The sequence below is a fragment of the Calidris pugnax genome, unplaced genomic scaffold (genome assembly GCF_001431845.1).
Source record: "Calidris pugnax isolate Ruff unplaced genomic scaffold, ASM143184v1 scaffold44, whole genome shotgun sequence".
Lineage (NCBI taxonomy): Eukaryota > Metazoa > Chordata > Aves > Charadriiformes > Scolopacidae > Calidris > Calidris pugnax.
The window spans coordinates 5290743-5359359 of NW_015094506.1; the positions used below are offsets into that span (position 1 = coordinate 5290743).

At 48.9% G+C, this 68617-nt stretch overlaps 5 protein-coding genes and 1 long non-coding RNA gene across 7 annotated transcripts in view; 3 read left to right on the forward strand and 3 right to left on the reverse strand.

Annotated features, from left to right (window-relative positions):
* Positions 1 to 8443: 8443 nt before the first annotated feature.
* TOB2 (transducer of ERBB2, 2) lies at positions 8444 to 17569 on the reverse strand. The gene is made up of 2 exons (XM_014963954.1): positions 17250 to 17569; positions 8444 to 12915 (listed from the first exon to the last, which is right to left on the reverse strand). Exon 2 carries the CDS (start codon positions 12827 to 12829, stop codon positions 11807 to 11809), a length of 1023 nt encoding a protein of 340 aa, XP_014819440.1. The 5' UTR covers positions 12830 to 12915; positions 17250 to 17569; the 3' UTR covers positions 8444 to 11806.
* Positions 17570 to 21200: 3631 nt separating this feature from the next.
* LOC106901204 lies at positions 21201 to 29359 on the forward strand. Its single transcript, XR_001414280.1, has 4 exons — positions 21201 to 21299; positions 24013 to 24131; positions 28025 to 28137; positions 29218 to 29359. It is a non-coding gene; the product is annotated as an uncharacterized LOC106901204 (long non-coding RNA).
* On the reverse strand, positions 22881 to 30011 carry PHF5A (PHD finger protein 5A). The gene is made up of 4 exons (XM_014963623.1): positions 29743 to 30011; positions 28307 to 28330; positions 26701 to 26867; positions 22881 to 23597 (listed from the first exon to the last, which is right to left on the reverse strand). Exons 1-4 carry the CDS (start codon positions 29792 to 29794, stop codon positions 23508 to 23510), a joined length of 333 nt encoding a protein of 110 aa, XP_014819109.1. The 5' UTR covers positions 29795 to 30011; the 3' UTR covers positions 22881 to 23507.
* A 46-nt stretch (positions 30012 to 30057) lies between these two features.
* ACO2 (aconitase 2) lies at positions 30058 to 52108 on the forward strand. Its single transcript, XM_014963624.1, has 18 exons — positions 30058 to 30213; positions 34963 to 35105; positions 36163 to 36421; positions 38662 to 38754; positions 40729 to 40887; positions 42441 to 42591; positions 43887 to 43991; positions 44253 to 44344; positions 44623 to 44728; positions 45798 to 45955; positions 46982 to 47055; positions 47779 to 47890; positions 48083 to 48205; positions 48394 to 48549; positions 49693 to 49884; positions 50656 to 50788; positions 51086 to 51207; positions 51603 to 52108. The coding sequence occupies exons 1-18, from the start codon at positions 30178 to 30180 to the stop codon at positions 51744 to 51746; spliced, it is 2358 nt and encodes a 785-aa protein (XP_014819110.1). The 5' UTR covers positions 30058 to 30177; the 3' UTR covers positions 51747 to 52108.
* A 1181-nt stretch (positions 52109 to 53289) lies between these two features.
* On the reverse strand, positions 53290 to 60568 carry POLR3H (polymerase (RNA) III (DNA directed) polypeptide H (22.9kD)). 2 transcript variants are annotated; one of them, XM_014963215.1, is made up of 7 exons: positions 60497 to 60568; positions 59734 to 59861; positions 58440 to 58536; positions 56728 to 56814; positions 55672 to 55735; positions 54855 to 55062; positions 53290 to 54182 (listed from the first exon to the last, which is right to left on the reverse strand). In XM_014963215.1, the coding sequence occupies exons 2-7, from the start codon at positions 59842 to 59844 to the stop codon at positions 54129 to 54131; spliced, it is 621 nt and encodes a 206-aa protein (XP_014818701.1). In that variant the 5' UTR covers positions 59845 to 59861; positions 60497 to 60568; the 3' UTR covers positions 53290 to 54128. The 2 variants fall into 2 exon arrangements, with proteins under 2 accessions (XP_014818701.1, XP_014818700.1); XM_014963214.1 differs by lacking the exon at positions 60497 to 60568 and adding an exon at positions 60269 to 60335.
* Positions 60569 to 65605: 5037 nt separating this feature from the next.
* The window catches only part of CSDC2 (cold shock domain containing C2, RNA binding), a 9540-nt gene continuing 6528 nt past the window's right edge, over positions 65606 to 68617 (forward strand). Inside the window, exon 1 of the mRNA XM_014964338.1 lies at positions 65606 to 65885. The gene's annotated coding sequence lies outside the window, so the exon portion shown is untranslated. The remainder of the gene's footprint in view (positions 65886 to 68617) is intronic.

Here is a 68617-nt window from a genome sequence, read left to right on the forward strand (position 1 = left end):
GCTTTGTACAGAGCACCGCAGGAGCAGTTTGTACTCATAGATAACGCAGTGTGGTGATCACAAAAACCTGCCTCCCTTTTGGCTTGAGCAATTAGCCCGTACTCAATGTTTCCATTAGTAAGCGAACTGAATGATGGCATTAGGTGGTTTGACATAATCCTGTTTGCCTACAAAGAATATACCAACTCCTGCTTCTGTAAGCACAGCAGGAGTCAAACTGCATCAACAGCTTCTTTGGTCATAGCTCTAAGCTTCTTTTTAACCAGTTCTTCAGCGTGCTTGGAAAAATTCTCCTCCAGCTCTTGCTGCGTGTCAAGTTGCACGTTCTTCTCTGTGCTGCCCGTGCACTTGTACAGTTTCCACTGCCACTCTGCCGCCTCTCCTCTCCTCCCTCCCAACTTCCCTCCATAGCTTTGCTTTGGGGTCAGTAGTTCCCAAATGCCTCAGGCCATTTGTGGTAGACATGCAGCGCAGGAATTTGGTAAGACAAAGCAGTCTTTCATCAGACAATGACATTTATGCCCCTCTATCATCATATTGCATCAACATACATGGTGTGTCAATGTCCCGTTGCCACTTTGCTCCTGATTAAACACCTTGGGGTTTTTAACAATGAGTTTTCCTCCTGCTGTAAACCGGTGGTCATGGGTCTGGTCACCCCAGTAATCCCAGGATAATTTTGGACATCCTGGGAGGGGTGGCAGAGCCAAACGCAGCTGCAGCATCCTTCAAAGGCTGAAGGGTGTTTTGGAGTCTTCCACAAAGCAAGAATCCACCTTGCAAAACCCATCATCCCAGCTGGTCAGCAGAGACTGGTCTCAATAAGCTGTTCAGAAACAGCTCCCCTCATCTCCAGCCACGATTCTGCAATCCTCCCATCTGCCACCTGCTCTGTCATTAGCTCTTGGGCCCTGGCCAAAGACTGTGGCAACACCTGAAACTACTAATTGGGCTATTGCAGCAGCGCTTAACAGAGCTGGGATGCCTCTGCCAGCCAAGTCAACTGTTCCAAGATATGCTAGTGTCCACCCAGTGCTTCTGCTGTGCTTGAAGCCCCCTGCACTACAATGCAGTGATGAGCTCCCACAGCTACTTGCCATGCAGATATTTTAGCAAATGCTGTTTTGCTGTATGGAGGTCAGCCATTGCCAGCCAGGCAGGGCATGTGTGGGAAGTGGAGAAGAGCAGGAGGAGCTGTGGTGGGGAAAAAAGGGAACCAGGCTGATCACAGGTGAGTGGCACAGCGGGGATGAGTCCAGCAGGAGGTGAAGGTACTAAGGGGGAGAGATATTGCTGCTCACTGGTGGGAGAACTCTCCCTTTCACCCTTCTGCTGGCTGATGTTTGCTCCCACGGTCAGACCACAGCATTTAGGGAAAATAATTAGGAGCAAGAAAAATAGAGAGGTGAGGGAGAAGACCCTCTAGAGAAGGATGCTTCCCAAGTTCCCCAGGTGGATGAGCTCCCACCTGGGGAATACCAGCACCCACGGTGGCATTAGCTGATCTCATAGCCAGAGAGCTGGGAAACACTTCCACACTCTTGGGGTCTTCCTATAGCCTCTGGCAGCAGGTACATGTAATGGCAAATATTATAGAGATGTAGTTGCATCTGTTCAACTTTTATAGTCTGCTTGGTGGAGAGCACCCACAAGGGAGAGCAGACTCAGCTGCAGGCTGGAGTGAGGGTTTAAGTCCCCAAGGTCCAAACAGCTTTGCTTGGAAAGGTGTGAAGAGGTCAGCATTCACCCAGCACGAGCAGGGCAGGCTCCAGGCAGGAGTGAAGCTGGCTGTGCCCCTGGGCAGGAGGCTTCTGAGTGGCTGCAAGGTGGAGAGCTGTGGCCCTGCAGCCTGCTTTGCTGATGGCAGAGCCTGGAAAGCCAACCACTGCCACCACAAAATGAGTAAGATCCTGCCAAGTGACAATTATCTCCAGGAGGAAATGTGGCTCCCTTCAGGAGCAGCAGCTAGTAATTTCTCCACCAATATCTTCAGGTGAAGCAGAGGGCACCCAACAGCCTCGCCAGGCACGGGAGGAGAAGAAGAGCTCTCTATGCATTTGGTTGGCAGGGCAGAGGCACAGCCTGCAATGGAGACCCTTTTCTTTCTGCAGACCTTGCAGGGAGAGGGGCCAAAATTAGACAGTGAAGTAAATAGAGGGCCCCTTGCTAATCATGCCTTCCTCAACAGAGTTGTATCACAGAAAAATACCTGGGCCAGCTCCCTGTACCCAAGTTTGTTGAGGCCAACAAGTCTCACTGGATAAGATGAACGAGGTTTTTCAACCAGGCATGCACAGCAACCCCCGACTTTTACCTCCTAGGCTGTGGATGCCAAAAGGCACCTTCAGCCATTCACAGGAAGCTTTACTACCTCACTGAGGTGACATGAGCTTCTCCACTGGGGTGCTGTGGTCTTTCTTTTGTGGCTTCCTCATGGCAATGTGCAGCTCCCACCAGGTCTTGCAGCCTTATGTGGGCAGAGCAGCTCTGGGGCAGACAGCAGACACTTACACAACTTTGCAGGACGCTCCAGGTATGTTAAAGGAAGATGTCCAGCCCCAACCGGTTCTGGACTATGAAGCTCTACTGGCCAGACAAGGGAAGGGTCAGCACACAGTTACTAACACAGACCTCCGCTTCCTCATGATGCTTTGCAGATTCCTGTTGTGGTCCTCAGACAACCTTGTTCAACCAGTTTATCCCGCTTTCCAGGAAAGCTCAGTGACAGGGGGCGGAGATCAGTGGGGTGCTGCTGGAAGACCCAGGGGTCCTCACAGCAGCTCTTAGCAGTTACTCCATGTGCTCAGAGGAGCCAGCGCTCAGGTACCCCACAATGTACAACATGGGGGCCAAGGCTGGATATGGACTCAGGTCCTTTGATAGCCTTTTAAGGTGCATATTGGGGAGTTTTTTCTTAAAAATATGAAGTAGGAGGAAAATCTTCTCAGCTGTGACGTTGTCTGTGTGCTTGAATATCTGTATGACAAAGACATGTGGTCAGTGGCTTTCTCCTGCAATAAATAGTAGTCTAATATGACTTTGATGGAGTATGTGTTGGTTAGATGTTGCATTATTCTTTCCTTGCTATGGGGCTATTGAACTCCCCAGTATAACCTCTGTAACCATCGGCTTTGAGAAGGTTTCTACTTATGTGTCAAAAAAATTACCAGAATAAGCATCTCTGTGGAGGAAAATAATCTTTTTCTAAAAGAACTGTACCTTTGGAGAAGAGAATGTTCCCAAGATAAAAAATGAAGTCTTATCAGAACAAAATAATCTTTCATAGCTGGCTTTGTACTGACCAGTTCGTCTCAATGGCCAAGTTTCTAGTTTGAAGGACCGAGTGAGGTCTCTCTTGCGTGGTTTTATACACTTGATCTGTGCTGTGATTTATAATCTGGAATATAGGAAACTTTCTTTGCTCATGTTTCCAAAAATCAGCAATTCCTGGCTCTCTGTGCTGATGTGTTAGCACTTGGGCTGCAGGTTATGGTGTTCCATGTCCTGTCCAACAGCGACTGCTTACGCAGCGAGACTGCTCTCCTCAGCAGCACTGGGCACCTTCGGCTCTGCCTCCGTGCGTCACAGCCCACCTGTGCTCTTTCTGGGTTTGTTTTCTTGGATCCTATTTTCATCTGAGTTTGTCTAGCCCTTTCCCTTCCTTGGTGGATAGCTGGAGTGGCGTGGCCGTGAGGGATAAGCTGTCCTGCCCTGGTGTGTCTCCATCCCGTCCCTCTGCATCACCTCCTTTCCCATTTGGAGTGGCTCCCGGTGCTGGTGGGATCAGCGTGAGGTGGCAGGGAAGACCGATGGGTGCCAGCCCTGGCACTCGTGCTCCCCGTGAGCATGGTGAAGCCATGGCCCCTCCCTGAGCCTTGGCGTCTCCACGTCTGTGCTGGAGGCAATGACAGTGCTGTGACTCACAGGCACCCTGCGAGAGCTTGCCGTGTCCCCAGAGGGAACCACCGTGTCAGGACCAGTCCAGAGGGAGAGACAATCATGCGTGAGAGTGTGACAAGCAGGGAGTCAGGCAGGGACAGGGAGGTTATGCTGGGCTGTGTTGGCCAGCGAGTAGACCTACACAGCTGCCACCCATGTGGGGTCACCAGGAACACACCCTGCTTCAGTGGGTGGTGGGGGGAAGAGGAGAGTTGCAGCCTCCCTTGCCTTCCCGTGAGGTTTGCACTTCTGTGTAAATACCTCTGATGTCCCCAGGGTGCTGTCCTCCTTCCTTCTACTCCTTTCAGTCCTCCCTTGGCTTGTGTTTGTGGTCTTCCAGACATCTCTGTCGTTCCTTTCCCCTGTGTTCTCTGCCATGCTGCCACTCTGTCACCCTAAGGATGCAAACCCCAGACCTCCTCCAGCAGATGAAGTATCCTCAGGTTCTCCCCAAGTTTTCCTGCGTGCTCATGGTCCCTCACTTGCTCCACGTGAGCTGCAGCAGGCTCTGCAGTTGACGATGGTGCCTCCTCATGGGATGCAGCTGAGCACTGCAGAGTGATGCTGGGTAGAGGCAAGGACAGAGGGCGACCTCAGTAGATTTTGGAAAGGCTCCCAGGGCCTGCTGCGACATTGCTCAGGCCTCTGTGGGAGCCCAGAGCAGCACGTGTTGACACTGAACCCGACCACAGGAAGATCAGGAGAAGAAAAAGCGCGTGTTGCTGAGGGAAGCTGACTTGGTCCTTGCCTGAATTCGCTGAGCTTGGCGGGCAAAGTGAGGCCCATGGGTGAAACATGTCCTGCTGCAGCAACATGGCCTGTTGCCCTCCCTATGCACCATCTTGTGTGGATTATTTTGGGGTTTTTTTTGTGTATTTTTTTTTTCCTAATGGAAGCCCCAGCTGCACCTTCTGCAAGCAGTTTCTGGTTGATTGGAGGGCCAGGGAAGTTGAAGTTGAAAGGAAGTTGAAGGGAAACTTTGTCCTTGGTGGAAACACCCTGCAGAGTGGGAGGGACACGCTGCCTCACGGGAATCTGCTTCCTTCAGCAGTCAGGCTGCGCCAGGCCAACAAAAATAAGCAAAAAAAACCCCTCAACGAGGTCTCAGCAACTGCGGAACAACATGGCGATCACACTCGCCTCCTTGGCATTTGGTAAAGAGGGAGCAAGGTTCCCCCTCGCCTCCACCTGCACCATTCCCTGCCCCTCCTCAAGGCAAAGTGGCAAAATTTGACCCTGAACCTCCTTCAGGGTACAGCAGAGGGCTACAAAGATGATTAGGGGCCTGGAGCACTTCCCTTACGAGGAGAGGCTGAGGGATTTGAGTCTTTTTAGTCTAGAGAAGACTGACGGGGGGAGCTGATCAATGCTTATAAATACTTAAAGGATGGGTGTCAAGAGGACAGGGCTGGTCTTTTTTCAGCGGTGCCCAGGGATAGGACAAGAGGAAATGGGCACAAACTTGAATATAAGAAGTTCCACCTAAACATGAGGAGGAACTTCCTTTACTTTGAGGGTGGCAGAGCCCTGGAACAGGCTGCCCAGGGAGGGTGGTGGAGTCTCTGTCTCTGGAGACATTCTAAACCCGCCTGGACAAGTTTCTGTGCAACCTGCTCTGGGTGGACCTGCTTTGGCAGGGGGGTTGGACTAGATGATCTCCAGAGGTCCTTTCCAACCCCATGTGATTCTGTGATTCTTTGCAGAGATCTCCTTTTCCTAACCTGCTGCTGTGCCTCTGAGGGCTTCTTGGGGAAAGAAAAACAATCATCACACGTCCCTCCCCGGCACATGCACTTACCACGCTGGAGTCACTTTTGCCACTGGCAATGGCCACACACAAATTGGCCATCGTGCAAATCGGCGCTTCACTGACCGGGATGACCCAAAAGCACCAGGCCAGGGCTGAGCCTTCACCGAGGCGTCCCAGGGCTGAGGATGGTGAAAGCTTCACTCTTTAGTAGCTCTGCAAAAAGCAGACCAGGCTTCTGGAGGCGACGACGCAGGCGGCTGCTGGGGTGACAGCAGAAGGCCCAGCTCTGCAAGGGCTGGGGCGAGCGTGTTCCTGGCCGTGTTTGAGTTGGAGCCCGGCCATAGAAACCGAAGGAAAAAGCACAAGGTTTGGGAGGTGGCTAACCTTGGCCACGGCCAGCCTCTGGGCTGGTGCCCGCGCTCTGACGGAGGACACACGCGGGGTGGGAAGAGGTGGCCGTTCCCCCTGTACCCACGGCGTCAGCCTTGTCCCTCGCACCGGCCGCAGCCACGTGAGTGGGGAGCAGGTGGCACTGGCAGGAGCCATCCTCGGGGACGCCAAGGACTCAGCGAGTCCCGGCCTCCCCACAAGCAGTGTTTTTCCACCTCCTGGTCCTGGCACGTCGGCAAGCGCCGGGGGCGCGGGGGGGGACACCCGCTGTTGGCGGCACCTGCGCCGTGTGTTATTCAATCCCAGTATTCCCGAGTCTCCGGGAGGCTCTGGGGCAGCGGGAGATGCTCTCCTGCCGGAGCAAACTCGGGCTGTTTTGCTGGGCCTGGATTTAACAAACAATTATAGGGCAAGGCTGCCTTGCAGACAGCTTTTCATGCTTGCATAAGGCTTTCCGCCTCCCTCCCTCTCCCTCCCAGAACAGCCTGATTCGTGTCAGAAGCTGCTGCTGTCACAGACTGAAAAGCCCAAGGCTGAAGCGTGGCATTTTCTACCCAAGCTGTCTCCTCCTTTCAAGGTGGGAGCCCGCCCGCCCGCTCGCTCGGTGACTCAAGTTGCAAGTTTCCTTCTTAATAACGGAGTCCCCTGTGACGAGTGTCTAAACACCACCCCCTCGCCCCTCGCTTTGGTGCTTCCAGGAGACAAGTCCCATCTTGCTGCCCTGCCTTGCTGGAGCACCCTATTTGGGGACCGACTCAGTCACTGCCCGCACCCGGGCACCTCCTCTCCTCCCTGAAGGCTGAGGGAGGGCAGATCCCCATCCCTGTGCCCTGCTGGGCTCCCTCCCCTGCTGCACCCCGCGTTGAGGCAAGGAGAAAGGACATTTCACCTCCCCTTCAGGCTCCCTGAGAAAGGCCAGGAGCAAAATCCCTCCAGAGGAAGGAGGCTATACTAAGCCTTTTCCCTAATCCCTGCCCAGCTATCGGCTGTCAGCTCACTCCAGGCCCCACTGCTTGGCGTACCTGTGCCCAAAAAGGGAAAGGCTCCCTGCCTCCCTGCGTCACAGCCCGGCAAATGCAGGGCAAGGATCAGGAAGGCACATACTCACCCTCCATTTTCCATTTCCAGAAACATGTCTAAGGGCGAAAGTTTGTGCGTGCTTCGGATAAATGATTACAAGGGGTTTGAGACACAAAGGGGAAAAAATAGTTTTGTTGCTCAGCAGAGTGTGACAGTCACGTGGGGGGGACAGCGGGCTTGAGCAGCAGCCCAGCTCCTGGGGCTTGCAAAGCCAAGGGCAAAGCAGCGCTGAGCTCTTCCAGGAAGAAATTCAGGCTAGAGGGGCTGAGGGGGCACAAGTAAGGATGCCAGCGGGAGCCAGCAGCCAGTACTAGCTCCACCTTTGGTTTCCTCAAATATCTTCAGAGTAGCTCCCTACAACAGCTTTTTAAGGAGGCACCCCTGGAGCAGGAGGGTGGTGGGGCTGGGGAAGCCATCCAGCACACGTGGGGTGGGACAGGCATCTTCCTTGGCACAGAGGACCCACCTCATCTCGTTTAGTTAAAAAGCAGCAGCTCCCTCCAACAGAAATTCTGATTAAAGCTGAGCAATGAGAGGTTAGAAAGAAAAGGGAAGCAAAACCAGACCTTTGTCATCGCTGCTTGTTCTCATACCCAGCCTCGAGCCCACTCTGCTATGAGAAGTCACCTTGGATGAACATCCACTGTAGGGAGCGCGTGGCCCACACAAGCACCCTGAGGCTTCTGTGCACCATGCCAGATGCCTGCACCAGGATAAACCCAAACTGGTCCCCAAGCACCGAGGGGAGAGAAATCACCCCACAAACAGCACCCCCTCTGCAGAAACTACTGCCCAGGAAGGCTCCATCCACCCCATGCAATAATGGCAGAGATCCCAGCCTGGCATGGCTGCAGAAGCTGGGTATATTTTAGGAACTCCGCTGGATTGACTGAAGGCCCCTGAGGCACTAAGCACCCAAGGCAAAGCGTCCAGCTCCCTCCTCTCCCCCCCCCTCCCAGAGAGCTGAATCACGGCAGGACCCGGGAATGCCAGGCACACCGCCACTTTTTCCTACGCCGCTGCTATTCCTGGCAGTGCCAGAGGTCAGGCAGACAGCTGCCCGCGCCGCGTTGCACAAGCCCGGGCATCACCGGGCTATTCCCAACCCAGCGAAACCTCCGCCGAGGGCACCACAAACCAGAGACCCAGTCTGGGAGAGGAAGGCACCAAGCACCAGTCCATCCGAAGGCAGGCAGGGAAGGCAGTCACATCCCTCCTCGCCCAGGAACAGGCATGGCAGAGGGGTTCTCCCCCCAACACAAGCACATACCACAGCACAACAGGTTATTATATCATGCTTTTAATACAAACTTAAAAAAATCTGGAACAATAGAAACTGTACAGATTTGATCAACCTTTTTGTGTTTTTTTTTTTTTGTTGTTTTTAACTAAATCTCTAGACACACCAATGTCCCGTTCCAAAATATTGCACAACATTCTGAATACAAAACTCTGATTGTATTCCTCCTTCGCTAAAGAAAAAAAAATAAAAAGAAAAAAAAATAAAAAGACAGCAACCCCCTGGTTCCCCCTCTCAGTAGCCCCCTTCTCGGAAACAAACCCAAGCAGAGCACACACAGAAACCCTCTGCTCGGAGACATACAGACTTCTGTCCTCTTTCACTCCTTCTCTCCCACAAGGCAACTGTCGATTCACTCCTCGGAGAGGGGCGGGAGGAAAAGGAGGGAGGCTGAGTGGGGAGAAAGGAATCTTCACCTCTTCTTTTTTTTTTAAAGTTTTTTTCCTGAAAAAATATTTTTTCTCTCCTCTTTTTAAGAAAAAATCTTGAAAAGAAAAAAATTACAGTTTTTTTTTACGTTAGAAATATACATATATTATATATACCTCTTACATTTTACAAATGTAGCAAATTATTCAATACAAACGGACATCAACAAAAAGAACACAAACCCATAAAAAATAAAAGTTAAAAAAAAATTTCTCTCTTCTCTTCCTAAGAAACCAGGTAAATTAGTGCAGGTTTTTAAAAAATAAAATTGAAGCTGAACGCCTACATCCAAGACTAGAAAAGACCCGAAAAGGCCGTTAGTTTCCATTGCTGCCTGACGCTGGAGGAACGTTTCTGAAGCACGCTTTTTTCCTTTTAAGATACAAAGAGGTTGGTCCCTCCTCTTTTCCTCCTTCCACTCACACCACTAATTTTTAAAGCAGGTATAATACGTGTGGCAGGGCAAAGCGGCATCAAAGCTTCACACACATAAGCAGGTGGCCAGGGGCATCCCCACTTCTCCCCTCCCTCCCTACCTGTGCTGGAAGAAAGCACCCTGTCCCCCAGCAGTGGCTCACAGGTGGCTTTGCCAGATGTGGGGACAGTTGGGGACAACTGCACTGGGTCCCAGGATCGTGGGCTGAGCACCCCTCAGTCCAGTGTGGCAAGTGGGCTGGCACTCAGTAGCACACTGCCAGGGAGAAGGATGGGGGTGGCAGTGGTAACATCCCTAAGTGGGGGGGGTCAAAAAAAAAAAAAAAAAAAGAAGGAAAAAGGGAAACCCAGCAAACCCAGCAGCTTGGCCATTCCTCAGCGACTCGCCCTAGTCTGGAAACCTGCAGGGTTGAAGCCGTGGGTGCCAGTTTGGGGGAAGGTAGCTGGGCTCCGTTCTCCTCGCCCACCCACTGCATTGGTCATAGCTCGACGGCAAGCAGCCTGCTTGGGAACCCATGCTGGGCACCAGGTCAGGACTGTGCCCCCCCCAGTGCCCCAGCGAGGGGAAGGGTGTGCTGGAAACTCTCCTTACAGAGCTTCAGGCAAGTGGCAGTCTCCCTGGGACAGACCTCTGCAAAGGCTCATTGGCAACACAACTACAAGAGGGCTGGAGTGCCTTCATCTCAGCTCGAGGGAAAGGAGAAGGAAAAGCGTGAGTTCAAGCCCATCTCCCTTGAAACAGGGATGTCTTGAAAGAGCACATTGGTTGGACAGATACAGGAGAAGTGGGTTTCAGAGGGTGCTCCAGAGACATCATTAAAAGAAAACCAAACCTCAAAGTTTGGGAGGCAGCAAAAAGCTTATTTTTCATTTAAACTAAGAACTTCAAAGACTGGAGTCTCATCATCTCCACCTCTCTCCTCTTCGCACGCTTCCATACTCCCACGACAGCCTCCAAGGAGACCTCCTTCCCACCTAGAGAGCCTCCACCCTACCTGGGCAAGAAGCAGCCCTCCTTCAGCTTCCCCATGAAGGTGGGTTTTAGAGTCCCTGACACAGAAGCAACCTAGCTGAAAAGCCACTACTGCCCAACTGCAGTACATTGTCCTGGGGAAAGCTGCAGGGGCATTCCCAGATCCCAGCCCTGCGGCAGGGAGGCACTACACATTCATAGGCTGGGACGGGCACTTGCTTTCGGGGTGCCCGGCACCGCTCTGCTCTAAGCCTGCCACCGTCCGCGCTGACGTGATCCAGCTGGAATGATGAGTTGATGCTAGGTGCTTCCCTTCCACACCACATCAGCCACCTCCTCCCGCTCCCCCAGAAGGGCCGGGGAAGGGATTTAACCCAGCTGTATACCTGGCTGAAAGCACAAACCCTTATGCTACCGCTCCAACAACATAGCCCTTTCTCTTCCTCTAAAGTAGTGCTGCCTCTCTAATTAAAAAAGAAAGAATTCCCTCTCCAAGACAAGGAGACAAATTCACAGCAGGGAACAAAAACTCAGACCTCAGAGGCCACCCCAAGATGCTGGCCGCTGCTGCTGGGGAGAACCTCTGGGAGCAGGATCCAAGTGGGGTTGCTTGGCTCAGCACCACCTCCCTCAGCTGCAGGGACAGGCAGGTGGTGTTTTTACACCACAGGGTTGTCACTCGGACGGACCGGCCGGCCCCAGCAGGGCACGGAAAGGTCCCCTCACTCATGTGCAGAAGGGGACAATAACCAGAGTCGCTCAGTTCAAAGCGCGGCCCTGTAGCTGCAGCTGGAAGCGCAGATGAGGAGCGGGAAGAAGCCATTTCACAGTAACACTCTGCCCTCCCTGCGACGGTCAAGGAGAAGAGTCAGTGCTTTCCAGCACACAGACAGAACAGCTGACACCAGCCCAGGCTGGAGCAACAGCAGCACAACGCTCTATGCCTGTGGGCACAGTCGATGCTCTCCGTTTACACGCAGAGCCGTAACAGAAAAAGCAAGCTCACCCACCCATTTCTAGCTAGCGCGCAACAACAGTGTGTGTATCTCTGCCGATACTGACTCATCCTCTCCCCGTCCCTCCTCCAGCCAGGTGGTAGAAAGGAGACATCCCTACACCCAGGTGGAAGGGCCCCGTGTCCAGCGCTGGGAGGGGGTGCAGGGCATCAGGAGCATCGTGACCTATGGTTGCACCAGTCCTGGGCTGGGGTGGGGGAAGGGGGGAACACAAACCAAAAAAAAAAAAATCCAAAGACTCATTTAAGGAGTAAAAAAAGTGAGTAGGAAAAAAGCACAGGGACTGAGTTAAAAAACAAGTCAGTGCTTCAGGAGCGTTGCCAGCACAGCGCAACAACACTGGGCTCTCTCTTTTCCCAAGAAGCTATATTTATAAGATTTGAATATTTTCTGTATATTTCTATTTTTCTTTTCTCTCCCTCTTTATTGTTTGTTTTGTTCTTGTTTCTTCCCCCCCCTCCCTCCCCACCCCAAAATACTCTCCTTCCTTGTGTTCAGTTGGCCAGGACGACAGGCTGGAACGACTGGCTGGGATACTGCATGGCATTCAGGTTGTAGCTGAGTCCTTCCACGAAGGGAGACTTCTCCAAAAAGAGGCTGTTGGTGCTGCCACCGAAGACCTGAGCCATATCAAAGGTACCACCTGTGCCGGTGTTGAACTGCGACGCTGGCGGGATGCTGCTGGCCTGGCTCTCACTGGCAACACCATCGAAGAAGAGGCTGCTGGCTCCCGGCGACCCGCCGCTGTAAACGAACTCCTTGGCGTTGGGGGAGAGCTGCGACTGCGGGGCTTGGCTCCCAGCGCTCCCGACGAAGTTCAGAGAGTGCATAGACAGGGAGAGGCCCTTGTGCTTCAGCAGGTTGGTGGTGGGAGACCTGACCATCCTCGGCTGCTGCCCAGCCCCTGCTCCGCTGCCCCCTCCTCCGGCTCCGCCGCCCTTCTTCATCTTGGTAGAGCCAAACTTTGTGGCAGCAAAGGTGGCAGTGGTGAAAGTGATGGGCTGGGCAGAGCGAGGGATGAAGGTGGGGCTAGGCGACTGGCCGAAGGAGGGGGACGGAGAGTTGGACAGCGAGTTGTCCTGGCTGCCAATGGGAACAAACACCTGGGCGTCGGGGTTGAAGCTGCTCTTGATTTCTTTGTCCAGCTCCACGGCACTGCAGCCCTCGCTGTCATCCATGTAGAGGACCTTAACAGAGCCCTTCTCGCCGATCTGGTAGGAAACCTCAAAAGGATCGATCCAGACGCTCAGCTCTTCTGGCACATTGGCACGCACATCCTCCACGGCCAGCCCGCTTCGCTTGGCCGCCAGCTCCACCACCGGATCCACCGTCTCCCCTATATGAACGCAGCGATAGCCAGATCCCTTCAGAGGCTTCTCCGGGTACCAGTGACCCTCATATTTTTTCTTCAGCAGGCGCTCTAGCTCCTCACCAAACAGGTCTGCCCGCCTCCGAGGAAGCTTGTTGTACAGGTATGAGATGATGAAGTTAAGAGCAACTTTGATCTCCAGATGCATACTCCCTTCGCAGCAAGCAAGTCAGGGCAGTGTATTAAAAGAGACAAAATGACACACACATAGACAAGATTTGGCTCCAGAGAAACCTAGGGAAAAACAGAAAAGGATGGATGAAGATGAGAGAACACAACACCTCTCCACCTGTTGAGATCAACAGATGCTTTTTCATTAATGAAAGCAGAATGAGCAGTTTGCACAAGCACAGCAGTGATGCTCTTTAGGAGAATCACCCCAAATCTACTGTCTCTCAAACACAGAGGTGCTGGTAGGGAAGAGTCTCCCTGCTCCTCTACAGAAGAAGGGTGTAGCTACTACCCGCACACAGGCACGTACATTATACTTACCTCGCTGCCAAGTACCGCTGCTGAAACCCAGCAGGCCAACTGTCTGCTCCGGCAGAGCTATTTCAGCACATCTAACACGCCTCTCTCTGCCCTGGCACTCAGCTGCTTCCAGCACAGCTCACCTGCACCAGCCTCTCTCCAGAACATAAGTGCACCACCTGAACAGCCTCGTGACTCGCCCAGCAGCTTGTGCAGAGACCCGCTCACACTCAGGACGGCAGGGCCAGCCTCTCCTCCGGGAGGCCGGGTGCCACGTCCTGCTGGTACGAGCGCAGAAGGGACGAGAAGGAGCGAGGGAGGGTGCTGAGGCACCAGCTGCCAGCCCATGTTTACTATCCTCTTGACTGGCAGTCACATATCTTATTAAGCGTACCCAGTTGAGGTTCTGCCTAGCTACAAGCCTAAAATCCCAGTTTAATTCAGTTGGCAGGGAGAGGGGGGCAGGAAATGTGCACAGGGTCACAAAGCACACACGTGCCAACAACCTGTCCAAGACAGTTCACATCGCTTATCCCTGGGCAGAGGGAAGATGAGCTCTGCCAGGATCAGGTACCTACTTCATAAAAACTGAAATTGCTTGCCAAAGACTGAAGTAATCCTCTGTCCCTCCCTCCCTCCCGAGGAAGTCTCTGAAATAGAGAGAGCCCACAAAAGCACAATGCAAAACCACAACACTCAACTCTCCCATTATACGCAGATTTGCAAACAATGTTCGTCTGAGTACAAAAAAAAAAACCCCAGGTAGGTCAGCACCGCGCCCTGTCACCCATCCAAAGAAAACGAATCCCACAGATATTTTAAAAGGAAGCACACTTCCAGTAGCCTCCACGCCTCTCTAGGGGGAAGCAGAATATCCAGTTTTTAATTGGCAGCTTAGTCAGAGGCCACCTTGTCTTCAGCTGCCCTCACCTTGCTCAGACACACCACGCTCAACCATCTTCCTAAAATGGGCTGTGGGGATGCTCTCACGCAGCACTCAAGCCAACGTTTATGACTTGTGCCAATCATTTGGGGGTGGGGACGGAGTACAAACATATGGTGTCAGCATTCCCCTGAAAAACTGGGAATCCCGGCAGGACAACCAGGTATCCACGCTGGCCTAGGTCAGGAGGAAGAAAAAATTGACCAGACTCGTTCACTTGGTCTAGTTTAGCAGACAAAAAGGATTAAAAAAATTTTAAAGAAACCCTCAAGTATTTTGAAGTTTTGTAACAAAAAGAATGGGGTGTGGATTCTATGCTTTTTCTGTATTGGTCTGAGCTCAGAGGGGCTTGGGTTTAGGGTGATAGTAGCCAGAAACAGATCCCACGCCTCAAGTCTGCCAACGAGTTCTAGAAGGAATCCCCTTCAGGTTTGACTCAGCAACAAGAAAAAACACAGGAACAAGGGGATGGAAAAGAAGGAAAGAAGTCTTGCCCCTAAAACCTGCTTTAAGAAATTACTGTAGTGTAACAACTTTGGGTAGGTCATCAAGACCTGACCAAGTTCAAGTAAGAATAGATCAACACCAAAGGAATAAGCAACCCGAGTTTTTCAGAGAACAGCAAGGAGAAGCCATTTTCAGAAGGCAGGAGTCTTGCTACAGAGACAGAGCCCTTTCCAGAGAAAATGGCACATAGCAAACCCCTGAAAGTGCACACCTAAATGTCCACAAGAGCTTACATGGCCCACACTACCTCAAGGGGGGATTACGTGGAGCTCTCTTGCGCCTTTGGCTTTGAGGCATCCAAGGGAGAGGACAGCCTGGGATCCCAGCAAATTAAGCAGGAAGAGAAGAGCCAGTTTTGTAAGTCTTTTAATCTTGTGTGATAAATTCTAATCCAGATCCAAAATCTATTAAGAAATCAGAAATTAGAGATTGAGAAAGGAGCAGAGGCCAAAATTCGTTACCACCCTATTTGCAACACAAATGTCTCAATATACTTTGAGGAGCCCACATCCTCATCAACCTTCTGCAGAAGACAGTGAGAAGATACAATTATAAATCATTGCCTCCTTTTTTAAGATGTACTCCCCCTTTCTAAAAGGGGAATACTCTGTACTTTGACTATGAAAAAAATGAGTTAATTAGTCTAATAATACCAACAGCTGCCAAGGTAGCTGACACTTGCAGAAGGCTCAAAAAGTCAGATACCATTAACTCCTCAGGTTGTTGACAGGTTAAAATGTGTTCCAGTAGGACCCCCTCAAATCTCTTTCTACGTAGTAACAGAAGATAAAAACAAAACACCCAAACGACCCAGCTGAAGCAGCATGGCTTCAAGATAAGAAACAACTAAATATCAACCACAAAAGGTATTCTGACAAGTCTTCCATGAAGAGAGGCTTGCCCACACTGACAAGATCTCCAAAGCAAAGGCGCATTGTACCGTGGGCAGAACACAAAGGGCTGTTCCTCAGCTCCGCAGAGGGAAGGCAGGAGCTCCCCTGTGCCCCTCCTCGATCCGCACACCGAGGCGCTGAAGGAGAGAGAGAGGGAGGGAGAGGGGCCAAATAACCCCTTGCATCACAGGAGAGCAAACACGGGAACCGTGCCCTCTCCTCCTGGCTGCGCAAACACGGCGGGTGACCTTGCGAGGTCTGACCCCCCCCCGGGAACCGGCTGGCTGCCGCCTGACCCCCACCTGCGGCCTTTGAAAGAGGGCGGCCACGACGGCCTGCGCTCCCAGGGCAGGCCACGCCCGTCGGGAACACAGGACCCCTTCACAGCACACACACACACATCCCCCGGCCGAATCCCACCCACGGGCGGCGGAGGGGCTCCTCTCACGGGAGGCGAGCCGCCCCGCGGGGACCCACCCGAGGCAGGCGGCCAGCCTCCCCCTCCCCGGGAGGGCGGCCATTTCTGGTGACCCGGCCGGACGGCCTCGCCTCTTCCCCCCCCACCCCAGCCCTGCCGCCGCGGGGCGCTCTGGGAGTTGAAGTCCTCGCCCCCCCTCCCCTCCCCGCGACCTACTTCGCCTCCGGACTACATCTCCCGTCGCGCCCCGCGACCGGCCGGGCCCGGCGCTTCCCCCCCGGCGGGGCAGGGCCGCAAAATTTTCCACGGCACATGCGCCCTGGCGCTGCCCACGGCGGGGGGAACACGCCCCGCCGCCCGGCGCTGGGGACCGCCGGGCAGCCGCCCCCTTCTTCCCTTCCCCTCCCTCCCGGCGGGGACGGGGAGGCGCGTCCCCACCCCACGGCAGCCTATCCCCCCCCTCCGCCTCGCCCCACGGCTGCGGGACGGCGGCCGAGGGGGGCAAGAAGCCCCGCGTCCTCACTGCCGTCTCCATCCCCCCGGTGGGGCTCGCAAAAACACAGTCCCTAAAAAAAGCCCTTCGACAGAGAGAGAGAAAGTCGTCCGTCCGTCCCTTCCCCCCACCCCGACAAGGGCGAGCTTCTGGCAGCCGCCTCCGGCGGGCCCCCGAGGCCTGGAGGACCGGGGTGGGCGGGTGCAGGCCCCCCCAAATATCCCCCACTCCCCCCGACAAAGTACCCAGGGCCCGACCTTCCCCCCCAGCCGCATGACCCCTTCCCTTCCCAGGGGTGGCCGTGCCCGCGAAGGGCACCTCGGCTGGGCCCCCCCTTCCCACCGCCTTCAAGGGGGGCGACAGGGCCCCTCCGCCGGCAAGAGGGTCCGGCGGCGCCCAGCCCAGCCCCGGCAGCGCCTTTGTTGTCGCCGGGCTTCTCCCCCCTCCACCCCCCGGAGCCGGCGAGGGCTGGATCCGCCGTGCGGGTAGGGAGACACCCCGGCAGCACCCCCAGACCTCCCCACCCCGGGCAGCACCCATGGTGTGTCCGCCGTCGCCCCCGGGACCAGGCCAGGCCTTTTTGGGGCTGAGCCGCACCCCATCCCCTCATCAGACCGGGAGCGGGAGGAAGAAAATGGTGAACGGGGGCATTGCAAAGCGTAAGCGACCCAATGACTTTCAACCCCCCCCACCCCCGACACCCCATTAATATCCTCCCCCCCCCACGGATCAATTACCCTCGGGTGAGGGGGAGCGATCAACCCCCCTCAGGCCGAGCCCACAAAGGGGAGACAGGCCCCAAAATGAAGGGGCGGGAGGGAAGCACCCCCCGGCCCCACTTACTTCGTCCTCGGCTCCAGGGCCAGCAGCCGTCGGGGGCCGTGGGCGCTGCCGGCGGAGCCCGGGCGGTGCGTGCGGGTCTCTGCCCCGTCCCGTCCCCTCCCTCGCCTTATCCCCGGCGGTGCAGCTTCCTCCGCGGGGCGGGCCCGGGGGCTACGAGGCGGGCCGGAGGTGGTGCGGAACGCCCAGAGGTGGTGGTGGAGGTTGCGGGTGCCGGTGCCCGTGTCGCTGTCGCCACCGCCTCGCTGGTCGCCCCGCCGGCCCGCAGCCGCCCGCGCCCTGGCCCCAAGTGAGCCAACTCACGGCAAACTTTCACCCTTAGCAACCCCGCGCAGGGATCCGCGCTCCCGCCCAGCGTGATGCGGCCGCGGAGGGCGGGCCGGGACTACTTCCCCCTCCCCTCGCCGCTCGCTGGGCCCCGCCGCCCGCAGCGCCCCGGGGACCGGGGGCGGGTTGTGTGTGTCTTTAATTACCCTTTTTCTCCCCTTTTTCCCCCCCCTCTCTCCTCGCAGCGGGGGACGCTGCTGGACGCATGGCACCGGGGAGCTCTCTGACCACCCCGTGCGCCGGGGGGTTAGCGGGGATGAGGATTGACCTGAGGATTTCCCCGAGGATTTCCCCAAGCGGCTTAGGCTGAGGCGATGGGGGGGGGGAGGGGGTGGGCAGAGCGAGGGGATGGAAGGGGATCAGGGAGGGAAGGAACCGGCCGGCGTTTTCCTCCCGTCCGCGCACGGAGCACAAGCAGGCCGGGAGGGGCTGGTGCTGTCGGGGCCCGGCCCCGGGGGATTCGGGTTCCTGAGACAACAGACCCCCCCCTCCACAACCGGAGCGGGCAGGAGGATTTGGGGGTGAGGCCCCTAGAAGGGCGTGAGGAGAAGGGGGAACCCCGTCCGTCTCACCCTCGCTGCCAACCCCTGGGGACAGCCCGGTGACACTTCCTCAGGGGACAAGGGGGCGAGGCCGGTGCCACCCCAGGGAGGGTCCGGGCAGCCACAACCCACCGCCCCTCCGCACCCTTCTCCCCGACGGACTATTTTGCTTCCACACGCCTATGCACCTCCGCCTTCAGCGGTGGGCCGGCCCGGCGGAGGCGAGGGAGCCGCAAGGTGCGCGAGCGGCGGCCGTGCTAAAAATAACTGCGGCGTGTTAGCAACAGCCTTCCCATTGGCTAGACGGGCCCGGCGGCGCTTCCGGATTGGTGCGCTGCCTCAGCCAGTGAGCTAAAGGGGGTGTGCGCCGGGGGGCGGTGCCGGGCGCGGCGCGGGCGCTGCCGGGAGCTGTAGTCGCTCGGCGGCCGCGGCCTAGGCCCCGCACGGCCACCCCCGTGCCGTACCGCACCGCGGGGTGTGCGGGGGGCTCCGGGAGAGCCGGGAGGCAAGGCGGGGATGTCTTGCTGCTCTGGGGACAGACAGCAGTGGAGATCAGCGTCCCCGGCTCGTCACATTGGACAGACACCACTTGCAAAGGGCTGTCCACGGGTGAGGCAGGTCCTGATCCCAGCGATGCTCCCAACAAGCAGAAGGGACACCAAGAATGGCACTGCCAGGCTCTCCCCTTTTTCCTCAGCGTTGGCACAAGTGGACCAGGGAGGCAGAACCGGTCTGGATGATCAAACCACTATGGCAGCCCCTGTTTCAGCAGGGGCAGCTTGTCTGGCCTGTGAAGTGTCCCGTCTGTCTGAGTTCTGAAGAATTCCTGGGAAAAATCCCCTCGGAGTCACATTCCATCTTGGAATCAGATCTTCTCAATAACACAGTTATGTCTGAATGTTCGATCTTCAAACATTGAACCCATCTTCAAAAGGGACAACCACCACAGGCGCGTCCTTCTGGTTCAATAATTCTCCATAGCAACCTTTTCCCAAGTGCAAAAATACGAAGTTCCTCTCTCGCCCCATTTCCACAAAGATTCTCAGCATCTTCCTGGGTTTGGTTTGTCCTCCTCCTCTCAGGAACCCTTTACGACAGGTACTGCCTTTGAAGAGGCCTTCTTCTGAAGCCAGCCAGCACCATCAGCACTCTCCTCCCCAGCCCCAGCACTACGGCATCACCCTTCCTCATTTCCCACTGGTTTAAAAAAAATAAAACAAACTAAAACCCAAACCAAAACCCAACGACTTTTGAAGCTGTTGGTTGTTTTTTTTTTTTTTTTTCTGCAGGGGAAGGAGGAGGAAGAAAAGGAGAAGATTTATGAGAGCTATTATGAGCAGCCTTATTTTCATCACTCCCAAATTTAAAAGGAATTTAGTTACAAAAGAAAGCTTTTTTTTGGTTGTTTTTTTTTTTTTTTTCCTGATACTCCCTTGCTTTGCTGGAAACAAAATCGCACTCGTCAGCCAGGGATCGGGAAATTAAAACGACTGCGCTATTTTTAGCATCAAGGGGAAAAAAAAAAAAAAGAGGCAATTACATTTCTAAAATTCTATTGTTGTTTTAATTAGGTGTTACTAAGAGGGCGTTACACATTAGGGCTCTTTAAAATACTTGTGCCTTGACCGTGCTCCTGTAATTATGGCGTGGCCCCGGTAACGCAGGCGGGCAGAGGAATTCTGTCACTGTATCCGCTCACGCGTCCTCGGCCATTTGGCTATTACGTCAAAGCCAAGCTACGGAATCACGTGCGGGCATGGGGGGGAGGGAAAGAATGGCCAGGCTCATTTGGCTGGGCTATTTAACGCCAAGGAAAGGCAGTCAGGTTATAATGGGGCATAATTAACATCGCCATACCCTGAATCCTCTTTACGTTCAAGTCACATGACGGCCTCAAGGAAATGAAAAATTCTTTCCTGCTGTTGAAATAGGCAAACAACGTCTCCAGCTGATCCCCGTAATGAGAAAATAACAGCTCCTGTGTGCAGATAAGGTTTCAAAAGCAGGATTTCATCCACGCCGGCTCCCGCAGGGAAAGCTCACAGGCCGGCTCAAGGCCTTTGCCTACCTTTGGGTTTTGTTTTTTTTTCTAAAAAGAAAGGTAATGCTTCGGGCTCAAGGGCTTTGTCAAGACAAGGTCTAAGATGATTCAAAGGAGCAGAGCTATTTGCTGAGCTTGGCTGCAGGTATTGACGCTGGTAGCTGCTGTGACAAGGTGCCTAACAGGGAACACCTATATTTCAGAACGCAGCCATGCCTTGTTAGCACTGGCAACAAAGAGCCTGATTACTTCATAGGCCAAGAGGTCCCATGTTTCCCCCCCACCCCCCGTGTAAATATTTGAAATAAAATTCTTTTTTTACCGATTTCATAACATCCTTTTGATTTAAAAAAAAAAAAGGGAAAAAAGGAAACAAAGAGATAACCCTACCTAGCAAAGAAATGGCAGGAAGACACATTTAGCTCCATGCAATTAAGATTTGCAGCCAACACCACGGGGGTTCAGCTGCCGCAGAGACGTAGCCCTCCCTCCCTTCCTTCCTCCCAGTTGTCAAGCAAGTGCTTCACAGCTGGCAGCCAGGGAGCCCCTGAATCAGGCTACTTCAGGCTCCAAGGTCTGATGAAGCCCTTCCAGAGCTTGGCAGGCAGACAGTAGCGGGACAGTCTGGTCTCATTCCCCCCCTGCAGGGAAGCTCACCCTTTTAGCATGTGCTCTGGTCTCCAGTGCTGCCAGGAAATCTCTTTCTACTGGACAAGTACTTTAACAAAAAAAAATAATCTATTTAGGTAAGAAATATTGCAGATCTCTAGGGGCCCTGCCTGAGTTTTCATTGCTGGCCAACAGAAAGCATTACCATGCAGGCAAGGCTGGGTTTTTCTGGGCTGCCCAACTGTATCCATTACCCTTGTCTGAATTAGCAGCTTCAGGGCAATGTCCCGACCGTGCTCCGAAAGTACCAGAAAGGCAACGGCGCTGAAATGATCCGAGCACCGGCAGCATTTGGCGTCCTCCCCAGAGCTGTCTGAGCAAACAAGGCAAAGGGGAAAAAGCCTGTCCCTCCCTCTCTCCACCTGCCCAGTGACTCAGAACAACTAGAAATGGCAGCTTAACTCCCATTGCTGCCAGAGCGCGCGGTCCGACATACCCGGCAGTCAGAGTGAGGGCATCCGGAGTGCCAAGAAAGTAAGTACGCTCAGCCGTTTTTGGGGGTGGGGGAAGGGATGGGGACACTTGTGTCTCTGTAGCTGCCAGGCTGATACCACTAAATGATCAGGAATGAGGGCTGCTCTAAAATTAGATCTTCTAGGTGGTCCCTGCTCCAGGGGCAATAACTGCGAGACAAAAAAAATAATTCGAACTTTGTTTCCCTCTACCTTCACCAAACAACTTTTGTTACCTTAGAAACTTCTGGGAAAGGAAAAAAAAAAAAAACATGTACAAAGCTTCTGCGTTTCTAGTGTGATAATTTGGGCAGCCTGACTGAGAGCAAGTGATAAATTCTGGTTGAAGTGATAAAGTTCCAGGTACAAAAAAAATCTGCATGTCATGCCCTGCTTTTAAAGAAATGCAGAATTTAACATGGCTGATAATGGTTCTGACATGGGCCTCCCAGTCAGGAACAAGAAGCATCTGCTTAGTCAGGCAGAATTCCTTTGAGAGAGTGGGTTTGCTGGAACCAGAGAACCAGTTTGCTCCGAACATCTTGGCAAATGGCACCCACATTGGTAAAAATTAACCAGAAGCTGCGTTAGGGAACCATGGTGCGGGGAAGAAGATGTACATTTACTCTAAGGACTGTGAAAAGCTTGGAAGAGAAACTGGACAGTATTAATAGCTGGGGGGAGGAGAGGGAAGAGCAGCTGAGATGGCTGTAGGACCAGTCATAGCCAAAGCCAGCTGCAGCAGGAATAAATGGAAGGGAAGGATGATCACAACTTGTCTGCTTGTTTTCACTCTTATCCTAAACACCTAGAGGAGCAGGTAGAAGCAGCATTTAAGCTGGAGAGAAGTTAAAGGAATCAGTACTGGCCTCAGGGAAACAACTGAAATCCCAGGAGGGGCACGATACAGGCTTTGCACCCCAAGACTGTGCAAAAAGAATCCCGCTACTGTAGCACATGCTCTGCTCGGGTTATGAAGACTTTAAGGACTACAGGGCACATTGAGCTAGGACCCCAATTTAACCATCTGAGGAGTGCACACACTGAGTAGGGAACTCAGTTCCACCTCCACATAAAGGCTCCCATTCCCAGATCTCTGCTGAGCCAACAGACTGCTTTTAGCCCGTACTGGTATTTGACAAACAAGCAGCCTCTGGTTTTCAGCACGCATACGGCTAATAGCCTAGAACACAATAGCTGGTTTCCAGTTACAGCAGGGAAGGCTTTAACTTATTCACAAGAACAGGAGAGCGAGTCAAATAGCTTAGTAGGTTTTAGAAAGGGATTGGATGTTTGCACGGTGAAACAACATCCACAGCCATATTAGCTAGGATAAGGGTTACAAGCTCAGCGATCCTCACGCTACGGGACAAAATGATCAGTGGCTGGGATCACAGGCAGACAAAAGCGATAGCCGTTCCCTGAAGCTCCTTGCAGCAAGGTCACATGGCCATAAGCAGGCACTGTCAGAAACCAGATAACCCATTGTGCAGTTTTAGCTGGGCTAATCCTGTGTGTCCCCAGAAAGCTCCAGAGAGACTAGGCACAGAATGAACTGGAGAGAAATCCTTTTTATACATTAAAAAAACCCAAACAAAAAAACTTAAAAGAAAAAAAAACCCCAAAGAAGCTTTATTGCTATGCATCCTACAGAAATGGTTACAAGAAAGGGCCTTGGATTAATCTGTCAAAGAAAACATGGAACAGCTGTGCTCTCCCTAGGAAGGCACCAGCAATAAGCAGGTTCCTTACAAAGCAGGGCAGCATGGAAATATACTGGAAGAAGGAGGAGGGGGAGTGGACACAGGGGATTGGTGCTCCGTTCTTCAATAGCAATGTGTGGGGCAATTCCAGAAAATTGAGAGGAGGCCTGGTAAGAACAACTGCAAGGTCTTTCCCCACGCCAGAAATGGCACTTGCTTTTTACTGAGCTGGTCTCTTCCAGGTGTAAATACTTGCCCACCAGGATTTTTATTGCAAGCTGGGACAGCTACTAGCAGAGCTTCTGAAAATGCAAGAGACAGTAATCCTCATTTGCTCTCTGATAGTCAGTTCTGATCAGATTTCAGTCACTACTCAGTCTGTTACCTCTCCAAGCCCAAGTATACTACTGAATTTGTACTGCTTTAGAAAAAAGATAATCAACCGGTTTTCAGTAATAGTAAAGTCCAGAGATGTTCCAAGACCCTCTTGCCAACCTGACAGGAGGTGTAGCCACGTACAGATAGGATCACCTCTTCTTGAAGCCATACTTTTTCCTTTCATAGAAGAGATCTGTCTTGGAACTGCCCAGGTTGACGATCTTAGGGCAACCATCTCTCTGCAAGAAGAAAAGAAAATGCAAGTTAGGAGACAGACAAACAGAACATCATCATCACTTACACAGTTCTAGTAAGTTCTCAGTTTCCACACTCCTCACCCTGTCCTCAACACACATTTTGAACACCTGTGCGGACAAACTGCCCTCCAATACTGGTTAGCAAGACAGTGGAACAGAGTAGATGACTGATGCCTTTATAACATTACTCTAGGACATTCTCTTCCTCAGGGTGAAGATGGAAAACAGCTCATATAACATCAGCAGTTTAATGAAAAGGATGCTCAGTGCCTTAAGACTGGATTCTTTCTAAATTAGGGTACACGGGATTTATAGGGCCCAGAGGAATAACCTTTCCCTTCCTTAGCCAAAAAGAATCTTGCTGCTTTACATGTCACCAAGCCATTCTTGTGTTTAGGGACTCCTCTCAGCTGTGACAGCAGAACTGAGTCTCAGATTTCCTGCATCCTGGATTGATTACTGCAGAGGCTGTGTGGCCACCTTGGGAGAGGACAGCCATTCACAGCAGCTACAGGGGTAAGTTCTGAATTCCAGTACACGGTGAGAAAAAAGCCACAAGAAAAGCAAGAAAGAGACCCACCTCAGTGATTGGTTGTGGTTGCAAACACAAATCAGCGAGATATATCCCTCAGTGTACCAGGGAACATTTGTCCATGGGCCACCTGAGCCCAGCATCTGCATATCTATTGAGGGCAAAATGTTGTGGCTGGCAACAGCAGCTGTGAGGGGCCCAGCAGGCAGAGAAACGCATGTCCTTGGCTGTTGTGTAAGCCAGAGTGGATTAGATTTAGAAAGCCTCTGGGCAAATGTCAGCCGCTGTAGAAACTGCACCCAAGCTGCCCCACTGATACCTGTTCCTGTACAGGAGATGCAACCCAGTGAGGAGGGTCTGTACGGTGGAAATAACGGGATGGAGGGAAGAAATCATCCCTCCCCCATACACCTTCCACAACTCATCTCTAGCTACTGTATCCTTATTTGATTTTGAACCTCAATAGTAGGACTCTTCCAAGCCTTGCCTTCCCTGAGCCTGAGAGCCTGCGATCTTGACAGCACTATTGCAGGGCTCTCTTCATTCTTCCATCTCCTCCTAAGGAGGCAGCATGTGTGCATGCTCCTGTCCCCAAGACAAAAATTACTTTTTGCAACTCAGGGCTGTCCTAGGTGACAAGGCAGGATTTTGGCCTTTACCCACAGACAGAAGTGGGGTGAAACAATACCTATTCCTCCCTTCTTCAGAACAAACAAACCAAGACTAACCAGGCCCATTGCCTCATGCCCAACAATGTTTACCTCCTCCTTCCATTTTACTATTTGCTTTCTTCCTTCACTATCCTTTTCAGTCTTTCTCTGAGGATGACAGAAGGGCTGTGACTGAAACCTTGGAGTCTTAGAGCTTCAGGTATAGAGCTCTGTCCATCTGCTTTTCTTATTCAGCACCAGCTACCGTAATTGTGACAGGCAGCACACTTCTCTCATTCTGGGCACCCTACACCTGTGCCAACATTTCTCAATCCTGCAAGTCAATCATGTCAAACCTCTTGTTTCAGATCTGCAATAATCCCTAACAGTTTAGTTTGCTGGTACAGAGAAACTGTATTCACCCATAGCAGCCCTCACCCAGCTGCCAAAATACCTCACTTCTGACTTGTCATCCTCCTCCTCCTCCAGCCTTACATTTTCTACAACCCTCCCTTGTAGAGCAGCTGGCTATTTCACACCTGAACCAGACATGATAAGCTACAGGTGAGCTTACATTATGAAAAATACCTGTTGGCAATCAGTATGAATTGGTAAAAATAAAACAAAGCCTATTTTAATCATGACTTATCGAGCCAGGTGTCTTGGTTCCAAAAGCAATTGAACAAAACTACTGTTTCCTGAAGTATTTCCAAAATAAGAGGCAGCACCACCATCACAGCACTTGTATCCATATTTAGATACTAAGAAAAATTATGGTCCTGTCAGATCTAATGACTAAATTCAGACGAGGACCTGCCCCTGTCCTGTATTTAGCTGCAGGCCTCTACAGAAAATGTAGGCACGGCAGAGAATTAAACCAGCAACCCACTCAGTTGAGCATGTTCCTCTGAATCAGTCTGAACCATTTTCTCAGCATGTTCTCCACTGTCATTAGGGTGTACTGGAAATGGCATTTGCAAAGCACCAAAACCCAAACAACCTTTAGCAGACACTCTCACAGTTTTCAGGTCTGTATTCTGGGGATATTGCAACTGTAAGCATCATGTTCTTGCTTCTCCCTAAGGTCTTTCTACCACTTCATTTTCAGTTCTTCACATCCTGCACTCATTGTGTTGGATGTTAAGAAAGACCTGAAGGGGGGAACAGCTGCCTTGTTTCACATGGGCAGCATCTATCTTTCAGCACAAGAAGATTAAACAGCACTGACTATAGAAACAAAGGAACATTACACCAAAAAGTGCTGGCAGCAAAGATGTCTACAATATAGGCCATCCCAGAAAATAATAAAAAAATTAAATCATGTCCTCCTGAAATTATACAAGAAACTTCAAACTTGTAAAACACAATTAGTGGTGCAGACACAGGACACTAAGATGGAATTTAATGTTGTTAGCCAAAGGAAAACACAGGTGTTGATTCCACAGACCTTACAGTACTGCATGTGTCCTTGGTCAGTGGCTGATAACGGATTTATAGTGAGGAGCTGCTCCTACCACAGCCTCTGCAGTGTCTGTAGTATCTCTGACGCTGATAAAACCTAAGCTGAGAGACCTAGCAAGACAACAACTTCAAGCTCTAACAAGCAGTGAGGGGATGAAGTGAACCGTGAGTGTGCAGTACAAACTAGTCAAAGATCTTTCAGGACGAAAAGAGTTACAAAATCTCAAAATGCTCCGATACTTCAAAATGCTTTGCAAACACAGGGAACTGCCAACAGGGAAAGAAAGGTACAAGGCAATGAAAACCAGTGCCAACACTGGCAGTAGAACCCAAGCGTCTCATGTCCCAGCACTAATTTCACTAGCTCCAAGGCCATTAAAGATAAGCACGGCTGCTAAATAAAGACATAACCAATTCAACAGGAGACAGGACGACAACGTACATCTTTTTCCTGGATGGTGCACTCCTTGCAGTAGTAGGCATCAGACACTCCCGGACCCCCGCAGATGACACAGCGCCCTTGGTAGGAGCCATAGTTACACTCATCACATATGCGCACCAGCGTGCAGGGCCGCACGTAGGAGTCGCAGATCACGCATTTGCCATCACCTGCAAGCACAGCAGAGCCTTTGGTTACAGAATGTCCTTTTCTCCACCCCCCCACATGGAAAAGGAAAAGCTTCCTCGTCAAAGAGCTTGCCTGTACGCTCAAAGACAATACAACTGAACTGCAGAAATCAATCTTGCAGGCACAGGGTGAAACTTTGTATTTGCACACAGACTTGAGAAGAACAAAGACCAGTAGCCTGCAATATTTGAGTTCTTATCTATTTTTTTTTTTAAATCATGCATTCACAATCAGAGAAGAAACTCACTTCTGTGATTAGCCAATACCTGCTTACATCATACCATTACTTTTACTCTAGAACTTTAGAACTTTTCCTAATTTTTAACTTGTGAAAAAATACTGGACTGACAGGACTAGTGTCCTTACCTACAACACAGAAGCAGCAGTGTGAGCTTCTCCCACAGTGTCACATCAACAAAAGTCTGGAGTTACTATCCTCAAAGAGATGAGATAAGAGATTGTACTCGTGGTCCTTTTAATCCTTCATCTGTGAGAAGGCCAAAGAAAGGGCAAACTGGCATAAACAGCCATTTCATAAAAGTTGCTCTTGCTTTCTCACAAGGAACTGAGTGAAACTCAAGTACTCATATCATACAGGCAAGCAGCCATCAGATGCCATTGACAGTCTCTGTTGTGCTGGACCTTATCCAAAACGCTGACCTAGGGATGAAAGGCTTCATATCCTATTACCAGTTCCCAAGGCATCTAATCCTGACTCCCACAAACAGCTCATCTAACCTGCTCTTAAATCTCCAGCATGACAGCCCTCAACTACTACCAATGGGAACTTGCTTCACTGCTGAGTGCTTTTGAAAACAGTCTTGTAGCTTCAAACTCTGCTTCTCCTCACTTTGCTTACTCTTGTACCATTTTTGAATCAGAAATTAGTAATCTTATTTGTTCTGTTCCCCTACAAGGATCCAATGACAGATCATACTCTTTCTTCTCTTCTACAGTTGAGCACTGACATTTGATTCTGTGGGGATTTTTCTGCTCTAACTCTCGATGTTCCCTCCCCATAATTTCTTATTCTCCTAGATACTGAAGGGAACCTTTCTCAAGGTGTGAAAAAGTCAGATTCAAAAAATGTATTTTTTTCTTGCTTTTAAATTACCAGGCCTATCATTTTTTATTACAGATTACAAAGAATCAACCAAGAAGTCACTGCAGCCTCAGTTACTGAAAATGCCATCAGCATATACACTAGAACAGCATGCATTTATGTGACAAACTATTTGAACACATAACTTTGTAAGTATTCACTGATTTACACTTGCAATACACAAGTAATGTTTCCCATCTCAGAGTTACATCAAGTTTGTGGTTAAAGCAAAAATAGAATCAAATCCCCAAATTCAAACTGTACACTCTAACCACAAAACCATGTTCTCAAGCAACTATATGTAGAAGCTATACTTACATTTTTCACAAAGTCTTCCGATTGCTGTAAGAAAAAAAAAAAGAAAAAAATTATTTGAGATAGAAGCAGGGGCTTGAATGTCAAATTATTACCTTCTGCAGTAAGCAGTCTTTTTAAAAAAAAAATAAATGCACAAAACCCTAACCACAGAAACAGTTTGAGCACAAATACAAACGTATTTTCAACAAACAATATATAGCCTCCTGGAGACGTTTACCAAGATCGAAGTTTGGATGCACAATGACATCCATTGGCAGTAAAGAAACCCACATTCATTACTCCACTTCAAATATAGCCAATGTACCTGACCAAAGGAAATGTCTAGGAAAGCCTAGACATGAGCCTTGGCACGGCTTTTACACTGCTGCTAATGAGACAAAAAAACCCACAACCAACTGTTTATTCGATTTAAGGCAGCCCAAATACATTCTTCGCTTCAGAGTACAAAGGTAGGTAGAAATATCTTAGACATCTTGCCACTTGTCTAGGAAACTGACAACAATGATACTAGTAACTTGGATAAATGCAATAAATGTCAAGTTCTAAAGAGCAGATGTCCACCTTTACAAAGACTCATAGTGATTCAGTTGAAGTTTGAGGATCAAGGGATTCATCAGGCTGGAAATGAATTTTCAAAACAGATAGGCTGTTATCTGCATTCACTATTCTAGAAAGAACTTTCCTACAGACAGTGCAGCTGCATATTCTGTGTTTACAGCTCTTTCAGAAAATTGCATGTTAAATTTGCTTTTCTAAGGAGTGAAAAAAAAATAATTTGGAGGAGATACTGCAAATTCTAATCTAAGTAAGACTTTTTAAAGACCTAGCAGGGCAAATTCTGACCCAAGCGACAAGCACAAAGCTCGCTATTTATCTACAGGTCTAACCTGGAAAATAACTTTATCTTGCAGCCAGAAAGATGCTCCCAGTGCTGGCTGAAGCCTTCAGCTCATTCTCCTGCCTGCACTGGTACTACCAGCACAATAGGAGTAAAATGTGAGTAAATCATAATCACATTTTTCTGCGCGCAGCCAACGACTCCACCTGCCTTCCTCCCCCGCCTGAAGAAGATGAGGGTGCTGTAACGAAGGAGCCAGAGCCCTTCAGCTCCACTGAGAGGCCCCGGAGCACCCGCACCATAGGACGGGCCCCGGGGGACGCACCCGGGACGGGGTTAGGGCCGGGAGCCTTCCTTACAGAGCTTCCTCCCCACCCCAGGGGAAGAACCCATAAACCGCGACAGAATACGGCAATAAAAATGAAATAAAATGGGGAGGGAGGAGCAAGGCGGGCGCCCCTCCCCCCACTAGGCCTAACGGTCACGCGCAGGCGCCTAACGGCCGCTAACGGCGGGCTCGCGGGCCCCCCTCCCCCCTTCTCGCCCCGCAGCGAAGAGAGGGGTGAGAGGCGATGGGGGGGGCCCTCCCGGGACTCACCGACGCCCGCCTGCTTGCGGCAGAAGATGAGGTCCGGGTGGTGCTTGGCCATGGCGACGTGAGCACCCGCCTGCCGCGGCCGCCCTGCGCGCTCACCCCTGACCCGCGCGCCCCGACGGTCCTGCCTGGGGTGAGCACAGCGCCTACACAAAGCGCCACCTCCAGCGGGAACGCCGCAACGAGATCGCACGGAGCGCCGCCGAGAAAACTCTCTCCGTTAGAGCCACTCCGTCGTTAACCTTCTCCCTCCCGGAGAAGACCCGCACCTTGCCCGGTAGCCGCCTTCTTGGCGCGGATACCTCCCTGCCAGGACCTTTGAGGCCCCGCCCTCCGCCGCGCCTCCGCCCCTGTGACGTCCCCGCCCGCGCGCCGGAGGTGTGAAAGGGGGGGGCGTGACGCCATCGGGGCGCGACTTCATCTTTGTCAGTGAACAAAATGGCGCCGTACTGCGTCCTGGCGGCTCGGCTGCGGGTGAGCGGGGCGGCGGGCGGCAGCGAGCGGCGGGCGGGAGCGGGGTTGGCGGGCGGGAGCCGCGGCGGTGCCAGGGCCGTTATCCGCCGCGTGGGCGGGCGCGCGCAGCCTCCCGTCCGGGCCGTCCCCGCCCGTCCCCGCCTCCGCGTGTAGGTCAACGTGTCCCCGGCGCGGCCCAGCGCCCTGTTTCCATGGCGATGGCGGGGTGGCCGCGGCAGCGGTGGCGGCAGGGCGGCCGCCTGTCGGGCCCCGGGGCAGGGCGGTTCCCGCCGCCGGGCCCGGCCGGCCCTCAAGGTGAGGGCAAGGTGAACGGGGCGGTGGGGAGGCGGCCGGGCCCCGCCGTCTCCCCCACCCCGGCCTGGGGTGGGTCGGGGTCGGTGTCAAAGCCCGGGCCCGGCGGGGGGATGAGCCTGAGGGCATGGGCCATAAGGACGAAGTCAAAAGCCCTTTCCCCGGGGCGTGCTTTTTCCTTCCTCTGGGCTTCAGTTTCTTCCCCTTATCAGCTGCAGCAGGCAAGGTGACTCCTCCTGGTGCCAGTGAGTCTAAAAGTTTTCTATCTTTTGGCTGCTTCGTATCAAAAGTACTGCTTTTAATAAAAGCACAAGCTGTTGTGTGAAATGGATGTCTATATTGTGAATAGGGCCTAGGAAGACTGAAAAGGTTTGGACAGGCACATAAACTCTCTTTTTTTTTTCCAAGGTAGTGGTAGTGATTCCCATAGTCTTGTCTATCGTGACCTCTAAAAATCATATCTGCCTGTAATATGAGCTCACCACAGAGATTCTCTTACTCAAGATACAATTATGTTTAATGTGTACTCAATAATAAAGATTTAATGATATTTTAAAGCCTGGAAGGCAAATATCAGCATGCAGTTTTCTTTAGGGCTGCTAACAGGGATAAGGAAACCTATGCTCCCTTTAATAAAGCATGTGATAAAGGCAGGCAATTTAACTTCTCAGTTTGCCATTTGTGACCTTGGCCCTTTTCTTAGGGAGCTGAAGTAAGAACTTGGCTTCTGGTATTCTGACAGTACTCCATGAAGCTTAATTTGTGTTTTATATTACTTTCTTACTTTAGAGGTAGGTGTTTTAGTCAAGTACAGTTTTTTAAAAAAAATTAAGCAAAGGTTACAGAATAGCACCATTTCAGTTAGCTTGGCATATTAATTCTTAATTGTTAAGTAGTTTTTAATTTGTACTTTGAGCAGAAATGACTACTCATAAAATGAAGGCAAATTACTTATTAGGTTAATGAATTAGTTCTTGGTTTATGGTGTGTCATTGCATGAGAATAAGCAGTCAGTTGCTAAAATTAATATTGTATAATATAAAACAAAGGTTGTGCTAGCACAGTGAATATGTGGAATTTAGTATTCTGGGAGGCTGTCTGCCATTATCAGGGTCAGGGTATGTGATTTTTTTCCCCTGTGAAGGACTAAATTTTTGATGGTAATCGAGCATGCTTCTAGGTGATCTCTAGGAGGCAATTTTTTTTTTTTTTTTTTTTACATATGTAGCAGCCTAGAGATTAATGAATATGTGGATCACCTTGCCAATTGCTGTGGTAGTGCCAGCACTGAGTGTGGCACATGTTAACATCAGTTCTACTCATTTCCTGGCCTAAAGGCGTTTCGGAATTGGAACTGTGTAGGAAGCTTAGTCTGAGGGAAATAAATTGGAATTAGCCTGGTTTGGGCTGACTGTCCTATTTAAAGTACAATTCTTCTAATAGCCTTAAAGGGTCCATATCTTTTTCATGCCTATCTGAGAGATGCTTTCAGTAGCATCCCATTTCTTGAGCCACATAGGCTAAGGATTGACTGAAAGAGTAGTGCTGTAAATCTCTAAACTGTCTGAAGTATGGGGGGGTTTATTGAAGGCCTTGTAGGTGATTGCTGAAATTCTGTATGGGAAGCTTTGTGTGTGTTGGCAAAACGCAGCGTTGGCTAGAGCTAAACTGATCTTCAGAATGCTAATTTTGGTTGGTCTTTGGAGGTGGGTCTGGAAAATTAGACTGCATTTACAACTTGGTTATACCACACTGCTTATTTATAGGCTGAATTGTGGTGAATGGAAACTTAGCCAGTGTTCTTAGATCCGAGGGGGTAAAGAAAAGTGCCTCTTAAGACAAAAATGATTCTCTAGTCTTCTGAAATTGACTGGCCTCAGTGCTTATTTTTCTCCAGTCTAACTGGCCATCACAGAAACAGACCTTCAGTTTTCCAGACTTCTCTTGCCATGCTCCATGTCTAGACGGGATCCTTTACCCTCAGACATGCTCATTTCTTTCCCTTCCCATTTCCAGTAGCTCGAAGCTGTGGTCAAGCAGGAGTCAGCTAATTTGTATTACAACTTCTGCAATTACCACTTGAATATTTATGTATAGCATTTGAATAAAAATTACATTTCATTGAGCCATTTTGCAAAGTAAAAAGATAGACATGTATATTTGAACTGAAAAGATTTTATCTGAAAAGTTTATTTGCACCTCTCTTTGGAGAGCCCTGCTTCAGACTTTTATCATAATCACTTTGGTTCTAGGCAAGACTAGAATGCTACAAAACCTCTGCCATTACTCGAATTTGCAAATCTGTTCTTCTGTACTCTGAATTATGGTGACATTTCGCTTTCAATTTACTGGATCACAGGAAGAGCTCCATTAATCAGTTGTGTTGCAGGGTTACTTTGTAGAGGGGTGAAGGGAATTACTACATTAAACTAAAATACCTTTCCTGGTCTGGGGCAGAGATTATTTTTCCATGATCACTGATGAAATCACGCAATGTTTTTTCCAACTACTCCAGCAGTTGGAGACTTTCACAAGATAATGGGTATCTTGTGAGCTAAAGATAAAAAAAAAAAATAAAAAAAATTAAAAAAAATAAAAAAAGCAGATCAAAACAAAAGAGAGGTTAGGTGGCTACTAAGTAAAGATCAGCTTCTTTATGTTAAACAATAAGAAGCTGGGTGGTGTTTGGTTTGTTTGGTACTTTTTTTTTTTTTGCTGGTGGAGGAAGGCAAAGTCTCACCTCTGACACCTGTGATACGTTCTGAAAGTTCTAAACTAAAGTGCAACACAGTGAAATTTGATAGCTGGGTTTAGTTTGCATTCCTGGCGGAGCAATCCCCTCTCTTGTACTGCCGTGTTCACTTACTTCAGATTTTTTTTAATGAAAATGATGTGCAGCTGCTGTAGGTCTGTATTGCTCCGACTGAAAGCAGTGTATCTAATAGCTTAGGATTTTTTGGTAGAAAGGCAAGCTACACCCTTATTGCTAGTACGCTCACTGTTACGATCTCACCTAGAATTCCTCAACTTGTTCTTGTGCAAGACACTAAGAAATGTTACCAAAAGGACAATAAAACAAGAGATTTGGATAAAAAATTGGTGAGGTTGTCTCATTGATTGTGATTATTTCAGACAATGTTTTCAATGCTGGTAACAAGAAAACTGGAGAAAATATTCACAGGGAAAAAATAAAAGTTCTTGAACAGATCTAAAGAACTAGCTTAGCATTTTTTATAACGCAAAAACAGTGGTTGTTCCTATGTTTGTGTTCTGCTCAAGAAATATTTGCTGATTTACAGTCATATGTAAAAAAGGGATATTTAGTGCAACACTGCTATGTTTATTAACCTGTATTTATCAAAACCTTGTAACACTAAAGAACAGGATGAATAGTGAAAAAAGGATTAAGGTTAAAGTGTAATACTTCAGTCAGTTTCCAGACTTCTAGTGCTGATGACTGAGACTTTCAATGGATGTAAGAAATGCGTGTGCCAAATCCTTGGAAGGTTTTATGGAGACTGCCCTCTGACTCAGTTTTTAAAGCTGCGTGAGAGCCTTTTAACCTGAGCACTGACCCATCTCTTCTAGGTCAGGTGATGTAAAGGTGCCTCACCATAGCCTGCCCTTCTCCCATATTCCAGGGAACTAGGGAACTGTTTCACTCCTGAGGCTGCCAAGTGAAATTTGGACTTTCTTTTAAATGGCATTTTCTGCCGATGTGTTCAGCCCACGGTATAGTTCATCTGTCCTGCTGTTAACTCACCTGTGGGGCAAATGCAAGGCTGTTCTTGGGGGAAAGGTGAGGGTGCCTTTGTGAGAGTGGAGATGAATAGAATGTTTGTCTGCACAGCTGGGTTGGTGAAGCTGATGTGTTTGTTCCACAACTCGAATTCACTCTTGCTACCATTGAAATGCAGCTTCCCTTATGTGAAAATATAATGAGCTTTGTAATGGTGTGTGGGAACCCTGCGTAGGGAGCTTAGTATGTGATGGTGGATGAGACGGGTATCTACTCAGTTCCATGCTGTGTCACTTGTCAGTCCTTCAATATAAACTCAATACCAGTGAGCAAATACAAATCTAGGTTTAGTTTGCTTTGGAAACTGTGTAGGTTCTTCTTCACCGTGGCTGTAGTATGTCAGGCATATAGAAAACTGGTGTTTGCTTAAGAATTATTTCAGCGTTGCCTGAAAACAGATTTCTCACTCTAAGCATAAAGCATCTGGTGCTAAATAGAAATATAAAATAATTTGGTAAATGTTACCTGGTGTCTCACTGTTTAACATAATACACAATATTGTAGAATCAAATTTCATTGGGTGCCTTTAAAAACCTTTGCAATTTTTCTGTTCCTCGGCTGTAAAATTCCAGGAATAACAACTGAAAAACAACTGGTTTATTGATATGTTACAGAATTCACTCTGCAAGGTTCCAGTGCTAATACTCTTCTTTTTCCAGCATGCCTTGAATAGTGGGGTACGACGCTACCATGTTGCTCCCGTCCTGTGCCAGCGGGCCAAGGTGGCCATGAGCCACTTTGAGCCTAATGAACACATAAATTATGAAAAGCTGGAGAAGAACATCAACATTGTCCGTAAGAGGTAAGAGTGGAGGAGGTGAGGGGTCAATGTGTAGAATTTAGTTCTGCAGTGACGGGAGAGGAGGAAAAAATTTCATGGGGCCCTGGCACAGGGAATATTTGCTAGTGAGAGGAGCTTTGAGCAGTGGCAGGCAAATGTAGTGAAACATGAGTTGTAGTGTCTCCACATGGTGTTGGAACACTATGGGAAGAGCTGAAGGTTATGATAAAGCACTGTGACATGCAGAGAACCAGGGCAGTGCAGAGGAGGTGCTGGAAAGGGCTCTGTCCTCTTTATTTAATGCCCTCTTTGAGGAGCCTTGATATTGGCCCATGCTCCTTCCTGGGGAAGCAGCGTGTGGGCAGTGGTCATTATAGGCTGATGCTCCTTTGCGCTGTGTTTTGACAGTGAATGTTCTCCTGTGTTTCACTGTAGGCGTTAGGCACGGAAAGGAGGGCTAGGAATTTGTAGCATATGTAAACATGGTGACCTTAATCTGCTGATAGAGGCTTGTGTGCCTGTTAAGTTGTCGTTCCTGCTCCACTTACCTCAGCAGTGGTTTGTATGACATGTCCTTCAGTCTTTGTGTCCTTTGTTAAATGCAGTAGCTCTCATTTCAAGTCATTGTATCTACTTAGTTACTTCTCACCACTGACATAAATAGGTTCCTCAACTGATACATCTGCAAGATGAAAGGTCTGAGGTCACGAAGCTCTACTTAGTCGTACTTGCTTGCTGTGGGACCTGGTATTTGTGAGTTGAGTCTGTTTGACCTCTATCTCACCTCCACATTTGCTGTCCTGAGTTACCACTCAAGAAATGAGCAGAGTCAATGTTTCTTTTACTATATAAGAAAGCATAAAGTGACACCAAGCTATATACCTTTCAACTTTCTGGACTGAGCCCTTGTTTTAGCTGTCTGCCGGTTGGTATTTTAGTGTGGTAAGAAGAGCATGCAAGTTTCTGAGTGTTAATAGGTCTTAACAGTCTGAGTGATATAGGGAAGTGCTCTGTTACATACTTAAAAGGGCAAATGTTGAAGTACACAAGATGCAGATACTAAAATTCTTCTCTCCAGGCTTGACCGTCCCCTGACCTTGTCCGAGAAGATTGTCTATGGACACCTGGATGACCCAGCAAAACAGGAGATTGAGCGAGGCAAGACCTATCTGCGCTTACGGCCGGACCGTGTGGCCATGCAGGATGCCACTGCTCAGATGGCAATGCTACAGTTCATCAGCAGCGGTCTGCCAAAAGTGGCTGTGCCTTCCACCATCCACTGTGATCACCTCATCGAAGCCCAGTCAGGTGGTGAAAAGGATCTTCGAAGAGCCAAGGTCGCTATTGCTGAGACTTAAATTCTGTATGTTTGAAAGCCTCTTTGCAGTCGAAGGAAGAGATTTATTATTTTTTTTTACCCCCTCCCCACCCTCAGAAGTACAGCCACGAATCAGATATGGTAACAGGTTGCCTGTGGTGGTCAGCTCTGCAGATAGGTCAGATGCAGCAAAGAAACAGAGTAAACGGATCTTTGCGAGTTTTTCAGCTGAGATTCGTCTATTACATGGTTTAAAGGACCATGAATGTAGGAAAAGGTCAGGTCATATATGTGTTCTGGAGAGCGAGAAGATATTTCAGCTAAGGGAAGAAGAAGAATCTATTTCAAAGGGAAAAAAGGAAGATGCATTACTCTAGAGAGTTACGCTCTTTATGCCACAGTATAGCGGTGTGAGAAGCTTACTCAACTTGTATCTGCATTGCACTGTATCTTGAGGGGTAGCGTATAACTGATTTTGTGTCCCAAACCATTTGCTAGGGATTAGCTGAAGAACACTAGGTGAAGCCTATGCAGCTTTCAGGGTGAGTGAGGGTAGGTATGAACGTGTATAGAAGCACGGAGGATGATGGTTTTTATTTAGGAATTTCAATGTGGTGTTTCTCTAACTGCTGATTTACTGCCTTTTTAAAATTTCCCGCTCACTGTTTCATTGCTTATTCCTCCGTAGGGACTTCTGTTAAATATAGACACATTCCCCCCTGTCCCAGATACCACAATGCATCTGCCAAGGAAGAACATGCCCTTAGCATAGCAGGGCGCTGGGGGAAATCTTGTTACTCCAAGTGGACCTAGCTGAAGTCCACTGTCAGAGCCAGGAGGAGTTGTGCCTTGGATGTTGATACCGAAATTTACAAATTTGTATACTAACAGTTTGTGGGGGTTCAGCTGCATTATAAGATTTTAGTCCATATCTATTCTCAGAAACTACTGATGTTGAAATAACTGCTTTGGTGTCGTCCTTCAGGCCACAGTAAAGAGACGTATACCACTCAGGGGTAAATTTGGGGAGTTCTTGCACCACTTGTCTCAGTCCTAGTTGTGCCCAAGCTGTGCAATTAAGAATTTGGGACTTAGTAAATAAGATGGTCTGTTCTTCCCTTCACCTCCTGTCTCCCCCTTTCCTCTATCTTTGTGTTTGTTCTTTGTAGTTCAATTAGATTCTCAGCCCTGAGCTGAGCAGAGTGCCTCCTTTGCCATCAGCTCTGAGCAGAGCAAGTAAAAGTCCTGCCTTCTTCTGACTGGGTTCTGCTTCTGCTCCTGCCAGTTGGCACACAATGAATGCTGGCAGGCCAGAGAGTGGTTTGGATCTGCTCCTGGCACATCAGCGTGCTTTACTGGGGGAAGGATGCACAAACAGAGTGAAGTGACCCGACTCCCAGTGGAAAACGAGGCTTAAAGAACTGCTGCTGCCTCATGGGAAACTTCAGCAAATGTGCGCTGAGACAATTCTTCCATTATCTCCAGTTTCCCCATTCTCTTTATTCTGAAGCGTAGCTGCATGAGAACAGTCTTTAAGAAACTCTGTCCTCTGTGCTTATCTTATCAACTTTGCCACTCCTCTGCCAAGAACTATCAGGACATAATAGTGTCATACTTCCTTGGCAACCAGGGTTATTCTCACAAGCAATTTTCACGGTGTGACCTCCACCAATAATGGTGATAGTGAAAGAAAGGCAGCATTGTGTGAGTCTTCAACAGGGGACTTGGTAGAATGAGAAATGACACCCACCAGCTCCTCTGGCAGCGAGCAACTTCCAGTTCCATTTTTTAATCTGTAAAAATAAAGCCAAAATGCTTATCTAAGGGGTTTGAAATGCCTGCAAAGCATCTGTAAAGCAAAAAGAACAGCTGGTGGAGAAGGAAGGAGGGGCTAGAAGAAGAGAGGGTTAAAAAAAAAACACCCTGAGAATACAAGAAATGAGCAGAGCATTTTAAATGCCTTATTGGCAGAGTTTTCCTTTAATTGTGCTATTTCCCTTTTGCTGTTCGGAATTGGAAACTAAAGAAGATGCTTTAGGAGAGCTTGCAAGTTGGATGAAATTAAATGGCCTGTTACAACTGACTGGCAAACAGGCCCTTTTGGTTTGAAGAGTGATGTGCACCTCCCTCTAGCTGCTACAAAACTGTGGAGTAAACTACAGGCAGGCATGGGAGGGAAGGGAATGTGTTTGAATGAGCTCTGGATATATGGAAGAACTAAATGTGTTACTAATGCTGTGCATTTCCCTGTGTGAACAGGACATAAACCAGGAGGTGTACAACTTTCTAGCAACGGCTGGTGCCAAGTATGGAGTAGGATTCTGGAAACCTGGGTCAGGAATCATTCACCAGGTAAAGTTTGTGTGCGTACGTGTTTTCAGTCTTTGAACAAGCAGTAGCTCTTTTACCTTATGGTGAAGAGAGAGCTCAAGTGCAAAAAGTGCAAACCCTCAGAGAATCTCACCAGCTTAGGGAAACAACTTGCTTTCCTTGAGGCGGGTGAGGTTTCTTGCTTGCTCTCTGTGTTATCTGGACAAACGTGTTTTTTCTTAAAGGTTATTTTGGGCGAACTGTAACCTGATGTGTGATTAGGTAGTGCCAAAAGCATGCCATGTGAATCACAGAAGCCTGAAATATCTTAACTGCTTGTGGGCTGTCTCCTCTTGGTACGATTGGGACAGTAAGGTGATGCCATGAGCTTATGTGAATTTCTTTTGATGGGTAAGGAAAGCAGCTTTGGGAACATACTTTTTTTTTTTTTTTTTTTAGGGTTATTTTGTATGCATTTGGTTCCATAAAAAACCAGGAGAGTATATGAGGACATCAAGCAGAGCAGCTTACTTTAAGTACTCAAGAATGGCAATGCATAACTAGTTGCTATGTGGATTTGCATAAAATGCAGAACCGTTTCCAGCAGTTTCCAAGTCTGAGATTCTCTTCTTATAACACTTGCATTTTAAAAGAGTATGACTGTCCCAAGATAACTTACCGCTTAATGAGGTGTTTTGTTTTTGAAAACCAGCACCTCTGGCAGGATTTCCCTAACATGCTCTTGGCTGGTTTGCTTTGTGGGTCCAGTAGTCGTTTTTCATTGTTGCTCTGAGTTGTAGGCAGTAAAAATTGAAGTGCAGCACAAAGCAAAAGGAGTGGAGAGGAGAATGGGCAGCTGGTAAGCGTCCTGTCAGCAGGGGACATGTGACTAGGTGCAGTGGAGAGCTCTCTGCTCTGTTTTCTTAACTACAAAATGCGTTGCTAAGGTTACCTTAACTTGGTGTGACGCAACAGAGAAAGGAAATAGAACAGGTGAACTCTCCAAAAGGTTATGGGAACACCTCGGGTCATTTGTGCTCTGAAACCACTTGTAACATCTGTCACGTGGCAACATAGCTCCATGCCGTGGTTACCAGCTTTCTTGTGGCTGACTTTCTCTGGCTGGAGTAAATCAGTCATGTTGTATAGTTTTAGAGTCCAACTCTGGCAAAGTGACCTTTCTCACACAAGAGCATTAATGTGAGCTACAAGCAAATAAAGCTGAAAGTACTAGAAGTAAAGCCTTGGTCTTCTCAATAGAAGAGCCACCTTAGTTCTATTCCAGCTGTTCTGTGATGCACGTGCTGTGCTTCCCAGAAAGGCTATCCATAATGTTAGTATGGCACGTATGCAGTGAAAAGTTCATTAGCTTGAGTTCTCTACTGTGTTGCTACCATAGAAAACTCATCATTTTTCATTGAAGAACTCTTTTGTGGCTTTGTTAATACTTGAAGAGTCTTGTGTGGAATCAATTGCAGGAAAAAGGGAAGTGCAGGCTCTTGGTGTGTTTGTGAGGGATTCTTCTATGGGATTAATTTTTGGCTGGCAGCATGGATTGGAGGAGCCTCTTGTCATTCTTCTGCTGTGGGAGCATAAAGACTATGAAAGATCTTGCTGGCATTGGATAGGTGAACTGACTTGCTCAGCAGTTGATTAAGGGTGTGGAGTCTAAGGAGCAGGCTCTTGAGCCCAAACAAAGGTGGCACCTTAGCAAAAGCCTAATCTGGAAGGAAGGAGTCTTCCAGTGAAAAAATGGAGGTAACTTTCTAAGTTTTGTTCTTATTCTGGGATAAGCAAGGATCCTGGGGCTGAGACCTTGGTACCTTGTTCTATCATTACATTCTCCACAAGAAGTTTGAAGCAGAAGTGAATTTCCAGTCCAAACCAAATCCTGTTACTTTCTTGCTACTGAAATCTGCAAATGCAAACTGATCTAAACTCTTGTTTTCTTTCGTGCTGTCTTCCCCTCTTCTTTCCCAACAAACAAGCAAGCAAACAATCCATTTTTGTTTTCAGATCATTCTGGAGAACTACTCCTTCCCCGGGGTTATGCTGATCGGCACAGATTCACACACCCCCAATGGAGGAGGCTTAGGAGGAATCTGCATTGGTGTAGGTGGAGCTGATGCTGTAGATGTCATGGCAGGAATCCCTTGGGAGCTCAAATGCCCAAAGGTAGGAGCAGAAGGAATACTACTCTTCGATGTGAAGGGTGAAATACAAGATGTGTAAGAAATGTTGATTTTCAGGCACTACATATATAAGGCACTATATACCATTACAGTCTTGTTTGTAATCACACAGTGGCTCCAACAGCTGGGCTGTGATTCATTGGTAGTTCTGAGTTTGTTTCCAGCTTTTTTATTCAGGGACTGAGAGAGATTGGTGAGTAATGATCTCCCTTCAGTTGGCCCTGTCAGTGCTCTCAGCTTTTGCACATGTTCTGATGCTTCAAGATTTTCTCCTTTTGGGTATTGTGACCACTCAGATTCTTTGGAGAAGTTCAGAGGAATTGGTTTTGCTGCTGAAAGGAGATGGTGTCAGTATTTTACTCTTTTTTTTTTTTTCTAATACTTGAAGAGTCTTGTGTGGAATCAATTGCAGGAAAAAGGGAAGTGCAGGCTCTTGGTGTGTTTGTGAGGGATTCTTCTATGGGATTAATTTTTGGCTGGCAGCATGGATTGGAGGAGCCTCTTGTCATTCTTCTGCTGTGGGAGCATAAAGACTATGAAAGATCTTGCTGGCATTGGATAGGTGAACTGACTTGCTCAGCAGTTGATTAAGGGTGTGGAGTCTAAGGAGCAGGCTCTTGAGCCCAAACAAAGGTGGCACCTTAGCAAAAGCCTAATCTGGAAGGAAGGAGTCTTCCAGTGAAAAAATGGAGGTAACTTTCTAAGTTTTGTTCTTATTCTGGGATAAGCAAGGATCCTGGGGCTGAGACCTTGGTACCTTGTTCTATCATTACATTCTCCACAAGAAGTTTGAAGCAGAAGTGAATTTCCAGTCCAAACCAAATCCTGTTACTTTCTTGCTACTGAAATCTGCAAATGCAAACTGATCTAAACTCTTGTTTTCTTTCGTGCTGTCTTCCCCTCTTCTTTCCCAACAAACAAGCAAGCAAACAATCCATTTTTGTTTTCAGATCATTCTGGAGAACTACTCCTTCCCCGGGGTTATGCTGATCGGCACAGATTCACACACCCCCAATGGAGGAGGCTTAGGAGGAATCTGCATTGGTGTAGGTGGAGCTGATGCTGTAGATGTCATGGCAGGAATCCCTTGGGAGCTCAAATGCCCAAAGGTAGGAGCAGAAGGAATACTACTCTTCGATGTGAAGGGTGAAATACAAGATGTGTAAGAAATGTTGATTTTCAGGCACTACATATATAAGGCACTATATACCATTACAGTCTTGTTTGTAATCACACAGTGGCTCCAACAGCTGGGCTGTGATTCATTGGTAGTTCTGAGTTTGTTTCCAGCTTTTTTATTCAGGGACTGAGAGAGATTGGTGAGTAATGATCTCCCTTCAGTTGGCCCTGTCAGTGCTCTCAGCTTTTGCACATGTTCTGATGCTTCAAGATTTTCTCCTTTTGGGTATTGTGACCACTCAGATTCTTTGGAGAAGTTCAGAGGAATTGGTTTTGCTGCTGAAAGGAGATGGTGTCAGTATTTTACTCTTTTTTTTTTTTTCTTTTTTTCTTTTTTCCTCCATTGCTGTTTCTCAGGTTATCGGTGTAAAACTGACTGGCAAGCTTTCAGGCTGGACTTCTCCTAAAGACGTGATCCTGAAAGTGGCTGGCATCCTTACTGTCAAGGGTGGGACAGGCGCCATCATTGAATACCACGGGCCTGGTGTGGATTCCATCTCTTGCACTGGTAAGGCAACACAAGGCAACACAAATATCTTATCTGAGCGGATTGTTGTTGGAGCTGGGTGTTGAGTTGTCTGTAGAAGCTGGGAAGGGAGTCAGGCAAGAAGTACTAAATGTTCTCCCATAGCCTGGCCAGGTGATTAGTACACAGCAAAATGGGAGAGTGGCTGAGAGTGGTGTAACAAGATAGCATTCCCTCTAGGTGCAAAAGTGACTTCTCTCCATTAAATCTTCGGGCTTTGAGAACACTGAATGATTAATTGTGAAGAATCCCGTAAGGTGGCACATCAGGATGAGAGCGAGGGAGGAGGTATTCCAGCATATGCTTAGAGGATGGAGATGTCAAAGATAAAGGATGACATTTTCATTTCAGCCCAAAATAGGCAGTGGATAGAGGAAAGAAACAGGTTGAAGGGGGTATGTGTGTGACAGCTGCTAAAGAAAGAGCTTTTTAGAAAAGCAGGGCAGAGGGGAGACCAGAAAGCAGCAGTTTGTAACATGCAGTCTTACACTAGGTAATTGTGGGTCTTGGGTGCTGAATTTGAATGAGTGAAAATTGCAGTTGTCTGTAGTGGTACTAATTAGGACCAAATTACAAACAGGGACCTTTTCTTTGGCTTGAAGTGTAGCCTTTAGGCTGGTCTTCTCCTCTCCACTTGCATGGCTACAACTTGGAATATTTGGTTTTACAAACTGAGAGCTATTTGGGATTTTTCCGAGGAACTTGACCTTTGCTATCTGCTTCTAGCTTATTAAAGGTAAAACAGCATCTTCTACAGATTCACTGCTGTGTCCTTGAAAGGCACGGATGATCCCAGAGCCATGAGCAAACGAGGGGAGGGGAGTTTACTGTGTTGTATCACTGGAAGCTTTTTATTGAATCCATTAAATTTCTCACAAATTTCTGGCTCTTCCAGTAAACATAAATGAGATTGTAGGGAGGGACAGAACACTCATTGCAGGTGGCAGAGCCACTGCTCACTGCTCTAAGTATATTTGGTGCTCAGTGCAGATGGGGGTTCTCTGTCATCCCTTCCAGTATCTGCAAGAATCAGTGTAGCTTTCAGGTCCCTTCCTTGCAGAAAAGTCTGGTCGCAGGCACTGTATTGATTGGAAATGTCCGGGGCAGAGCCATCCATTATGTAGTTGGTGTGTCCTCTCTGCTGTGCAATTTGGTTTCTGTGACTAATGCCCTGATCTCTCTTGGCTTTGCTGTCTTTTCCATGGACTGACTTCTGGAGAATTGGATGGCCTTGGATTTTCTCATTGATCCTATGGTCTCTTCTCCCACTTCTCTAGGAATGGCAACGATCTGCAACATGGGGGCTGAAATCGGAGCTACCACATCGATCTTCCCTTACAATGCACGGATGAAGAAATACTTGAGCAAGACTGGACGGGCTGGTAAGCAGGTTTTGGGATTGAAGTGGGCAGAAGAGTGGGTTCAAGTGAAGGTGTATTCTGGGAGCAGCATCCTCCTACAGTGGTGTCTGATGTGACTTCTGACCTGGCATGGTCCCACACATCATCTGATACAGGCAGGGAGTCTGTAGATGAAGTGGCTGGGGAAGTATATGGTGGTTCCCCTGCATTTAGCCATTCCAAGCTTTTTCTTTGCCCTTTTATTTGTTGCACTTTTCACATCTCCCTCCTTTCTTATTCCAGACATAGCTGCGCTGGCAGATGAATTCCAGCAACACTTGGTACCAGATTCTGGTTGTCAGTATGACCAGGTGATCGAAATCAACCTCAGTGAGGTAAGGCTTCCTTCCTGCTTGCCATCTTGGGTGTTGTGATGTGACTCTGTTTTGCGTGAATGAGGACCAAGCTAGGAGTTTGATGCAACACCCCTGGTGCTGTGCTGGAACACATGAAAATCACATCTGCTTCATGACAGCTCCTGCTCTGGTGTTTGTGGAGGAGAATCCTATTTAAACAGCTTCCAGATAGCTCTATGAAAGGAATTGTTTTGCTGCTGTGTTTGGGGGTTTTTCTTGGCTACTGTAACTTCTGACTTTGTCACTGTTTCTTAAAGCTGAAACCGCATATCAATGGACCTTTCACACCAGACCTGGCGCACCCTGTGTCAGATATTGGTGCTGTGGCAGAAAAGGAGGGCTGGCCTGTTGATATCAGAGTTGGTGGGTAGCATTTGCTCTTTCCTCTGTCTTTATCCTTGTGGCATAAAAGTTGCAGTCTTGGGATAAGCGGTTGGTCACATGGCTTGGGATCTAATCCTTTATTACTGCTGTATGTCCTTTGACTTTGCTGCAGTGTCATCTCTTCATGGCCATAGGAATTTGCTGGGAAGAGTAGTGACCGCCTGGGCCGGGTGTGTGGGATGAGATCTGGGATAGCTGGAGGGTTTTTAATCTCAGGAGGCAGACAAGTTTGGGTTTTTTTCTTCTCAGAAACTTTTGAAGGATTGGGTTGGCAGGGATGTTACCCAATGTTGTTAAAAGTCCATTGCATGGATTTGTCTGTGCAAAGATCTGTCAGGAGCATGGTTGTCAGTCCTCCCAGCAGTTGGCTGTTGAGCTCTTGGGACATAATGAAGTTTGTACTTGCTTTCCTAAAGAGCAGGCTTGGATATTTATATACTCACTTGTGGGGTGGTAACCTGTTGGCTGGCTTCTCAAGTATTGCTCACTTGAAGAATGAAAAGAATATAAATACATTGTAAAGGCCACATCCCAGGTGAGAAAATGTGTTATTCGATGGTGTTACAAATAGAATCAAGAGCATCTGTAACCCAAAGAGAATGTATTTTTTGCTGGTTAGCACCAGAATACTGTCAGGACGATACAGTATGTCCTCACATGGTCTTCATACTGTAATAAAGGATGCTTTCTTTTCATCATCTCTTCGTTTCTTGCCATCTTGCCTTTTCTGTCTTTGTGGAACAATACCTCTCTGGTAATTTGCTTAACCAAAGTGCAAGTAGGTGACACTCGGACATTGTAAAACAATAACTAGTGACCAGGTAGTGTGTTCTGACTGTGCAACCTCCAAAGCGGGACGAAGGATTGGTTGTGACCGCAGCATATTGCTGGGAGGCTTGGCAGTGTTAGTACCTGAAACTGTTTCAGTTTCCTTGTCGACAGAAAAGGTAGTTGTTCCTTGTTTTTTCTGCTGAGAGATGGGTCAGGGAGAAGTTTCCTAGGACCACGGCTGCAGTAACCACCTCCCTGTTTCTGTCAAACACCACAGGCTTGATTGGCAGCTGTACCAACTCCAGCTATGAGGACATGGGGCGCTCCGCAGCAGTGGCCAAACAGGCACTAGCGCATGGACTGAAGTGCAAATCTAAGTTCACAATCACACCAGGCTCAGAGCAGATCCGTGCCACCATTGAAAGAGATGGTTACGTGAGTATGGCTGCTCTTTACACTTCCAAATGGTAAATGTTAAACTCTCTTCCAGAGTTAACTACTGGAAACCCCTTAAACTTTGTCTTCACTTATCATAGAGGTGCAATTACTGATGTAGTGACCAGCCTGTGGGTCCTCTTGTCACCTTTACACTGTTTTGACCTGATATCTTTACTACCTGGGCGTATAAGAATGGAATTGGAACCAGACAGAGCTGGGACCCGGGAACTGAGGCCCTGAGGAGATAACAGTGTGCATAGCAAGGGATGCCTTATGCTCCTGGGATTCTGTGCATGGCCATGGCTGACGAAGGGCTAGCATCCACCTGCAATCCAGTTTTCTCCTTTAAGAATAGTTTAGGATGTGAGCAAGCCCTTTGTGGGAAGGTTGGTTCCCATTTTAGATCAAACTTACAGCAAAACTCGTATTTTATTTAAGAGGAATGTTTCTGTAGAGGAAACATCACCTGCTTTCTCCCTTTTTCAGTGCAGAAAATTATGTTTTAATTAGTCCTAATATTTAGTAAGTGTTAGATGCTGTTACAGTGTGGCCTGTGGATATATCCAGCCAGTGCTTAATGCCTCCTGCAGCCAAGTCCACAGTCATGCCTTTCCTTAACAGCTGCCCTCTGGAGTCGTTTGCTGAATGACACACACACTTGCCTGCACTTTCACCAATTCTCTCCTTACACGGAGAGGAAGTGTGTAGGATATTAATCAGACCAGACACTGCCCTTCAGTCAAATATCTGCGAGTAGCTGCTCAATTTGAAGCAGGGAGAGAATGGGAACATCATGGCAAGTCATCTTATGCTCTTTCCCAGCGGTAACGTACAGCTTTACTGGGATCAAACCCCATGTGTTTATAAAAGCGACTCAAAACTTGCAAGTGAAACAAGGAAGGGGAATTTTCTTAGGTTTGATACTTTGTTAGAAGATGAGTGTTCTCTTCCCCTGAAAAAGCAAGCCCAGAAACGTATTATTCCATTCTTTCTACTAGTAACAAAGTTGTTCTCTGCCCCCAGGCACAAATCCTGCGAGATGTTGGAGGGCTGGTTCTTGCCAACGCTTGTGGGCCATGCATTGGCCAGTGGGACAGGTAAAGTGTAGTGACAGACCTCACTCTAGCTTTTTGTCTTTTAGCTCCCAAAGTGCTCTGTGAAGCCAAATTTGATTGTAAATATAACACACTGGAAATTAAAAGTGCTTAAAATGCTTAAAAATGCTTAAAAATTAATTGGCTGTGGCTGTCTGATATGCATTGGAGGAGGAGAAGTGAAAGACTGTAGATTTATACTGAGGTTTTAGATGAATGAAGCTGCGGAGCGGCCACAAATTTTGCCACACCTGTAGGCTTCTGAAAGGAGACAAAAAATGGGGAGAGATTTGTTATCTGTGAGAGGGTGGACTAGAGTTTCTATGGTCCTTTTAAAATAGGAAAAGTGAATTGGTCCAACTTCATCCATTGGAGTGACAGGGAGGAAAATTCCCAGTAGAAGGGATGGGAAATACTCTTATGTGGCTTTGTCACTGCTAATGGTGGGATGTCCAAAGACTATGTACTTAGTTGGTTATTGTTTAGAGAGTTGAACAGTGCACAACATGGGCTAGGAGAACTGCTCCTGGAATCAGTGTCTGACTTGGTTTTGCACTGTTCTTGGGTTTTAGCCTCTCCTTAGGGCAGGAAAACATTTTGAGGCACCTATTCATTTTGCCAAAAGATAGTGATAGCTACCAAAACCAAGCTGGGGGATTTTAGCAGCGAGACATCTAGAAGCAGTATTCCCTTTGGATTTGATGACCATGTTTGTTTCTTTCACAGGAAGGACATCAAGAAAGGAGAGAAAAACACAATAGTTACGTCCTACAACCGGAATTTCACAGGTCGCAATGATGCCAATCCTGAGACTCATGCATTTGTGACCTCCCCAGAGGTAAGAGACAGCCAGAGGGAGGTTCTGGGGTAGTTCAGGGTGTCTTGGGAGCCAGTTCCTCTGCCTGCAGAAGACACTTGGTATAGCTTGGTCTGTAGTTTGGCTGCTGGCTTTGAGACTGTTAGGTATGGGACTTTCAAAGGGGGGGTGGGGTAGAATATGCCTATAAATTTGTAATTTTTTTTCTTTCAGATTGTCACAGCCCTGTCCATTGCTGGCACTCTAAAATTTAACCCCGAGACAGATTACCTGACAGGAGCAGATGGGAAGAAGTTTAAACTAGAAGCACCTGATGCAGATGAGCTGCCCAAGCTGGTAACTGCTCCGTCTGGAGACGGAGGGGGGAAGGCTTGTCACTAGTGGGGTTTTATATGTAGTAAGGGACCTTTCATGCACTGGCCTCTTCCTTAAAGCTAGAACGGGTGCAGTTGCCTGTATTGGCAACTTCTTCACGTGCTGTTGGGGACGGCTGTGGCTGATGATTCTCCTTTCTTCTTTGGAAGGAGTTTGACCCAGGCCAGGACACCTATCAGTACCCTCCTAAGGATGGCAGTGGGCAGCATGTGGATGTGAGCCCCACCAGCCAGCGCCTCCAGCTTCTTGAGCCCTTCGATAAGTGGGACGGCAAGGACCTAGAAGACATGCTGATCCTCATCAAGGTCAGGAGCAAAGTAGGGGAATGCCAGCTATGGCAGGATTCCTCAAACAGGGGTTTGCACATCAATTGCTCCAAGCTTTGGATGTGCCTTTGAGCTGTCTGTTATTCCCTCCCCTACAAACACATTGGTGTGGAAAGTGAAGCAAGAATCTTCCTTCCTTCCTTTCTTCCAGGTGTTTCCATCTGATACTTCTTTCTATTAAACTAAGAGACTTTTCTCCTTTGGGCTAGTGGTTAGCTAATACCATGAAAAATGAAGTTTGCTAGACCACATAATACGATCCTACCCATGCCATGTAGTCTGTGGAGTTTCTCCCATATACAACTTGCAGCAGAAAGGTGGATGGGTTCTTTAATTAGTGTCTCTAATACCTGACCTTTCTAAGAAGCTTTTTGTCTGAAATGAGGTAGTTAGGAACTTCTTATCCATCAGTATGTGTGTTCTCTTACCATTTTATAGAAATTACTTCACAATAAACATTGCATTTCAGTTTCTTAATGAAGACATGGCTTTCTCCTCACTGCCTGTGGTAACAGGATGAAAACTTCAGTTAATTCAGTGATGGGTTCTGAAATGCAATCCCATAGGAATTGACTTTCAGGAACTCTGCTGATTCTCAGTGGCAGAGAGTTGTGGGGATTCCCAAGGGCCATACTAAGCTGTGCTCGAGTTTTTGACACACATAATTCCTTTGCAAGCACTTTGGGACTTACCTGTTGGAAGGCCATTATGTCTGGTTGGGAATTCTGTTCTTACAAGCTGAAAAGGCTTATGTGCAGATCAGAAACACTTGGCTTGTTGCTGAACTTCCCCAGCAGGGGAGGCTGAGCTGTAGCAGGAAAGAATTAATTGCTTTTTGCACCTGAAGAACCTGCTGCGGAGGGAAGTGAGGACACAGCAGGAAATGTCATGGCTAAGCTCATTTTTGTAATTTCCCCTTGGAATAGGGATGTTCTTCCTACCCAAAACAGGCAAAATGTCCACTGTGTTCTGCCTTGGGAGTGCCTTGATTTTGTAACAGATACAACTGTCTTGGGTTTGCGCCTTTAGAGAGATGTGAAGATACTTCATGATAAAAAGAGTTGAGGAAAGGTCAAGTAACCGATCCATCCTAAGACATTCTTCTCTTCTATTACCCTTTAGGTAAAAGGGAAATGCACCACTGACCATATTTCTGCAGCCGGACCGTGGCTCAAGTTCCGCGGCCACCTGGACAACATCTCCAACAACCTGCTCATCGGTGCCATCAACATTGAAAATGGCAAAGCCAACTCTGTGAGGAACGCGTTAACCCAGGAGTTTGGGCCAGTCCCAGACACAGCCCGTTACTACAAGGTGAGATTTTCCCCCTGATGCATCTATTTTAAGGGGATGTTTACAGTTTGGGTGGTCAGTGCCAAGACTGAGGATCTGGCCCTCCTGCTCTCAAGTTACAGCAGCTGTGAATTCACTCAGCGTTGAGGCTTTTTCTTGGGACTTATTCTGATGATGGCAGTTCCTGTAGGAGATTCTCTCCCTACCTGATACAGGGAAGAGGGAGGAGAAGCGTGTGACCCAGAGGGGACCAGAAATCATAGATGAAAGGGAAAGAAGTCCTTTAGGCACTGCAAGGCATGGGTGTCATCAGACAGCAGATAAATCTTGCCTCCTGGAGCATTTCACCTGTGACTAGTCTAATATTTAAATTAATTCTAAACTTTCATTCTTTAAGACTTGGCTTAGAACCTCAAGAAATGTCTTTTCATCCTCTGGACAGACCAGCAGTGATCTTGGATTCATTCTTCCAGTAGATAAAAGTTAAAGTTTTCTCTATTGCTTTCAGTAAAGCAGAGATCATGGCTGGTGTGAACAAGGATTTGCTCGGGGTCTCAAGGGCAATCCTCCTCAGCCCTCGTTAGTGAAGGCTGGCAGTGCCTAAGGGCTGTGAAACACTTAATTCCTTTATTTTTGGCCTTGCTCAGAACAAAAGGGAGCCTTCTGGGAGAAGGTGTCACAGCACAGCGATGTCAGTAGGGTAGCACTGCAGTTAGATGCCTGGGTGGGTATTTATTGTTAATTCCTCACTTGGGTGACTGCAGAAACGTGCATCTGTCTCTTTTGTTGCAGAAAATGGGTGTCAAATGGGCAGTTATTGGGGATGAAAACTACGGTGAGGGATCAAGCCGGGAGCACGCGGCGTTGGAGCCACGTCACTTGGGGGGCAGGGTGATCATCACCAAGAGCTTTGCCAGGATCCATGGTGAGTCGCACTTCCCCGGTGAGGTGTGTAAACAGGGTGTATTTGGTTTGGGTGGAAGCAGTGTTCACCTTGCCCCAGGGCTCAACACCTACGGGCACAGATCCCACGGTCCCTCTGGTCAGGAATCCTGCTACAGACCTAATTAGATATGCCACAACCACTGGGTACACTGATTTTGTTCCAAAGATAGTAGTTGTTGCTGGAATAATACTCTGAGAAGCTGTGGGCAGCCAGAAGGCAGTCCTCATCCCCTGCAGCACGCTGTTACAGTCGTGCCTGGTGGTTTGTTCTCCACAGAAACCAATCTGAAGAAGCAAGGCCTGCTGCCCCTCACTTTCGCTGATCCAGCAGACTACAACAAGATTCATCCTGTGGACAAGCTCAGCATCGTGGGGCTGGCAGACTTCGCGCCTGGGAAGGTAACCGGGACCTTTGTCATTGCATCTGGGGGGACAGGGATGTGGCAGTGATGGGGATCAGCAGCGAGAGCTGTGTCCTTGGGGCTGGGCAGTGTGTCCTGCCGGCCAGGTGAGACACCACACCAGTGGTCTAGAGAGCAAGTCAGAACCAGATTGGGTTATTCTGAATGGTTATGAGAAACCCTGAATTCCTGGAGTTGTTGCCTTAAGCATGAGCGCTCCCTAGAAGGAACTGCACCCTCCCTTCTGTGCTAAGACCCACCCTGAGCTATAATATTCCATTTTCAACCCTTTAAAAACATGTCGGGATTTTCCTGCGAGAAGCTTCAGTTAACTTGCTCCCTGGAAAGAGAAACGGGGGAGAGGAGGAAATAAAACCTGTCTTCTTCCTTTAGCCTCTGAAATGCATCATCAAGCATCCCAATGGGAGCCAAGAAACAATCATGCTGAACCACACCTTCAACGAGTCGCAGATCGAGTGGTTTCAGGCTGGCAGTGCCCTGAACAGAATGAAGGAGCTGCAGCAGAAATCCAGCTAAGTGTGCACCGTGCCCCCGGCGCACTGGACTCGATTCAGCTTTGGCATTTTTCATGAAAGTGCAATTCCATGCCTACTGTTGGAATAAATGTCTGATCAAATGTAACCATAGCTTCCTTTTTGTTATGGCACTTCCTCTTCACTGACACTATGAAAAGGGAGTGCAGCTAAGCTTACTTTTGTCTTTTAAACTCCCCCCCCAGCTCCCTTTTTCTATTTTGGCTCAATTTCGGTTGTCCCACAGTTATTTATATTTGGAAATAACCGGCTAAGGTGGGTTTGTCTGCTCAGTTGGTTGTTTTCTGCCCATTCACTTTACTGATGGCTAAAGAAATAAAATGAAAATAAAGAATGTGACCATCTCTTCTGCCTCATGTCGTTACATTCACAATCCTGCTCTTCAGCCCCTGCTTCCCCTGGCGTTGGGGCTGGGAGGGTGGGAAAGAACTTCTTGGAGATACGAGATGGTACCTGCCCAGTTATTATTTTGTAAATCATTGCTGTGCACAAAAACACATGGTAAAAAAAGAGCCTTCACAGCTGTCTTGCATTGTTTACCCCTTGACATCAACCTACTGTGGGCAACACTCACGGCTATCACCACCCTCCCACCTGTGTTCCTGTCCAGGGTGACAGTGACGCTACTGTAGCAGTGACAAACCTGCAAGGAACAAGTGATTTTACATGCTTTTGCAGCATTGTGCAGTAAACTAGTTTCCTCAAGCACAGCTTGCCTTCTCCACAGCAGGAGACTGATGTTGAGGAGGATCTCATTAGATCCACACGTAAAACAGCTACTACCTCGCTGTGCTCCCCAGAACTCCCACCCTGTGAAATGGGAGCTGAGAACAACAGCTCCTTGGAGGTACCTGGGCTGTTTCCTGCCCCTGGACACAGTCTGGGTGGCAGCCTCTCTGGCTGGTGAGGCTCTAACCGCTGTCACCCAAATTTCCAGCTCTACAAACAGCTGGGGGGGTGTTCTGCAAACGCTTTGTTTCCGCCCTGTCGTGCTGATTGCATGTCTGAGCACTACCACTGTAGCCAGCATTCAGTACGGGTATTGTCTGCGCAGATGGACCTCCGTTACTGTGTGAACCCAAAGAATTCTTAGGCTCCCTTTTAATTAGGGCAATGCACCAGGAATAACAGTTCAGAATTAAGGGGTTCTAACGGCGCTGCAGGGAGGGCGCTGGTGACTCAGGCTTTGTTTTCCCAGTTGGAGGTTAAGCAGACCCGCTATCCCAGGGAATTATAGTCCCTTCCTGCCAAACGTGGCTGGCTTTGTAATTATGTGCAGCATCACTGGCTTGGCAACAGGCCCTGCATAGATTTTACTCCCTGTTTTGTTCCCCCCTTCCCTTTCACTGCTGTCAGGGAGGGTGATGGCAATTGTTTGTTATTGGCTGTTAGAGCAGAGCAAAGTGTTGGTCTCAACACTGTCTGCCTTGAAATCCAAGTAGCTAAAACTGCAGGAGGCAACTTTTCTTCCTTCCTGCTAGGCAGGAAGCTAATAGTTTCCCCACAAATTGTACAGGAAGGCAGGCTGTGTGGGTCTCACTATTTATTCCATCTCTGGTCTTAACACACCCCCACAAACAAGTATTTAACTTGCTCAAAGCAGCCTTGGTCCGTTTCAGTTCGTAATTATGCATTTTCTGTCAAACTCCTGCAAAGTTTAGCTCATTCTCCATAAATACAGCCCACCCGGTAAAGTATTTCCATCCAGCGCAATAAGCAGCCTGTGGCCTTCCACAGTGGTCATCTTCATGGAGCCTAAGCCACTTGTGGGTAAACCACTGTCACGCCAGTTCTCTTTCGTTGATTCCATCCATGGGTTAAGTTCCTGTTCTTAGCAGCACGTTACCACCACCTCCCCTGCCCTCCCAGCAGCAGCGTTTTCCAGGTCTGCAGAGTCCCGCACCGCTATTCACTCCAGTCTTTTGCTGTTTCTTCCCCGTTGCCTGTCAAAAAACCGGCAGGTTTCTACCCCTCCGAGATCAAGCTCTCAGCCCAAGGGAGTGATCCGTCTTGACAGGCATTCTCTCTCCTGCTTTCACCCACTGAAGTCAAGTCCCTTCTTAATTCAGGCAAGCAAAGACCTCCCCGGTTTTCCCTCCAGGGCAGGAGACCAAAAGCTCCAGCTGAGTTTGTTGCTGCTGCGCTGAAGGCTTTTTTATGCCTGTAAATTCACTTCTACAGATCAGTGAAGACATTTCTTGAAAGCGACTGTCTCGATCTGGCAGGTTGGAAGCTGAAGGGGAAACAGAGAATGGCAGGTCTAATTTCTCATTCAGCTTCAGAGGAGCAACGAGCACCAGCAGGATCCCATAATCCCCCAAACATCCACCGGAAAGACTTTCTGCAGAGCGGGCTCTGGCTGCAGCTAACTGTTTGTCCACCACGACAGGAGGCCCAGGCCCGGCTCGCTGATCGATCCCTGTTCACGGAGAGAAGACGACAGTGTGCAATTATAAACTTGCACAGAGAACACAGGAGTATGTTCATAAAAATATAAAGTCTCTCCCCCCATAGTTATGGATGAGGTCTTCACTTTTTTTTTCTCCATCAGAGCTTGCCCAGACTCCTTTAAACCTTGTCAACACTAAACCAAACCATCCACACTTGAAAAAATCAAGCGCTTTCCCATTCTACCTCTTGACTGTCCCAACATTCTCCAGCTGGGAGAAAACACAGCTTTCATTGGTGTAGATCTGTCTGTCTCTTGCACTGTGCTCAGGTGGGTCTCGTGCCAAACCACCGCCTGGGAAAGATTGTTTAGCTGCTGTGTGAACCTTGATGTGGTTCTCCCAGCTCCGTGCTCCTTGTGTGCTCGCTCCCACCCGCAGATCCTGCATCCGCAGGCTGCTTTCAATCAGCCTCCCAGGGGGAACTCCACCAACAACCACAATGCGCCAGTGAAAGCACAGAGCAAACACAGAGCCACCGCCAGAACAATCTCGTTTCTTCCCTTCTCCACTCCTTTCATTTTGTGACTCTTGTTTGCTTCACACTCAGCTTAAAGCATCAGTTCCTTGGGAAAGGGATGCTATTTTAGACATAGAATAAACCACAACGTTCACAAGGCTCCACGAATTGTGCACATAGTTACCACGAGAGTGTAGGGCGCCTCTTTCTTCTGGACTTCTTCTGTGGCATTCGAAGTGGAGGCCTCTGCAGAGCTGGGACCTGTCGGTGAGGTATCGATGAATGTCTCATCCACGACTCGGAAGCGGATCTCCTCCCCGATGTCCATGTAAAGGTCATGGGCCCCTTCTTCTGTCTCATACTCCCACACCCACACCTGCTCTGCTTCATCACTGGCCACACCAAGGGTTAAGGAGGGAAACAATCAACGTTCTGCCTGACAGATAAAGTTCTGACAGTTTTGGGAAGGGACTCAATTCAAAGCCCTATCACAATAATTTCTCAAACCACAATGTGCTGTCCCAGCTCATCACCTGCACAGCCCAGGTCTTGTTTCTGATCTTCCCGCTACTGGGAAGAGTTGGGGTTACCCCTACCCCCCCAAAAAAAAACCCCAACCTGAACACAACACCTCAAACCCAAGAAGACCTCACCTACCACAAATAAGTATATTAGACACACCGTGTATCTAGACATTACATGATGTGGAAAAAATGGCATTTTGTCTTCAGCAGCAGCCAAGACTAGAGGCAGGGATTACAGCGCGGTTGTTCGGGGGACGTTGCCATTCATTTCTATCAGCGAGCACAATGATCCTGCAAAACCTAATAAGCGTGAGGCCTGTCTAGCTGTGATAACAGTCTGCGGGACTCGCCCGACACAACAGCTTAGCTTCTGCCACCGAGCACCTTCATTGTTGCGGCAGTGAATGCCTGTTGGGCCAGCACTGCACAATCTTTTGAAATGAAGTAGTGAAGTTATCAAAGGTGATCAAAGGATACAACTTAGCTGGCTGCTGCAGGGATTCTGGTGGGATGACAATGTCATCAAAGAATCCAATAGAAACTGTGGAGAAAATAATTTGATTAAGAATGAAACGCTTCTTCGCAAATGATGTTACCACAGCCATTCCTAAAATGCATTTCTAGACTCATTCTCCTTCCTCTTTCAGGAAGGACGTCTGAGATCACGCAGGAATTACTCTTTGAGCCACAACGCTCGGTTTCAGCTGTCAGCAAAGCAACCACCCAGCTGAAAGTACATACAGCAACAGAGGGCACAGTCTTCATGCCCGCTGGGAAAGGAAAAGGCTGTTTGGAGCAGGATTGGAACTGAAAGCGTTCCAAGAAATGAGTCAGATGCTATAGAGGTCTGTGACAGAAAAGAGCTTAGAAATCACAGATATAACACATTAAATAAAGACCCACTATAAAGTTCGAACAGCCCCCATCTCTCCCTTGAGATTTCATGTTGCATTTTATCAGAGAGTGGACATGCCTAAATTCAGCAACAAACGCACCCATGATAATCTTATCATCCTAACAACTGAGCAGAGGAGCTCGCTTGCATGGGAGACTCCTACAAGAAAGGAAAGCAACTCATCAATTATGTATTCCACGAATGGAACAGCACTTCATGCTCACAAAGCCGTTTCCCTGCCATGTTTTCAGGTACAGGAAAACGGTCAAGAATTTGCACAGAACTATAGGGAAGATGTATCAGACCAACACAAGCTGATACTATCACTTTAAAAAAAAATAAGTTTTGTTAACCAAAGCGAGAAAATGAATCCAGTCTAGGCTCCAGATGGGCTTGCCTGTTCTTCTTGGGCACGCACATGAATGACAAAAGGAAAGGGGAGTATAGACAAAACCATGAGGGCAGGGGAAGCTGCCAGGCTCGAACTACCAACCACCATCAGATCAGAGCAGCGCTAGAGGCCAGTTAAATGTCTTTAACCAGCCTAGAGACGCGCTGTACACCCTGAAACCACAGCATCTCAACAGACCCATGAGCTTTGCAGCTCTGTGTCCCTAACATTAGAAGCTGGGGTTTACCATGAACGCCATCCTGACTGCAGCTTTTAATCTGTCCAATCAGAATCTCATCCAGGAAGGGATGGAAGACCACGTAGCGGAAATGCACTAAAAAGAAAACAAATCATTAAAGTTATGTCCATGTTAGTGAACTATACTCCATCCACAGGGTGGCAGCCATCAAAATAAAATCCCACGTCCTATCTGCCTCTGAAAATACTCAGCCAGTTTCTTTTACAATTTCCTTACTGGCACTGATTAGACAGACAAATGGGAATAAGAGTTCTGATTCCTAAATGTTTGGCATGAATTATGACAGCTGTTGATCAGCAGCCTCCTGTTCTCTGTTCTTCAAGCTTGCGAGAGCTGAAGTTCACAGAACAGAACTGTAAGCGAAGAACATGGAGCACAACCTCTGCTTTAGTTATCATCTGAGCATTCCTGTGCAATGCTTCAAGGCCAAGATGTCAGCTGAAATTGTAAGATTTCTGTCCCTTCTATCTTTGTTGGCAATTCCGTATTTTCTTTAAATGAAATATTTGATATCAGATACTATCAGAGTAAATAAGATTCTCTAACATTACTGTATTTTTCATCCAGGTTAAATAAAATGATGTTCCTAACATAATTTATAAATTTTAAGAAAGCTACACTAAGACAATCTTAGCAAAACAATGCTTATGACCAATTCCGCATCACTTTAGCTGTCCATACTCCGTGCTCCTCTTTTACATAAAAATCAGGCAGTACATTACAGAAAGAGGGCTACCCCACATTCTGAAAGCAGGAGACTTTTTTTTCCAAGCTCAGAGAGAATATATTCTCTTGTTTTCAGTTCAAGGAGTAATTCAAAGTTAACCAGCTGAATGGAGATTAAAGCAAGCAGGAAAGCCTGACACCCTCCTTCAGTATTAGAGAAGCTTTTTTTTTGCAGGGAGTGAGTTGTGTTGGAGTTGAGTTAAAATTTAGACAAGGGCAGCCACATACAGTCAGTCCAGTTCCCTTCTAAGGGGAAACATTTCATTTGATCAAGCTACGCTTCCACACTGAAAATGGAAGCTAGAAAATAATACATCTCCTTCCAGTTCAAAGAAATTTACCTTAACTTAAAAAAAAATATATGAAATTTGTATGTACTTCCATTTTTTACTCATGCAGATTTGCCAGAAGTCAAAACTAAAAACAGTCATTTTTTGTTTTTTTTTTTTAAAAAAAGCACTAAAAATGTATGCTGAACCAGATCTGTCTAAGTCTCAAACAAAAATGTAGCAAAACTTCCACCTAGGAAAACAGCATCAAATACTGTAGGAATGTTATATTTAGAAACATGTTTCAACATCCTAGCTAGGAAAAATAAGCTTCAAAAAGAAAAAAATACTAGACAAACGCAGAACAATTAATGCAACTTATTTTCCACGTGCAGATTTCCAATCTTTTTAAATTAAATTAACCCCTTCCTTATCCCACATGTGTGGCTCTAACTGTAGAACAGAGATGGACTGCTAGAGAAGGCAGCCAGGACCGGCCATTTGTATTTAGTTGTATTTGCACCCAAAAAATACAAAGGGAAGAAACTTTTACCGTGTAGCTTTTGCCTTCCTAACAGGAACAAATTTAAGGCTATGAACTTCAAAAAGTTTCTTTAAATTTACTTTCCTTAACAACTAAACTCAGTTTACATTTCCAGATCACTAAGCTTCTGCAAAACTACACAACTGAGGACAAGAATATACCTTTGGTATGTGATGCACCATCTCCAGGGAATATGTATGAATCTTCTAGCTTTGTGATATCATACAGGCAGATGCAGAGGCCCACATTGTATACAACCTGGTCAAGGAAAAAAAAAATCATTAAAAAGCAATAAATCAAGCAACTCGCCAGGTTACATCAAGCAAACCATCAAATTTATACACTGTGCACACCTTTACAAAAGAAGATCAACAGAAGGGTGGCAGGATGGTAGGGAGGCTGTTTTGGCACACTCCTTCAAGAGTCCCAACCCTAACCACACTGCATTGTAGGGGAACCCCTAACTTATTCAGGTGTTACAGGAGGATGTGTTTTCATTGGCACTGGAAAGAGCACCGCTACAAACAGAACCATTGGGGTAACCATCAGTGGTGAGAGAACTTGACCTGCCATGACAGTAAACACTTGCCCACAGACATCATTCACTTTTTGACAGCTTGTCAAAAGGCTAAACACACCTTTCGCTAGAGTTATACTCTCAGTTATACTCTAGGCTTGCCTTTATCTTAAATTATATAAGCTCTGGGCAGAGACAATGAGAACTCTTGGCTTCTCTGCCACCTGAGACAGCTTCAAAACCTACAAAACTTGAGGCACCTACTAGTCATCAGTGGATAAGTGAAGAGTTTTGCTTTTCATAACCTGTCTGTATCATCTGCTGGATCATTTCAAGTCGTTCTTTTGAGCTTCGTTCACAAGCTGTATTTTGAGTTTTGCACCTGCCTCTTGCTGAAAGCTGTATGGTAATTGCAGTCCCAGAGGCTGCACAGGGAAACTGGTCTACAACACAACACTTTTTTGTCCTGTACCAAAGACGAACTACTTGCTGCCACACTGTATTTCAAGTACTAAGCACAGACCAAGTCAGCTACTAACATCTTAATTTCACTTCCAGTATTACTGTCCTACATTTATTTATACGGTCTCTTCAAAAAATTCCCCCAATGGATGAATTAGTTTGCATCCATTTCTCAGACTGCCTTTTGGATTGCTACTCTACACACAAACCAGCAGTCACTCTCACTTCTCTGTCCCATCTGGCATCTCCGTATCTTCCCATTACAGCATTAATCACTAGAAAAAAGTCTCCTTTGAGATGATACATGGCTGTCTCTTTGTTTACAGCCTCTGATATTTCAGTCTCTGGGGATGGCCTTCACATCTACACTATTCCAATAGCTCACCCACACACCTCACCAGGAACAAATACAAGGAAGAAATGCTCAGGAACATGATATGGTGCTTGCATCAAGCTATACGTGACCCCCACTTTACCTTATTGGCCAATTTCTTGTTTAGCTCTTCTGCAATCGAATCATTCAGTTTCCTTTCAAACTGCCAGGGAGGAATTCTTACTGTGTCAGTCATCTCCACCAGGACAAACATGGTGGCGGGGAGCACCTCTGGGGAGAGAGAAGACACCAACAGCCTCAGCAACTGGAGGAGCGCTGGGGGACACCAAGACCCCCCCAGGCACCTGATGCGGGATGGGCCTGGGGAACTCCTCCCCAGCGTCTTGCACGGAGCTTAGTGGGGCACTTATCCCAAAAAGGGCGGTGGGTGTGAGGGGCTGAAGGCAGCCGCGCAACGGCCCTTGGGAGGAGGAGGAGGGAGGGGGTGCTGAAGGCGGCCACGCAGCCGCTGTTAGGGGTGGGCAGCCAGGCACCCGCCGTGGCAGGGAGCGGGGGGAGGGCATCAACAGTCGCACCGGCCGGTAGCCGGTAGCTCGAAGGAGCGCGGCGGGCAGGCCATGGGCCGGGGAGCCCGCCCGGCCCGGCAGGGCCACGGCCGCCGCCGCTCCCTCACCCACCTGCCACACGCCGAGCCCCACCGCGCGCTACCCCGGCCGCCACGACACTTCCGGCGCCTCAGCCAATCGCCCTCAGGGGGCGTGCCCTGCGCCCTGATTGACGCGGGGCGTGGCGCTCACTGGAGGTGGGGGCGGAGCCCCGGCCCGCGGCGGCCATTTTGTCCCTCCTCGGTGCGGGGCGGGGCCGTGGCCCGATACCTGCCGTTACCGACCGTTACCTGCCGTTACCTGCCGTTACCGGTGCGGGCCTGGTTTCTGGTCGTCCCCGTGCGAGGGGTGGTTTTGGCTAATACAAATGTGGAAAGGCCCTCAGTAACTAGGCGCCCTGCACAGGGCTGTTCTCTGAGTACCTGCTCACGCCCCCTTCCCGGCCAGTGCATTCATGTGTCGCTGCTATTGATTAACCAGGAACAAACAATGTTTGCAGTTACTGCCCTTTTGTTTATTGTTTTTATAAGCTTCGGTCCCAACAGGACAGCAGGGATCAAAGTTCATGTCTTTCTCAGAGCCAGTACTTCAGCTGTTTGCCCACCTATACAGCAAAACCTTCCCTGCGCCTGGAAGGTTACTCTTTATGGCAATGACTGCCCAATACTTAGGTCAAGCTTATTATCAGTTACAAATTGGCACCACGTAGAGGTGGAATAATGTATTCTGAGTGTAAATTACCAACAAAAAATCCCCATGGCATGCTTTTGCAGGCCTTGGCGCTTTCTGCAGCGAGGTAAGCAGCATGAGGGATGGTAGGAAACAGGGGGGTGTGCAAATGTCTGAAACTTGTTGGGGAAAAATGAAGGGAGGTTGTTTGAAGTGTGTTTAAAAAAAGATGTGCCAGGAAAACCAAGCATCTCTGGCTGACAGTCAAAACTGCACTGTCAGCATAATGGCTTTGATGCAAAGGCTAAGTATGTCATCCCTCACACCCCCCAGCAGCACGTCGTGGGACAGTAATGAGTGTTTTAGATAAGAAACCATTAAATGTTGAGCTGTCTTGCAGCTGGAAGGGGAAAATAAGGTTGCAAATACCGCGGCTAGGCCTCATTAACGAGATACCTGTCTTGGCCATGGAGTTTCTGATCTCTTCGCAATTACTCCTGTTTTCACCAGGATCTGTTGGGTGGTTGTTGTTTGTGGGTTGGTTTTTTTTAAATAAACATGGCTGCTCTGCACATGTTTGGCGTGTTCGTATTAAATGGGGCGCCTGGGAACAACTTTTTCCCTGTCACCTGAGAAGAGCAGCATTTTTCTTGGAGCAGCAAGGAGCTCTGCCGCCAGCGCCGCAGACCCCGCTCTATCAGAACACCTCAACCCAAATCCCCGGCGTTTCTTGCTCTTCTCGTCCTACTTCAGGGAGCCTGTACAAAGGCTCTTTTCTCCTGCGCTGCAGTCGCAGCTGCGCTAATCTCGGCGCGGCACAGTTTTGCTGGCGCACGTGCCCACATCCCTTGCTGTTCTGTCCTGGCCTCCCCGCAGGTCTGGCACTGCGAGGTCCGACCTTTAGCTGGAGTGCAGGTTCTGAGGGTATCTCTAGCTACTTTTTTCAGAAGAGAGAATCGTTCCTGACCCTGTCCCTCTTCTGATGGCAGGGGAAGAAATAGCCTTGGTATCACATGAGGAGGCAGAAGTTAGACACTGTTGATATCGGCAAGGTGATCGCTCTGGATGCTTTTGTCAGTAAGAACTGTAAGGTTACACAGGGACAGGGGTTGAGGGGAATAGTTGGCTGAATACCTTGGAGAACATGGGAGATGGAGAAAAGTGGATTTGGACAGAGTCATATTGCGCTTCCATTTCTAGTTAATATTTTTCATGCTTCCAATAGCCATGCCCCATTGAGGGCTTTTGGATGCCTGATAAGAAGGTGGTGCATCTCTCTTCGGCCTCCACAGCCCCCAAAAACCAGAGCCTTGCTCTATACTGGCTTGCATCTTATGCTTGGGTCTTTGATGTCTATTCATAAAGTGGGGCGTACAGAATATCTATCTCCTGTAACAACTCTAAGATCACCCACAAGGGCTGAACACTGCAGGCTGTTCCTCAGTAAGGACCACAGGATCCCTCTTCTCCACGCAGCTACATATTTTGGTGAAACTTGCAGGTTCTTCAGTACTGCTCTGGGGAAACTGACTTGAAGCATGTGGAGAGAAAGCTGGCCATCACATGGTCAGATGAGCTTCATCACCTTAAAATACCAGGATACAAACACCAGTGGAGCTGAGTCTAACTGGCATTTTCTCAGCCGCCACCAGCAACATCACAGGCTGTGGGAAATGATTTCCAGTCTCACCCCCTGAAGGTAACCCCCCCCCTTCCCCGAATCCAAGCTACCATGTGCCTGGCCCTTTGTGTATGTGACAGATGTTGCTCTGTGACCGGCCAGGTTTTCTCCCTGAAGGAATTCTGTGTTTCATAAGCACCGTCTCCAACATAAAAATATAAACCAAAGCCAAACTTTGCCCTATAAAACATTGGGTGTTGTCTCAACTCAGCTATTGATAGCGCTTGGAGTTACACTACATTTAACGCTGCAGTTAAGATATCTTGATGTTGGAGTTTGCGTGAACAGCCTCATTTTGCCAACTGGTCTATTTTTGTCCAGGTAGTAGTGACACAATGAGTATCCATAAATCCAGAGCGCCTGTACACACCTTTTCATACATAACCATAAATTCTCCAGAGTCTCTCTCAGCAGTATTGGGGCTTTTCTGACATTTGGGAGCATGGTTCTTGGTTGCTGGTTTTTTTTGAAACTTCAGCTGCTGGCATCCAGGGATTGCACAAGGGTCTTTCTGTCACTCAGAGAAAATCCCAGGCACTTCTCAATTCTCATAATTGTACAGAAAAGGTGGAAAATACTATTTGAAGTTACCTGAAGACTCAGAAACTGTGAGGAAAATGAACCCCCAAATTATTTTGTTTAAGATCTCCTCTGTCCCCCCTGCATCTCCATGGCTGTTGGGGAAAACTGGCTCAGGGACGTTGGAGGAGGTGAGTGGTGATTTGCATCTAGACTCTTGGCCCTCCTTTGATTGACTCCAAAGGAATTTATGTATCTTCTCACGTACAAAGTCCTCCACGCTCCTGCCTTTGCTTCCGTCTCTGCAGGCGTCTCCGGCACCCCCACTCCCTCTCTCTGTGTGATCAAAGCTCCCCCTCTTCTCCTTTTATCATTTTTTTGCATGCTTTAGACTCTCTGCCTCCTCTGCTGCAGCGCATGCCCAGAGCCACCTTCCAGTCAAATTTATTCTGAGTTCCCCGTGCCTTTTCCGTCAAGAGCCTTCAGCGACTACGTGGGAGAGTCGGGTTCTGACGCTCATCTCCTCTCTTCACTTTTTATGGTTTAACACGTGCAGCTGGGCACGCGGCTAACCCTGGTGTACCACAGATCGGGCGGGGAAGTGCAGGTATTTATGATATTCAGTGTACAAATGTTAAATTAATGCCTGGGGAAGAAGAGGGCATGTCCATACCACTTGTCCCCAGCACTCTTCTGGCATCCAGCTGTTTCCAGCTCAAGACCCTCTGAAAAACTGCTTGAAAAGCCACAAGCAGAGCGTGATGGGCAATGGGAGAACCCACCATCAGTGCTCCTTGGTGATCTTGCCATGGGCTGTGTCTCTTCTGTCCACCACGCCTCTTTCTGTGCCATAGTTCCTTGACAGGAGAGGCACAACTGCTTGGCCATCCTGCTCCTCTGCCAAAGCCCCTGGGACAGCCATGGATCAACACCCAGCTACCTGCATGAATGGATGGATGGGTGGACCCTGTCTCCTGACTTTGCACCATTGTTGCAACGGAGGGAAGACAAGAGCACTCAATATGAATGATCAGCAAGCCTCCAGTTTATTTAGACACACTACCACTCTTTTATGCACACTCATAATTAGCTCATACATATTGCAAAATGAGAGCTCATTATTGGTTAGTTCTAAAAAGACAGTTCCGCCCGAAATTCCTTTCTTACAGTTACATGTTTACCTTATCACAGACATCCTGTTGTTGGACCACAGCTGCCTTCAAGGCCAGAAGAACAACTTCAAGGCCTTGCAGTTATTGGGAGCTAGATAAGCTGAACACGGTGCTCATTAAGCTCTTGCTGGGCTAGCTGGCCCATGTCTACGTGACCCTTCTCAGCTAGCCAGTCTCCCACACACCATGCCTTGTGGCTTCTCACACAACTCTCACACCACCCCTCAGCCTCAGGAATAGGTCTGGTTGGCACCATCACATTCAGCTACTTAAGGTAACTAAAGGGAAGAGTCTCTTTTAAGAAACAAAAGCAACCCCACCATGTCACAAGATGCCTGTGACAGCTCCCTGCAGCACAGACACTGTGCCAGGGTTGTTCAGGGTTCTTGCAAATTTCATCCCAGGATCACAGGGACTTGTGTGGTAAGGTGCTGGTGTGGTCCACCCTTCTGCTCCAAAATGAGGCCAATATCACCTAAATTCCCCCCAAAGGTTGCCTACCCAGACTGTTCTTGAAAACCTCCAGTGATGGAGACTCTGGTGCTTCCCCAGGCAATCTACTTGAGTAATTAACTGTCTGTTCTGTTAGAAAGCGGTTCCTAATGCCTAGCATCAATCTTGCTCCTTGCAATTTAAACCCCATTACTCCTCACCCTATTCCCCAGCGGACGCAGGGAACAATTGATGCCTGTCCCCATCGCATCACCCTGTGCCCCCCCAGAGAGAAAGTCTCAGGCTGATTTGTGATGTTGTGTCTGCCTGAGGAGATGGCTCTCCTGATCACGGTGACACCGGCACGGGGGAAAACAGAGAGGTGTGATCTTTTGGGGCCAGGGGGATTGGCATAGTGCACTGCTAGACATAATACCCTTAGAAAGCATATGATTTTTGTGATAGCTGTGAGCCTGGAGCAGGATGGAGGGGTGGATTTGTGGCATGTGCCCCCCACTGCTCCTCTGCTGTGCCTGGGGGTGACAGTGGCACCCGTGGATGCTGGGGGGCTGTAGGCATGGGCAGGTGGGGGGAGTGGCTGCAGCTACACCAGAGGGACTCGGGGTGACAGCGGAGAGGTTTGACCCATCGCAGGGGACCCCTCCTGGTCCAGACCTCCATCCTCCCTCTGGGGTCTTCCCACCCCCTGATCCCACTGTCCCTGCAGCCTGTGGGGCTTCCCCATCTCCCCTGCAGCCTGTGGGGCTGCCCCATCGCATCCGTCCGTGCCACCGATGCGCATCGCTTTGCGTAACCGCAGTGATGCAGCCCCCCACCGGGGCTGCCCCTCATCCCCAATCCCCTCTGGCCCCCCATCGAGACTCGCTCCTTTAAGCCTGGCTCAGAAATGACCAGGCTGATCCCTCCCACCTGCCCGCTCCCCCTGGCCTGGCCCTGACGTCAGGGGAAGGCGTGTGGATGCGTGTATGTGTGTGTGTGTGTGCGTGCGTGTGCGAGGCGCGCATCATACACACATCAGATACCGCAGACCCATCGGCAGCCGGCGGGCAGGCAGGCAGAGGGAGAAAGCCCCCCGAGAGCCGGGCTGCAGGCGAGACCACTCTGCTCCCCGCAAGGCAGCGGAGGAGCCTTCGGCCCCACCGAGCACCGATGCTTGGCAGAACACAGCTCCAGGGAGCCCGTCACCGCTAAGGAGGTAAGGGGGAGGCACAATGGCCATCCGGCTTGCCCAGGCTATTATTGTAAGCTGGAGGTTAAACTTCACGCACTGCCTTTTTTCTTTCAAAGCTGCTTTTTCTTTTCGAGAGCGGCGGAGAGGTGCGAGGGTGAAGCGGGACGTCCCTCCTCCGGTTTGGTTATTCCCCACCAGCCTGAGGAACAATAACTCCTCTGGGGGTGGTGGTGGTGGTGGCCTCGTTGCGGGTCTGCTTTGGCTGGGGGGGTTGGCAAATAGCTGGGGCTTTGCCACAGAGGGCTGAGATCAGCTGGGACCCAGCTCTCTCTCTGGGGGGGAGGCGATTTGTAAAAAAAAATCCATTTTTTTAAAGCCGGCTGATAATGGTGGGGGCTTGAATTGGGGTTTCTTTGGGACTGGCTGCACTATTCATTCCTGCAGATGGCAAGTTAGATCCACAAAGGAGGAAGGAAGGATGCGGATGAGGACGTTTGCGCCAGGTCTTTGAGCAGACACTATTCTAATTTAAAAAAAATAATAATAAAATAACAAAACAACCAAACCCCACAAATATGATATTTGAGAGTGATGATTATGCATATATGCTTAAAAGATAAATCAAGCCTCCATGATGGCTTCTCCCTTTGCTTCCCCTTTGCATCTGGCAGCCTGCTTGCTCTCCCCCATGGCCTCCCCGAGAATTGGGCAGCCCAGCACTGACTAAGGGAGCTTTTTATAATCAGTCCATAAAGGTGACATTCATATTTTAGCGCTAAGCAGGCTGTATCGTAGGCGAGACTGTCTCAGCAAAGATCCCTGGAGTTGTGAGCGTGATTGGCTTAGCTGGGGAGGGGACGCTGTCAGTGTGTATTCCCCAAAAACTGCCTGGTTTATTTTCTCTATAGTAATTTGTCTCAGCAAAGGGGTTTTTAACATGCAGGGTAGGCAAGGAAATTGCTTTGCTTGGTCTTTAACTCTGCATGGCATGATCTGGTAACCAAAAAAAAAGTGGGGGGGGAGCTGAGGGGCTTTCATTAGCATCGGACAGAGACAGCATTTATAAAAACCTGCCAGACGCCAAGGCTGTGAGCCTCCTCAGAGGAAGGGAGGATGGAGAAACGTAGCCCCGGCGAGTGCTGTGGTGGCCCTGCTTGTGGTAACCCCCTGCCTGGAGCCATCCCTGTTCCCCAGCTGGTTCCTGCCCTTCACAGCAATCCCCCGGGGAGATGCCGATTCTGGGTCTCCGCTGGCCACCGCGTTGTTGGTGGGTCCCTGGGCACCTGCATGTGCCAGGCAGCTGAAAAAAGGGATTTTTGTTTTTGCATCGAGCTCTGGGGACACGCTCTCACGTCTGGAGGGGTGTATCTCTTCTCTGTTTCAGCCCGTGTCTAGACAGGCTGGGTCTGGGGGGGCATCAGCCTCCCCGAGGATGGCGGCAGGCCAGAACATCTCTTTCCCTGCTCCGTGGGGTGAGGAGATGGCTGCCGGCAGCCGGCTGCAGAGATGGGGTGGTCTTTTTGACATACTGAGACCTCTTTGCCACTGGGGTGGAAGGAGCTGGGAGGTAAACCTGACTCCTAAACTGGGGCCACTGGCAGTCGCGAGGGATGGAGAAAACATGATGGCGAGCAGCCGGGAAGAGCCTGTGCGGGAGCTCGCTGGAAAAGGCAGCAGAGGGAAAATAACCTCCAGCTCCTTGGCTGGGGAGGGGGGGAGCAGCAGCACTCGGGGAACCCGAGCGTGGTGGCTGACAGCATCCCGAGCCGGGGATTTGGAAAGGGATGCAGCAGCATGAAAGGAAATAGCCCATAAAGGCGACGGCGGGCCAGCCCAAGGGTCACGTCCCGCAGCTGGAGCGTGACAGCCACCAGCAGAGCGGCTGCCCGTCCGCCCGTCCATCTCTCCGTCCGTCCTGGGCAGCCCAGGGGTCCTGGTGGATGGGAAGGAGCACAAAGAAGCGCCGCGCGGGAGGGCTGACACGCCGAGGGCGATTAAGCCAATTAAATATGTATTCCCCCGCCCGGCGGAGGGACGTGTGAGGGGTTTTTCTTCACCGCCGCTAATGAACGAGGAGTGGCAGACAGAGGCTGGTGCCTCTTCAAAAGGCTCCTTCCCCCCTTTGGGGGGACCTTGAAAGCATGTTTAGTTAAACAAGGTCACAGCCAGCACCCAAGTCAATGTGTTTGGCTTTAAAGAGAGGAAGAGAGACAGTGATTTTATTTGATAAACCGCAGACCTTTCAGTGGCTGCTGATGAATGGGGTACTTGGATCTCGAGATAAAAGCTGATGTGTCTACTGCCTGTCTGCCTTAATTGGCCTGGGTTTCCTGGTGCGCTCGCCTGCAAGCGCTCCTGACTGTCAGCTCAGCTTGGCTCGGAAGCCTGCCCCCCGAAAAATATAAAAGCAAAGCTGGCTGCCGCTGCTGAAGGAAACCTTGTCACCCGAGGGCTCTGGAGTTTTGATCCGAGATGGTTTCTTTGGGGAGAGGGGGAGACAGACGAGGTGGGGTGTGTTTTTTACAAAGAGCATCCTTCTACAGAACGCCGAGCTCGGTGCTGCTTATGCACATCCTTGCCTCGGAGGACTCTCACCCCAGGGGACTCTCAGAGCAAAGCCACCGAGGGGAGATGGAGAGGAGTTCAGTGGAGGTCTCGCCGGCAGTGGCGGGGGGGCTGTTATGCTAGAAAGGCTTCCCATGCCTCACGGCAAAGCCGGGCTGCTGCAGCCTCTGCTCGCCTCCTCAAGTGACCCG

Bases quoted from the DNA above. Each gene is read 5' to 3' on its own strand.
- ACO2 (XM_014963624.1), top strand. From the start codon at position 30,178: ATGGCGCCGTACTGCGTCCTGGCGGCTCGGCTGCGG. The intron at 40,888-42,440 runs GTAGGAGCAGAA...GCTGTTTCTCAG, and splicing joins GGGAGCTCAAATGCCCAAAG to GTTATCGGTGTAAAACTGAC. The intron at 43,992-44,252 runs GTAAGCAGGTTT...TTCTTATTCCAG, and splicing joins GAGCAAGACTGGACGGGCTG to ACATAGCTGCGCTGGCAGAT.
- PHF5A (XM_014963623.1), bottom strand. From the start codon at position 29,794: ATGGCCAAGCACCACCCGGACCTCATCTTCTGCCGCAAGCAGGCGGGC. The intron at 26,868-28,306 runs GTAAGTATAGCT...CTGTGCTTGCAG, and splicing joins CGGAAGACTTTGTGAAAAAT to GTGATGGCAAATGCGTGATC. The intron at 23,598-26,700 runs GTACGTTGTCGT...TTCTTCTTGCAG, and splicing joins GCACCATCCAGGAAAAAGAT to AGAGATGGTTGCCCTAAGAT.
- TOB2 (XM_014963954.1), bottom strand. From the start codon at position 12,829: ATGCATCTGGAGATCAAAGTTGCTCTTAACTTCATCATCTCATACCTG.
- POLR3H (XM_014963215.1), bottom strand. From the start codon at position 59,844: ATGTTTGTCCTGGTGGAGATGACTGACACAGTAAGAATTCCTCCCTGG. The intron at 55,736-56,727 runs GTAAACCCCAGC...TTTTCTCCACAG, and splicing joins CAGTCAGGATGGCGTTCATG to TTTCTATTGGATTCTTTGAT. The intron at 55,063-55,671 runs GTATCCTTTGAT...TGGTGTGGCCAG, and splicing joins CTGCAGCAGCCAGCTAAGTT to TGATGAAGCAGAGCAGGTGT.